This window comes from Zeugodacus cucurbitae, chromosome 2 (genome assembly GCF_028554725.1).
Source record: "Zeugodacus cucurbitae isolate PBARC_wt_2022May chromosome 2, idZeuCucr1.2, whole genome shotgun sequence".
Taxonomy (NCBI): Eukaryota; Metazoa; Arthropoda; class Insecta; order Diptera; family Tephritidae; genus Zeugodacus; species Zeugodacus cucurbitae.
Window position 1 is genome coordinate 66,668,634 of NC_071667.1, and position 72,089 is coordinate 66,740,722.

Consider the following 72,089-nt stretch of genomic DNA (forward strand, 5'->3'; position numbering starts at 1 on the left):
AATTTAAATAAAAAGTAGGTGTGTGTATTAAAAAAGTATTGCAAATTGGTGAAGAGCAATCATTATTTGTTTACAATTTGAGTTTTTTTTTCCTTATAATATTCAAAATTATTCGGAATAGTTTCCATGAGTACCATTCATAATATCTTTCCGTTCATATTATTCATGTATCTTGTTCCACACTTGTCGCTCAAAGTATAAAGTTCTTGAGAATAAAAATTAAGGTTTAAGCAATCGGGGTAACAAATTTGAAAAATTGTGATATTTTCTAGAATGATAATGTGATAGAAGGCTATCGCCAGCTTATTTCAAAGGAGTATTTCATGCGAAGTGCCCTATTTTTAGATTATTTGGGTAAATTTTAGCTGTATTCTATATTTATTATGACATTTGGTCTTTAAATTTTTAAGAAACTGAAGTTTTAGAATTTGAAAATATTGATGAGAAATTGAATTTTGATCATGATTCGTAAATGAAACGAACAATAACGTTTAAATTAGTTTTTTTTTTTTCAAATTGTAAATTGTTGTCAAATAAATTGTAATGAGATTAGTTGATTTTCAAAATTTTATTTACACGTAAATTAAGTTTACTAATAATTCTTATAATTTGAAAATTAATAGAAAATTAGAACTGAAAATACTCGAATCGAAAAATTATGCAAATTTTGAAATTTAAAATTAAGAAATTAAAATTATTTATTAAAAAAAACTTTAAAGCAGTTTAAGCGTGTTTGAAAGCCAAAATTATTCGTTGCTTTAGCAAAGTGGATAGTGTTCTTCCTATTTCTAAATAATTTTTTTAATTAATAGATCAAAATTTTTTTTAAATGTTGAACATGTCCAGCTATTCTCGAGATAAAAATCATCTTCAAAAGCTCTAAATAAGCTAGAATTAAAAATTAAAAAAAAAAATACTAATTTAAGCTAAGCTGTAAAGTTTTCGAAACAACTCACTGAAAATCTAAGTAAATGAGACACATGTCCTGTTAAGTAAAACATTTTAAAACTGTTCAAATAATTAAATGTGTCCTTCATATACATATACACACACACATATTTATTCAAACATATGCCCAGTGTTGACCGCCTTTCGTTATTCTAATTTCCTCGCTGCGTACTTCTAAATATTATTTAAGTTTCGTTTAATTGCGAGCGATGTGATTCGTCGCACGAAACTGCCAAAAACAACAGCAACAAAGTAAGTAACGTCTATATGCATGCACATCGACAGCACCGCAACCACTCGGCTAAAACTCGTATTTACAGTTAGTAAATGGTAACATCTTTTCCTCTAAGCGCAAACACACCCACACACACACACGTACACCCGCAGTCCTCAAATATTTTGCACAACTTTGGCGAACTTTTTTTTTCTTCTTCGTTCGCTCTACTTGTTGTAGTTGCTACTACCGCAAGTTGAGTGAAAAGCAAAAGTTACGGCATACATTTTTCACTCCGCAAGCGGCCGCACACCTCCGCCGGTGCTGCCATTCCCACTGCTATTTGAAAATTGTCTAAGATAAAGACAAGCGTGAATAACTAATTGCCAAGATTGGCAGCAGCAGCCGCAGCCACGAAAGTGGAAGTTACGCTGGACGATGACAGTTAAGCCTACAGATATGTAAATAGATTTAGCGGTATATCTGTATGTAAGGACTAGTTTAGCTGCGGCGCTGTGGGACTGCACACTCATCAAGCAAGTCGGTCCAGCAAGCTTTGCTGCTCAAGCGCTCCAAACTTCTTACCACCGCACCTCACCACAACCACCTAACCAGTATCTCCTAGGGCCCAGAGCAGCAGAAATCAAGAATCCACAACGCAATCCACCCAGTCCCAGCAAATGTCAGCAGTCTTGCAGTACTCGAATGTCGCCAACTCACCGCGCTGGATGTCTTGACTGCGTGAATGAGCACAAAGCGAGATCTTAGATGACCGGGCGACTTGAAACCCTCACCGCTCTGTGCGCTTGGAAGCTGCTGAATTAACTACGCTCAGCCATTTGCGCCGCTGCACACGCCGAGTAAGCGCCAGCATCTTGCAGCACGTCGCAGCGTCTGTCAATGCAAATGATGAAAGTTTTTAATAATTCGCGATTTCTTTTCGTCGTTTTTGTTAGTTAAGAATTAAAATTAATTTATGTCATACGTATGCACGAGTATTTATGTCTCTCACTATGCACAACTCTGTATAATTATATGTATCAATGCGCTATGTAACTAATATTAAAATTGTGAATTCGTAAAGCGCGAGCGTTGAAGAGTGGCGGAGAGAGAGCGGATATAATGATTAGCAACTTTCTAGTTGCGTGCGCCAAGTGGCGCGGAAGTGAGCTCCGGTGGGGTGGGGTGAAAGCGCCGTTGGCAGCACTTGAGTGAAATCAAAAAACTTTCGCAAAATTGTTATTTGCCTAATAAGAAAGCTCAGCTCAGCGCCGAGCCGCAGCCGCAGCCGAGTGACCTCAGTTGCGGATGGAAGTTGATTTAGTTTTTGCGGTTTGTCAAAGTAGTTAGTGTGAATGGGTTTTTGTTTGCTTAAAGATAACAAATTGGAATTGAATGGGCTTTAGAAAATTTTCTCAAAGCAATCCAAGTAGAAAGCACCGTAATAGACATGCAACTAAAAATAAAAAAATAAATAAATAAATATTTAAAAGCAGAAAGTAGCAAGTAGAATGCAACTGTGTATTTATTACTACGTGATATAAAAGCGCCTAAAATTAATTAAAATATTATATAAATATGAAAATAATTTTTTTTCGTGTTTAAAAATTCTCGTTTCGTTGACATTTTGTTTTTGTAATTTTCTTTTGCTAGAGAGAATTCAAAGGAAATAATTAAATATCTATAATTTTAAATATCACTAATATAAATGGAAAATATTGTTATCTTTATAAAGACAGTTCCAATAGAGTCATTTATAATCATGCAACTTTGTGTTATTCAATTATAAGGAAGCTTGGCCAATGTGTCAAAATTTGGTACATCAATGACATTATTTTATTAAAAAGGTCCTTAAAAATTTTAAAATGAAAAAGATAAATCTTACCGTCTCAAATTGTCATAATATGTTTGTAGCTGATTTGAGTTCTTTTAAGATTATCCTATGAAGACATAAAAATTTAAATATTTATTTTGTAATTTAATAACCAAAATCAAAAATACTAAAATTATTATTTTTTCATATAAACTCCGCTGTAATCAATCACTCATCTCACTATATATGATTTTTTTGGATGATCTCAATTTCGGTTAAGAGATTATCTGTAGTGGTCAACTTAACCAATTCCATACTGTATGAAAGAAATATATATATATATACACATTAAAACTTTTTAAGGCTTCAGAAATGTTATGTAAAAATTCTTGCTATATATGAGGCCCACGCTTAGTATATTAATAAAAAGCGATAAATTCTTCGTATTATATAAATTTTACATCCATTACTTAGAAATCGAGAAAATACAATTTTCCATGCATTTCATTGCATATATTTAAAAAAATACCGTTAATTTTAGTTGACCACAAAAATATATTAACTAAAAAATTATTAAACGCAACTGTATGCTTCCCAATTCCGTGTATTGCTGTTAAATGAAATGTATATTATTGAATAAATTATGCAATTTAATTAAATAAAAAATTAAAAAAAGTGCATTTTATGTATTGTTTTTTATTTTAATTTCTTAGGAAATGTTTCAATAGCTTAATAATGTTTAAAAACAGCATTATTTCAGGTTGATAATAATTGCAAATGAAATAATACACTTAGTGTTGTAGCTATTTTCCAAAGAATTTTACGATTATAATTTCCCGAAGAAACTCATTAATGCGATTAATTCCATAAATCAGTTGCTCGCCGGTGGCGCTAATGTAATAAATAATTGCCTTCTTCCATAACAAAATTTTTAACAATTATTTGCTGAATTTAAGAAATATTTTCAAAAATCCCAAAGGGCGTGTCATATGGAAACTATTGCTAGTAGATATTGAAGACAATATGGGATGTCCAAAAACTGCTTAGAAGTGCTCAGGTTGGCAAAATAAACCGAGAAAACTAACGATAAAATGATTTGCACTTCCTATGAAATACAGGTAGACCGGCCTGGAATGGATGTGGACTACGAGACATAAGCAGAGAGTGAGTATTTATTAAACATGTGAGAGCCCAATGTATACACTTCTGTCAAAATATTATATCTTATTAATGTCTTGCCTAAACATCACACTTGCCCCTATTCCCGTTGTCGTTAACATTTTAAAACGAAATAACAACGCCTATTTGGCATTCCTGTTGGCGTTATCGACATTTATCGAAAATAAATTGAGATTCCCCAATTTGAAACGAGTATAGAAACGACATAGAAACAGGCTTTTTTTTGGTTCTTGCTACAATTGAGAGCGACACAGAAACGACATGGTTGTTTGAATTAATATTTGAAGTGAAGATATTTGTATATACCGCTTAAGCGATTATAGCCGAATCTACCAGAGCGCGCCACTCGTTCCTCCTTTTTGTTTTTTGGCGCCAACTGGAAACACCAAGTGAAGCCAGGTCTCTTTGCACTTGGTCTTTCCACCGGAGTGGAGGTAGTCCTCTTCCGCGGCTTCCTCCAGCGGGTACTGCATCAAGTGAAGATAAAAATTCCAAATCGAAAAAAAAGTTTGAAATTTTAATTTCTGAAATGGAAAATTATCCTGTATATGCCAAAGATTTTAGATAAGGGATGAAACTATTAAATTTCGATTTTTTGGAGGATTATTTCTCGCGTCGGAAATGGTTCATAAAATTACTTTTTTATATCTAAGAAGAAGTATAACAGTTATGTATGAACATATATAATTAAGGTATGAAATGATTTAAAATTCAAAACAAAGAAAAAAGTGAGGCATTACAAGTCCGAGGCTAGAGCAACAGGTGCAATAGTTAATAGACAGCTACCACTCCTCTTTGGAGTAGTCGGACTAGCCGGAACCGGGGATCATTAAGATGAAACGCTGGAAGTACAAATATTTTAGTATAAAATTTGGAACTCGCCAGTACTCATCTACAACAGTACATCTTTCCAATAAATTTATCTATATCTCCAATTAAAAAAAAAATCAAACAAAGATGGAAGACTAAAATAGTTGGACAGATGAACGTAAGTCAACAAGTACAGTGATACCATTGTTTAGAGTCAATAGAGTGTCTCAGTTATTAGTTATGCATTCTTTTTCAGGAGTCGGAAGGAAAGCTTGAATATCGCATTAATTCGGCGGCTAATTAGAGATCATTCCAATCCTTTGGATCTTCCACTTGTGAAGTACGCTAAAGATATTTAAAAAAAGATTTTAAAAGATATTTCGGTATATCAAACAAAGCATTTTCATACTTGTTGGCCGTTTAAATCCATTAACCGATCAACTGCTGTTCCTGCAATTCTGAAGACTTGCGCAGCGCTATGACTCTTTGCTGAAGGTAGGTACATTCAATTTTTGGTTGTACTTACAATTTCTCCGCGATAAAAATGCCGCCTGACGATCAGTAGCATATTATATTCCCCGGCAGCATCTCTTAATGTATTGTTCGGTCTATGGTAGCCTGAATGGGACTAGACCCAGGCTAGTATAGATACATAATAGGGATGTTAGTGTATATATTTTTTTTTCAATTAATTAAAAAGTCAAACTAAAATACCGAAAATTCGAGAGGGAGAGAATATTTAGCTATTATACAAAAAGAACTAAATCTTGCATTGAACAAACTTGTGCTCTCATGCAAAAATCGCACGGCAAAGCAGAAATTTAATTATTTCGTTGTTCTTGTTGATTAAATTATACACTTAATTACCGTTATACCAAACTAATTTTAATTGTTTACAAATCCCACACAACCATAATCAGATAATCTATACAAATTGAATGCATACAAATACGAACTCTTTATGCAAATCCACGAGAGAGTCCAAATAATAGTTGACCACACCGACAGACGCGTTTACACAAATTAAGGACCAGCAGCAAATCTGGCATTTATATAGATTTTAATGTATGAATTAAACTAAATTGCACAACCATATGGATGGATGTATGTATGTTTGTGCATCACAGGCAAATTGCTTGATCCAACCAAAAAGCACAACAACAAATGCAAAGTCTCAGTATCGAGAATATGACTTCTAACGTTCTTATCTTGGCATGCATTTGTAGTCCTTAGAAGGCATAATTTAAAGCATACTTATGTACCGTTAGGCATATGCATACATATGTATGTTTACTATTCGATATATATATGTATGTATGTATGTATGCATGTAAGTGTGAAGCAAGTGCAACTGGAGTAAAGTGCAAGGCGTTTGATTATCTCAGCAGGCACTACACTTCTGCATGAGAGTATGTGTGTATGTGAGTGTGTGCGTGTCTGTGTCTACACGTTTTCATATGTGCGAATTACTAACTCATTGCCACTTGATCCATTGGAGAATTATGAATTAATTATCACCTTTAAAGTTCACTCAGCCAAGCATTATTAAGCAGGCCATCTCCAACAACACCAGCTGCTGGCCCAGGAAGAGGAGAGATATGAGGTTTAAAGCTTGCCTCTGCACTCGTTGTGGCAAAATGTATGTATACATGTTTTTGTTGTTGTTGTTGTTGTTGTAATGTACTACAATCATTGCTGGCAAAAACGTACTTGTTGTACAGCTACAAAACTAGTAGAGAGGAAACACTCTCAAACACAAGCTTGTATATGAAAGTTGTTGTTGTTGTTGTTATGCACTTGCAACAATATGTTGCACAGTGATGTTGCAGGCACTCAAGCGTCGAAGTGAACTTCAGTCATACACTTAGTAGCAATTTCAAGCTCAATAGCCCGGCAATTGATGAAAGTCATAGACTTCTGTTGGAAAGTGATTTTTCGCTGCTAATGTCAGAGGCTTTGAGCATGCGTTTGATGTGGCAAATAGTGTGTTAGTGGGCATATATAATTCAATTATAAACTAGTAAAATGGAAATTAAAATTAATTTATATTCCCATTTTATTTGAAGGAATTCTTCTTATTATTTCACATTCATAAAAAAAATTTCATCCATCTTCTCTCGACAACCCTGACCATAATCTTAAATACGCTTTCTGGATGCATACCTGTTGATAGTTCACAAAAAAGTTTAACGTTATCGAATTTTCGAACCGAGAAAGCTAAAGACGAATCAGAGATAAGACATTGTGGTCCAAAAATCGTTGCCATAACTTTGCGATAGAGGTCGTCATCCTCTTGAAGTTACAGAGCGATTTAATAATGTATCCCATTTTAGGACACAATAAACTGTTCCCATTTTGTTTTAATACTCATCGTCGACTGAATTGATAATCATTATCAACAGCTTCTTCAGCATTAGGTTCCTAAACGTCAGCAATTTAAATGGCTTTCCGAACTGACCCATTATCAAAACATATATTCGATGATCTAATGCATAATTTTTCAAGTTAACATAGCCTGTGAGATTAAAATATATAATATAGGTGATTTCATTGAGAATTAAAAGATATTCTGAGATCCGAGCTCGAAGTAGTAACGAAGTAGAAGTTCATATGCCTTCCACTGCCGAAACAACCATACTTGTGAAGGAATTATGAGGAGAATTTGTGTAAACTTTCCGAACTCATTAGCGAATCGATGATTTCGACAGAACATACACTATCGACATTAATCTCGTTAGCAAATATGTATGTCAGTTGAGATCATTACAACGAGCTCTTTATACAAACAACCGAGCCATACAGTCCTTCGATAAAGATGTCGTTTCAGAGATAGGTTAGTTTAGTCAGAGAATTTGTTCTAAGCTGAAGTTCAATTTGAATGAATTGCGGTAGTTCAGATTACGGTGAGCTGATTTGTAAGAACTGCTTAACTTGAAATATAATTTCTTGAAAATTGTTCATGTTTTACACCTCTAAATAGAACGTGTTCACCCACTGTGACCAAGAGAGTACCGCTGCAAAAAGCTAAACATTGCGACACTTTTCCTTTATCTCTTCCAAGACAACTCAGAGAACACAAGAGCTACCTAATGATTACTAGAAGTAATAAAGTCCATTTCAGTTCGACATTGGTTCCCAAAAGGAACACGCTTTTGAAAACTATCAACACTTGTAGCGGTAATTTAGCATAATATAACTGCTTCGGAACAGAAGGGAAAAATGAAAAAGGATTGGCTCCATACTCCCCCATTCATATGTAAACGTCTCCATGTAGCGAACATGTTTTAGTAATGAAGTCACAGCTGGCAGATAAGCGAAGTGAAAAAATGGATTACTTGCACTTGCCGTGGTGTCTGCGTGTGTGTGTGTATAGAACTCTATATATTTTTGGTGTTGCAGCATTGCAGCGGATGTGCCGCCGATCACGAGCGCGGATAACGCGATAAGTATGCAACGCTACACGAAGCAGTGCACCAGTCACAAACCGTAAAGTCACACGAAAGCAGCTCACGCGTTCGCGCGCTGCTGACAAACGACGCGTCGACGAAGCGTTGCAGCGAAAAAAGTTCAACGGTGATTTATGCGCTTTGACAATGATTAATTTCAACTTGCTGCAAACTGAGCCACTTTTATGTTAAACTTTGCATTTTTCGTCGACTTTTTTATTGGCCATTTTGTTTTTACACTTGCCTCCACGACCCTTGAAGCACTTCGCTCGCCTTCGTCTTTTGCTCCTACTCCCACACAGATTCACACGCTGCGGCGTTGCATTATTTTCGGCGCTGTTCCGGCATTGATGGCTCACCATCCTTTGATATCGGAGCATTTCGTGAGCTTGGAAGTTCGCTGCAGTTCTAAGAAGTTGGAAAGTTGAAGCATCAAAATGGTAAAATGAAAAGTGAAGTCAACATTTAGCGATATGCGTTCGTAAGCTGTGAGCGCGTTCTTCGTGGCATGAGTGGCGGTAAGTACGCGCGAGCTCTTGCTATCTATTGAGGGCAGTGTGGATAATTCAACATAAAAAAACAAAAAAAAAAAACTGTGGCAGCTTGGCGTGGGATATCTCTGTGCTGTGAAAGTGTGTTTGCCATTTTCAAGTTTTGCCTCAATATAACATCTGATAGGCAGTTAGACAGCTGAGTGATTTTTTATGCATGAGCACATATGCGCGGCTAACTATATGAGTGGGTTGCACGAGGAGCATACCATGTAGGAAATCGTTAGAGAGACTATGACCAAAAATGAAGTGGGCGTTTCGACCCTTTAGCTGCTTCGACACTCTCTGGCCTAGTTTATGTCTTTTCATCAACTCTCGAGTTTTTCTATCTAGTACGGCCAAGTTCTGAAGTAAAGAAAAGGTAACTAGATCTAGGCTGTCATCTTCTTAATTACTAGTCTCTTCTTCTTCTAGTAAGGAAGATCGGGAATTAGAGTCACACTAGTTTGGAGTAAGTCCACTTTCCTGCAGGGTGTCACATATTATATAGTCATGTATAATATATAAATTGGACTGCGCGAAAGTAGTCTCATTCAACTATGAAGGACTTACCATTTACGGTTTATTCGTTGCAGAAAATATTGAGCTAATTATAGTACTCTATATCACAATCAATAAACTAATGGACCTATCAAAATTAAAATTGCATCTATTTGTCAATTATTGATCACATGCGCACGTGTACTTCCGTTATAATATCTTATGCCTTGGTCGCATTGAATCGATCTCTGCGAATAGCGTGGGTTGAAAGGAGATCTTTATCCCTGGCAAATATAATAGTTTTGTCTTCCTACCTAGCTCTATCGAAAACTTCGGCAGCCGCCCTGATGTCTTTTAACTGAGAAATCCTCTTTCTAAAAATGCTTTGGTTTGGACTCATAAAACCTATGACTTGCTTTGGATTAATATTATGAATTAAAATATTTGGTCGTAGAGCTGACTCCTAACTATCCCAATTAGATTTCGACTCACAACAATCTCTCTTTCCTTTTATGGCACGGCAAATTTCGTTTCTTGCTTCGACTATCCTTCCAAATTCAATGACGAATCAAAGCTAAGTTAATCTTGATTTTTTTTAGGTTTTCCTGAAGCAACTAATACGACGAAGATATCGCTTTCTACTAAATTTTCTAAGCTTACGGCACGAAGGACATGCAAGTGTATGGTTGCTCTATGTTCAATTTAAACCTAAGAATTCTTCCTTTAGATAGAGCCGAGGCGGACTTATCACAAAACACATCTCTCCAAAATCGTCTCATCTTCAAAAGATTGGGCGGAATGCAGAAGGATTTTCGCTGTTAGTATTCTTCTTTAACATGACCGACCTCAAAAGCACTTTATATTTCAACCTTCCTGACAACAAATTTTTGTTATTTTTTGGAAACAAAGGTTTTGTGAAGATAACCTGTATAGCTCTAAATAGCCTACTGATGTCATAAGGTTTATTATTTAAGGTCAGTGGACTCATCAACCAACTATGGTAATTTTATTTCAGGATAAAGTAGTGTGCCGTACTAAAGCCTTCAATGAAAACCAATGAAACAATAATAAAAAAATAAAATAAATATATTCATGTTTGCTAATAGCATTGACATATTGAGTGTTGTTACATTTATTCCGGAGCCGTGCGCCCCCACCAAAGCACAGCACATACAGTAGAAGACTGAATTCACTTTACAATCGCCTGCTATTTGCCATTTCGAAGTATTTCATTACCAAACAGCTCTATAACTTTTAAAATTTTTACTCGTAATTCACCACACTTTTCGGAGTATTCACTTGCGCAGTGCGCAGACTCCAACAATTCAACACAAAATTGCTGGCTAGAACTCTTATACTCGCACGTTCCACTCGCAGAAATACACAATTTCACTTGATTACCACAAATTCCATGCCATTCCGTTCCTTATCGTCGACTCGTTTTCTAGCCGCTCGCTTTGTTGTTCGCCCTCTTTTCGTGGCCGCCTGGCAGCTATGCATTCGCACCTTCGTACTCGTATTTGCACCTTTTTGTGCCCGAATCCCGGCTGTCGACGTAGTCTAGGTCAGTAGTGCCAGCACACGATTCGTGCGACGCTGCTCGGCTGGCCAAGTCGCCGCCACACCACATCGGTCATAGCACCGCAACGCCAACCACCCATCCCCCTCGACACACACGCCTTCGTTCGCCTAAACTCGAAGTAGTTTATTGTAGGTGGTTTTGTTGCTGCTCTCCGCACACGGGTCATACGAGCGGCTGTGGTGTGGTGGAGGGCAAGGTGTTTCACATTGCGCGCTGCCGAACAAATGAATTACTGTTGAGCCAGCAATGACGTGTTTATGTGTCTGTATGTCTGTATGTAGTTGTGTTGTCACGATTTGTTGGACAGCTGCGTCTTGTCCGGCCTGTCTGGGAAATGTTTTTATTTGTGATTTCTTTTGTGTGTGTTGGTGTGTTTGAATGTGTGTACGTGTGTTTGTGTTGAGGCGAGAGATGCTTTTTAACCGATTAAAGGAAATTTTCGAAAACTTATTTGATTTTTCAATATTTGTTTGTGGTCGCCGGGTGTGACATTTATTGACAGCTGTTTATGAAATGAAATTGATAGGCAAATATTGAATTCAATCTGTGAACATATTCATATTCCTATGTATGGGTGTATGTGAGAAAATATATAGGTCAATATGTATATATGTATATATATGGAATGTATGTCTACAATAAATGACTGTTTATGTTATGCAATATGAAATCAACAACCGATGAATTCACTAATGCACTTATATAGTTTTTGTTGTTCTATCAGCTTTCTGCAACCATGTTCGGAGTAAAAGCAGGCTAATGATCATCAAAGTCATCTAACAATGAGCCCAAAAAATTAGTTGATTTAAGGATTGAGTGGGCATAAAAAGAGGTGGTTATTATCTGGCAGGTCCTATGTTGGAGAGATCATAGTCAGCTCTAGATAAGTACTATAAAGTCTAGTAAATCGACCTCCTCATATGTAATATGTGGTAGCAGATGGTAATATGTCAGTATCGTCCACCTTTCGACAAGAAAAAAACAAAATCCTAAGTCTATTTAAATTTTGCAAACTATTCTCATAAAATCCATAAGCTACTTGCAGAGATCAATTATGGTGCCTCTGAAGATGGGAGATACCAATACTGGACTTCAAATACCGTGAAGCTTTTGAATACAAATAAAATAAATGTTTCCTTGGGTGAATATTAATCTACTATACCATTCATCAGATTGCAAATTTCGTCAAAGTAGAATCAGTAGTAAACTCACCATAGCTTTGGCCAAGGCATCACATATTTGTGCCGAGACCAACTTGGATGTGCGGTCGAATAACATTTCCATATAAACTTTTCGATATTTAAATTTAAGCTTGTTGGGGTTAATATGGATACTTTGTCTTTTGGAAACATACTACGGATGAATTAACAAGAGAGTACGTACTCATTAGCTGCCATATTGACATCGGTGATATTCTGCAGACTAACTTGGTCTACTTCCTAACGTATTATTACGGAGAGGCAACTATAATAAATAACGAAGAGTAGTTGATACTCGCCTGTTATTAGGGTCTTCGTTGAGAATGCTCGCTTTAAGGCAGTAGTCTGCTTCACAGGCTTCAAAAAATCGATTTTTTGTTTTGTTTTAAATCTCTTCCAAAACTATCCAAGAATATGTCTTTAAAATTCCAGAGGCCAACTCGATATATTTTCGCAGCTAGAACAGTTTTAGTGGCCGAGCGTCGAGCAGGTGCGAATGCTCAGGCAGACCTTGAAAGCGCGTTTTCACGATTTTTCATTTTCACAAGTGTTAGAAAACGGTGCCGGCGATAGCAAAAAGAATATATGTCCGATCGAAAAAAATCAAAATGAGCTAGCTTCAGTATTAAACTATCTTCTATTTGAACTAAAAAAGTTGGACAAAAATATAATTTAAACTACTTGTTTTGCAACTTAAAGTAAATTTTTTTTCTTAAAAAAATGGCATTTTTTTTTAAAACTTGGAAAAAATTTGGAATTTTATAACTTCTTCGGTTTTTTTTTTAGTTCATAAAGAAAAGAAACCTATTAAAATTAAAAATAAAAAAGTGGTTCGACTGCGTCAGATGCATCGCACGACCTCCATCACCGGCACCGATTTACAAGTGCAGACTCCAGGCGCTCCAGAAAAATACTTACAACTTTAAAAAAATTTCAATATTTTTTAATAATAAATATTGTTTTTTAAGCCTTAAATATAGTACACTATCGTCTTAAAATTCCGTTTACCGCAATCATTTCCTTCCCTTTCAAAAAAGATTGCTAAAAAATGTTTTTTTCGGCTTCTAAAGCAGACTACTGCCTTAATTCCAACTGACTTTACATATTTTCGTTCTGACGTCAATCAACTGGGTTCTATGGGTAGTCGGAATGTCGGTTTTGTCATGTAGAAATGACATCATTAACGACTTTGTACAACTATTTGGTTTGTAGATCTCGAAGTAATTAGTATGAGTGTTTAGATTTCATTATAGGAAATTTGCAATTTTTCGGAAATGCATAATAAATTTTCAGGGTTCGTAATAATTGTAATTTAATTTTACATTTAAGATGTAATGTGTCAGATGAGACTAATGAAGAAAGACCATTTCATATAATAATTACCTTTAGACTCCTATCTGCACAATTGAGAATCTATGTAAGATAATAGATCTGATCTTTGAAGGCCTTCGAAGAATGTTTATTTACTGTAGACTGCGACTGTTAGGGTATTCACACGCATTTTAACAAGTAACCACGATTCTACTGAGTGATATCATGTATGTTCTCCAACAGCAGCGAATCCATATTAACTTACATAATCAAACCTACTTGTCTTCTCATAACAAATTGGAAAATGAAAATGCAAAATATGCACTACATTATTTCTGTAACACGAATAATTCAAACCGGACATTTCACGCTTTTACTTTTCTCAAGAGTAACGCGGCAGAGTAACACTAATGTAAATTAACTTTAAGTGGCATAACTATCAAAATGATGAACATTTCAAAAAGCAGGACAACAGAAATGTATGCAACAACAATAACAACAATACATTGTATACCCTTGGATTCCAATGTATTTACTTAGCGAGTCTCCTTTTGCGCTGTCATGGCTCACCTGCAGCGACCTGAAGAAACAATTTGAGATGTAAGTCAAGGCATTTTCAGCAACGCGAATTGCATCTTCGGTTACCCATCTCAGCAGCTCCATCGCGTCCACATGCCATCAACTATTAACTATCTATTCATTGTCGAGCACCCAAATTAAATGTGAGCACATAAAATGGACGGCGCTTTGAGGTGAATTTGGCTGGGTGATGGCAACCCACACCCCAGCGTCGCAGGCGGCAACTTCAAAAACTTGCAACTGAAACTGAAGTTATAATTAATTCAAGAGTAAACGGCGCGAAGTGTTTTTGGCACTCGGCTACATAACCAAAAGACTGAAATAACAACAGCAACAAGAACAACCACTAAAGTGACAGCAAAAGCTGAAAATAGCAGGAAGTAGCCACGCTGTTGCACACACAGCGCCGGCAAGTGGCAAGAATACGCCATGGCATAGCGACAGCTGCTGGCTGCCAACGGCCGCTGGCCGCTGGGCACGCGAACGCTATCAATTACCATCGAGCTGAGCTGAGCTAATGGTCACAGAGTGCTCGAGCGCGCGATGGAGGAAGCGATGTGGTAAGTGGACCTTGCCGGCTGATTGTTGGTATTGTTGTTGGTATTGTGATGCAATGTGTTCACCAAAGTAAGCGTGAATATGAAATTAAGCATAACAACACCAACACCAATAACAACAGCAACGCAAAGTACACGGTCATTTGACTCAGGTACTCGAAGTGACGCTGAAAGCTTTCGCTTGACATTTTACGCTGAAAGATAAATAAATTTGTTTACCTTCGCGGTTTATGTGAGTTAAGCGAATTGTTGTTGAGCGTGTGTCTGTGTGTGTGTGCGGTGTTGCCATGTCGTGGCGTTTGGGTATTTTATTTCTTCGATACTGTAACTGTTTACATTCAATTTCCACCAAATTAATGTTGAAAGGTTAAAAGGCTTGCCACACGCACACACAGACACCTATACTTACTCATATATTCAGGGCAGTCACTTAAGTCAGCATGTACAACAAGCGTTTCGTTAAGTTTATTAGCTGCGTTGTTGCTGTTGTTTATACAATATGTGTGTGTGTGTGTGTTTCTCTGCCTTTGCAGCTATTATTTGAATTCTTAAGTATGTCTCAATATCCTTGCGTGTTTGTGTTTCTCGGAGAAATGTAAGTGTCGCTGGAATTTACATTACTTCGGCGAAATACCAGAGATGCCTTGAGAATGTCATACGCACTTCAAGTTAAGTTAATTTAAATTTTCTTAAGTTAAGTTGGCCGTCCTTTGGTATTCCGGAAAACACAATTAAAAGTACAATACGTGAAAGTATAGTGGACAATAAAGGAGTAAAACAATATTTTTCCGTATATAAAAGGGGTTTTGAATAAGAGAGCGTACAAAGGGATGGGTTATCAATTGAATTCTTTTTTCCTGTGAAAGTTCACTCGATGCCAGTACATATGGAACTCGATTTCTTTTGCATGGCCACCACGGGTACGCTTGCAGAAGTCCAGACGCTAAACCACGGCTGACGATTTTGAAGCATAAATCGATATTCGTATGAAGTTCATCAATCGTCGCTGGCTTGTTGGCATAGACCATAGACTTGACGTAGCTCCACAGGAAAAAGTCCAACAGCGTCAATTGGTCAGAACGACCAATTGGCGGCGAATTGACTGGGCTATTTCGTGTGATAAAACGTTCACCAAACTTGGTTTTCAATAAATCGATAACGATTCTCAATCACAGCAACATGTCGGTATTGATCATCACGGTAGAAGTTCGGTCCAATGACGACGCCGGCCCATAAACCGCACCAAACCGTAATTTTTTCGATATGCAATGGTGACTCATGGAGTACGTGTGGATTTCTGCCTGACCAATAACGCATGTTTTGCTTTTTGACGAACCCATTCAGTCAGAAATGAGCATCGTCGCTGAAGATGATTTTTCGATGAAAATCCGGATGATTTTCAAGTTATTGCTCAGCACAATTCATGCACATACGACCATTCTGGTGGTCAAGCGGCTTCAATTCTTGCATCAATTTGATCTTGTAGGAATGTAGGCTAAGATCTTTTCGCAAGTCAGTTCGTTTCAAGCAAAGATGCAATCTCTGTCATCATCCGCTACCCCAAGCGAATAATCATAACGAAAACTAATGCTCCTAGAGCCTTTCGTCACTTGTGAATAACTGAAACATGTAATGTGGTCGCCAAAGTCTTTTTGCAGCTTACAATTTATCATTACCACACATGCATATAGTTTTTAGCAATATTTTTTGTGGTTTCTAGAACTATTATAGGAGATATGAGAGGAAAAACTATTAAAATATTTAGTGCAAAAAGTGGTTGGTTTCAATAGTTCATTCATTTCATTTGAAAAAAAAAAAACGAATTTAATTTTGTCAGCGAAATATCGAATTCTGAGAAAAAGTGCTACATCATTGACATTCATTTTAATTGTCGGAATTAAGTGAAAGTAATGTATTGTTTAAATTCAATGCGGAAAATCAAAACTCATGTGTGTTTTCAGAGTCAGTGTGGTTTTATTAATATTTTTTTATTTATCTTTTTTTATTTAAATTAACCTAAAATTAGTAAGGAAACTATTTTAATAATATGAGTTTCATTCTATTGTTTAAATATTCGCACGCATACATACATACTTTGTTATTCATATAACTACAACAGAGTATTTATTTGGACATCCAGCAGTTTTTATTAAGTGATTACTAGTAACTATTGAGTATTTATTAAGTTTTATTGTTTCACATTTTTATAACAATAATCTATTTCTTTGGGCTTTTATATAACATATATTAAGTAACTAATTGGATTTATTTTGGTGCATTGGTAAAAAGTTAATTATTTTATATTGTTTTTTTTTATATCAGTGAATATTTTTCAGAATTTTTTTTATCAAATGTATTTATTAATATTGATAAAAAATCAAATATACATATAATAAATTACTAAGGGCATAGGCTTAGAAAATATATTCACCATTATACTTTCAGATTTGATTGAGTTTCACAATTAATTTTTTTTTTCCAAATTCAAAAAGTTAATTAAATACTGGAGAGGTTGTTTTCATTCCGTTCATCGTTTTTTTCTCTGTAACCAAGTTTTTTGCCTTCAATATAGCAGTCTTTTTTGAACCACGAATCCGCGGTTTCTGAAATTGGTCACTGAACTTGAATGAATATTCTTTTTGGTTAGTTGTTTATTAACCAAATAAACTGATTCCTTCTGGAAATGTTCGTAAAATAAGTAATAACGTGGCTTCGATTAAGTAAAATACTATATTTCTCGTAGCGCTTGGCCGGCAATTGCGAATTTTATACACGTATAGACCTGTCTCGTTCTCATGGAAACGAACTTTTAAACCTGCTTGAAGCTTATAGTTTTTTTTTTTTTTTTTGAAAGATAAGGTTAAGACCCGAGTGTCAGAAGAACTATTGCAGTCTTCCATAATTGGTTAAATAACATGGTAATAAGACACAAATTAATGATGAATGTTATAAGAATTGTTAACATGTATAGAAAGGCTAAGTTCGGGTGGAATCGAACATTTTATACTCACGCAATTTATTGATATAGTTGTATTAAGATAACACAGTTTGACCCACATATTCGGCATAAAGTCAAATAGAACAACGAAAATCGTCATATTAGTATATGAGTGCTTTGCTAAGATATCTCACATATTAACCGCTATATGCGAATTAAAGCCCGTCGTATTTTTGGAAAAACCTATAATTAGGTATATGGGAGCTAGTGGAAGTTATGATCCGGTTTTAATAACACATCCACACAAAAAACATTTCATAACCTTAGGTCGATTTAGTTCCATCAGATCAGGGTTTTGAGATAACACCCGGAAAACCAATATGGCGGACAAGCATCATGTTCGGGATCACTGATTACGAATCCGGTGTCGATTTTTACAAAAATAAAAATGGCGGAAGCAATATGGGGAAGTTTTAACATATATCCGCTGTATTGGTTCGCCATTTTGAATTTTAAAAAAATAAGTAATTAATTCAAAATTGAGTTTCTCAAAAATTAAAATGGCGGATCCAATATGGCGGACGCTTTTTTGAAAAATTCATCGGAACCGCTTGAATCTCGTTACTCGAGGGTTTCGAGGTCCCTGATTACGAATCCGGTGACGGTTTTTCAAAATTCAAAATGGCGAATCCAATATGGCGGACGCTTTTTTGAAACATTCATCGGAACCGCTTGAATCTCGTTACTCGAGGGTTTCGAGGTCGCTGATTACGTATCCGGTGCCGGTTTTTTCAAAAATCAAAAAGGCAGATGAAATATGGGGAATTTTTAAAATATTAGTTCTCCATTTTGAATTTTTAAAAAGTAACGAATTCAAAATTGAGTTGGTGTATAAAAAGGAATTATGCGAATTGTGAAAAATTAAACTAAATAAAATAGGGTTAAGTTTAAGTTAAGAATTCATAGTTGAATTTTTTTTAGTTTTTTATTATTTTTTTGTTTATTTATTAAACGTTAAATTAACATTATAATTTAATACAGAAATGGTTTGCACCCTTTACTTATTTACAGTTTTCTTATTAAATGAAGCACTTTCTAATTTATAATTTCCGTTAACTGCCATAATTAGTTAATATTTAGTTAATATTATTTACTAAAGTCTTATTTATATTTTATATTTATAATATTTTTATTAATGATTTTATTAATGATAGACGCTTCTATTTTATTTATATCGATAAATATATATTTTCATTATTCTAACGCTAAATCGAATTTCTATAAATTAAAAATAAATATATACCTATGTCAACAACAACAAATAAGTTAATTTAATACGTTTATCAAATAATCTCAATAAACGATTTATTTATACAAAAATCCATTTCTCTTACTCACATAGAGTTATAAATACCAACTAAATACTATATTTTTCGATACAAAACAAAACAAAAATGGCAACAACAAAAAGTAACTTATTAAATAACGGCTTACAATAAGCTAACTGTCAAAACATTATATACTTAATTGTTTATTTATTTGTGTTTATTTTATTGTTGTTGTTGTTGTTTTTTTTTTGTGTGCAACGACACAGCACATATTCATTTATATGTACTATATATTTAAGTATAACGGTAAGTGTGTCAGTGTGTGAAGTAAAAATACTGTAAAGGCCATCAATCAAAGCAGCGCGACTGCACAACAACAACAGAAAGCACTTCATAGAAATCTATGTTTGTATGTATGTAGTTCTGTCAAGTCAGTCTGTGTGTCTGTTTTCGCGTGCGCTTTCGCTTTCAACAACGTCAGCAGCGTTCCGCCAATGCGTCAGTCAAACGAGAATTCGGCATTTGAGTGGCGAGTGGCGAGCAAAGCAAATTAGCCGCATTTCAGTGCGCATCAGTGGTCAATGTTCGGCACTTATCGACACAAAGCGTACGCACAAATCAGTCAGCGTCCGTGTGTAAGGCGGCTTAAAAGGCAACTGTTGGGTTGGTGAATTGTGTGGCAAGCGCCTAGAAGTAGGCAAGCGGGGCTTTCAATTCATTGCGTACATAGGCACATACATACATACATACATATGTGTGTGTGTGTTTGAGTGGGTATGTGTAAGTGCGCTTAAGGGTTGTCTGCACTTTCTCCATTTTCCATCATCTTCGCGAAATCGTAAGCCTTAATTAAAGCAGCACGTTCGGCGTTAATTGGCTGCCGCTGCTTTAAAAACTTTTAACGTGCATTGCTGGCGGCATCTTTTGCGGTAAATAAGTGGGGAGTGTAAGAGGTTTAAGGCGAAAGGAAAGCGAATATTCGATTACTCACATTCACTCGTTCATTGCCACTTTTCACTTTCTTAGAGCAGGCTTTCACTGCACGCTTTTTAAAATAAATTCAATTTATTTTCTTATATATAAATACAGATTTTAAATATATTTATATGTAATATATATATATTCGGACGCTTTTATTTTCTCGCTTTTTTCAAACCACAAAATTTATTTATTTATTTGTTGTCATTAAATTCATACATACATACATACACTCTCATATACCTATGTATATAGCCATTTATATATTTTGTATTTTATTTCACCCAAATCGCCGGATATGCGGCGAAAGTTGGCGTTAAGCGACATAATTTATCATTACACTCGCCAGTTGGCAGCCGTTGTCCGCCGCTGTGCTGTGAGCGCCTCCTCCGCACAGTTCTTTAGCTGGTTGTTACTCATACGCACTGGTGTGCTCATTGCTGCTGCTTGGCTGCCGCTGCCGCTGCTGCTGCAGGTAATTCACAGGCCTGTGGTCGATGTGCGGGCGCATGATGTACGCCTTGGTGGCGGCAAATCCGTTGTGTAATTCTGGTATCTCTCCGAGCAGTGTATGGCCTACAAGGGAGATACAAAAACAAAAAAAGCAAAATGTAGAATGGATGCATCAATGTACGAGTAAGTGGAAATATTAAATTGTCTTGTTGGTTATGAGTAAAATAAATGGCAACATTAAATGCTTTTTGTCTAGTGACGCGTGTGTTTGTTGTTGTTGCTGTTAACTGCTTGCGATTAATGAAATTTGATGAGTAAACGGCGGCGTGTTTGTATGTGTGTTTTTTTACTGTGTGTGTGCTTGCCACTTCCGCCTCCGCTAAATTTGATTAATGATGTGTCAAAAGGCGGACAGTCGACGTGGAAACACCTACACACATACATACAGGCACATGTGCTGTATATGTGGAGGAAGTATATTTAAATAATGGCAATAATAGCTGAGACGAATACAATGTATTTAAACATATTCAAATGTGCTGACATATAATTTAATTGTTTACTTGCACAGGGTGCACCATATGTACGAAATATTTTCTAGATACAAAATATATTTATCAAACATTTCGGAAAGTTATTACAACATTTGAGAAAAAAATTGTGAAACTCGATTGAATTTCTTTCCAGAAGGCAGCACTGTCGAAATAATAAAGGCTCACACATATACTTTTGGGTCGCCCTATATGGACTCATAGATTAATCTAGAGGGATGTAGCATAACTGGTATTAAAAAAGTCCAGCTATGATCCTCTTTGGAAGGCGTAATCCCGTCTCTAATGTAATGTTTTTTGTATGTATACATATATGAACAAGCTATATACACCAGCTTAAACTAAAACAAATTCTGTTTGTTACTACATTTTATGGTATGAAAATGGCTTAAATCGTATAATAACCACGCGCACCCCTCATACAAAAGTTAGTGCTTAAATAATATTATAATAAAGGAGAAGACGGACTGCAGGGTTGTGTAGGGGTAAGTAAACACTAGCAAATAAATAACAAATATAAAATTTTCATTAAATTGAGTATGCCTGTGTTATAGTTGTGAAAATTCCCTTTCATATGACACTAAAATCATCAAAATCGGTTGAGATTTACCGGAGTTATGATCATTCAATGTGTTGTTCTGCTCCACACTGATCCTCTGCTCTGCTCTGGCGGGCAGCGCAGCGCAGTTTGCCTGGGATTTTTACAAAGTTTCGATTTGTGGATTTCCACCAGGCGAACATAAATGTGCAGTAGGTGGATGGCGGAAAAAATTTGCGTGGTAGATGTAGATATGTATGCTAGGAAAAATATGTACATAAATATACATATGTATATATGTACGTAACCTAACCTATATACGTACATATGTATGCGGCCTGCTGGTATATATATGTATGCACAGTTGTGTATATATGGTGTAACGGATGTACCTTGGGGTAAGGAAATGGACATGACGGATATGAAGCAACCGGAACCGGAAATGCAACTGTCACCAACTTAAACCGGATGTCGAACACCGGATACAGGAAGCGGATATGGAATACAAGCGGAAGTCAAAGTAGCGGAAGTCCGAAAGATGGATAATCATTAACAGGAAGTTCCCTGGCTTCAAAAAAAACGGAAACCGTAGCATCAGTAGTTTAAAAACCTCTTTCCGGTTTCCACCAACTTCCGCCCAGATCCAACTTCCGCTTCCTTTATGAGACTTCCGTTTCCTGTAATTGACATCCGGTTTGAGTTGGTGTTGGGTTAATTTCCGGTTCCGGGCACCTCATATCCGCCACCGTCATTTCCGTTTGTCGCGCTGCATCCGTTGACTCATATATATACACCTACCTGTGGTTGAAGGGTCATAACTCCGGTAAATCTGAACCGATTTTGATGATCTTGGTGCCATATGAAAGGGAATTTTCACACCCATAACACTAACATATCGAACTAATTATAATTCTATAAAAAACTTGCAATAATATATATAATTTATGCAACTCTCATTTCGCAGCCCAAAATGCACTCGACTTAAAATTTTATTATTAAATTCGTGTTTGCCCTCGCGTATTTATATTTTATCTTGTAATGCCATATATAATGTTACTATATACTCATAGTAAACCTTCCAACCGTATTCCACGTATTCCAACCGTGCTTTAACATGGAAACGCGTCTCAGTGTCAGAAGAGTAAGCGTACTCTATAGTATCCAAACATTATACAAAATCCCCGTTTCCACTATGATTTCTCAATTCCATTCTGCTTTTTCCCATATTCCATTGTTGCTCTTGTTATTGTTATTGTTGTTCTTTTGTATTTGCTTTAATTGATTAATTAGTTTTGATATTCAATTAATTTCGTTGGCCGGGCGAATCTCCCCTCGATCAGGCAGTTGTTATTTTATAATTTAGCGGATTCATTTAGCCAAAACAACAATAAAAAAACAACAACAACAACAATTGCAATTTTAAAACGTTAAATAACCACATAACAAACATTTAGCAGCAGCAGCAGCATGAGCAGACCACTCATATTGGTTATCATTTGTGCGGTGATAATGCCAAAGCGCTGCCATTTTGTTTCCTTTATTTTCTTTGTTTTTGCAGTCGACGCCGAGTTGATTTTGACTTTATTTGTTGTTGTTTAGTAAAATGTTATTATTTACATTTTGTGTTGCATGTTAGTGGTATATTTGCCCAAATGCATATACACAAATAAATATACATACATACATATGTGGGAGTGTATGTGTAGGTGAGGGTTGTGCGATAAAGGGTTGTATTCAAAAGATAAATTAATTTTGGTCAGATCCGATTTGAATTGATTTGATAGCGAGGACCGAGTAATTGAAAATATTAGTTTTTTTATACTCTCGCAACAAAAGTTGCTAAGAGAGTATTATAGTTTTGTTCACATAACGGTTGTTTGTAACACCCAAAACTAAATGAGTTAGATATAGGGTTATATATACCAAAGTGATCAGGGTGAAGAGTGGAGTTCAAATCCGAATGTCTGTCTGTCCGTCCGTGCAAGCTGTAACTTGAGTAAAAATTGAGATATCTTAATGAAACTTGGAAGACGTATTCCCTGGCACCATAAGAAGGTTAAGTTCGAAAATGGGCGGAATCGGACCACTGCCACGCCCACAAAATGGCGATAACCAAAAACACATTAAGAGCTATAACTAAGCCATAAATAAAGTTATGAAAATAAAATTTGGAACATAGGATCGCATTAGAGAGGGGCATATTTGGATGTATTTTTTGGGGAAGTAGGCGTGGTCCCGCCGCCTACTAAGTTTTTTGTACATATCTCGCAAACCAATAGAGCTATATAAACCAAACTTTCTGCAGTCGTTTTTTAGCCACTACTTAATACAGTCCAAAAATTAAAGAAATCGGATCATAACCACGCCCACCTCCCATACAAAAGTTAGGTTGAAAATTACTAAAAGTGGGTTAACTCACTAACCAAAAACGGCAGAAACACTAAATTTCACATAAGAAATGGCAGATGGAAGCTGCACTCAGATTTTATTACAAAATGGAAAATGGGCGTGGCGTCGCCCACTTATGGGTCAAAAACCATATCTCCGAAACTACTCGACCAATATCAATGAAATTTGGTTTATATTATTCTCCTTGCATTCCAACTATATGTTGTGAAAATCGGCCAAATCGCTTCACAACCACGCCTACTTCCTATATACCAGAACTTTGAAGACGATCTGAATCGTTTACTTTACAATATATAAAGTAAGTACTAGTGAAGATATCGGTGCAGAACTTTGCACAAATACTATGTTAATAGTGTGGCAGCCCCATTCTAAAAATCGCCGAAATCGGACCATAGGGTGTCAAGGCCCCATATATCGAACACGAGGACCTCGATGCTTCTAACCTAAAATTATGGTTTCCAACTTTCAATGGACTTATACAATATATATGACGAATATGTGGGTCAAATTGTGTATTATATAATATAAATAAAGTTAAATAAATAAATTGCGAGAGTATAAAATGTTCGGTTACACCCGAACTTAGCCCTTCCTTACTTGTTTTAATATAATATGTATATTTATTCTTAGATTGTAATAGAATGATCTGAAGGACAAATATCTAATCTGTGGCGTTTTGGAACAAATACATCCAGCTTGTGTTCCTTCGACCTTAAAATGAATTTTGAACCGTTGTCTAGAAATAATATTCTTTTTAATTTTGAATTATTTTTGCAGCTTATCACACAAAGATATGTATAAGAACATTACCTTCCGGTCTCTCCTCATCGCCATTGTTAACTAGGCATGCGCATTGTTTTATTATGCATTTTATTATAAACAACAAATTCGCTGCTGATTTATAGTTGGTTTTGTTTCTGTTGTTGTTTCTCTGTTGTTGTTGTTGCTTCCCATAGATTGATTTGCAAAATACACAGCTTGTGTAAATACTCTATTTGTATTTATTTATAATTTTGTAAATTTACTTTCGCTTGCTAAGATTTTTGTTTAGAATTTTGTGGTGCCCATCTGCTTTGTTGTTTTACATAACTGTATAGAGATGCTGATGAAATTCTTCGCTTAGTTGCTTAATAATAAATTGGCAAGCAATGAAAATTCCCTTACTGCAATTAATATCTGATGTCATTTACTTCATTAATTATTATTATATTGATATATTCCTGCGAGAATAGGCATACTAAGAGGTATTTAAGTATTTAAGGGAATTATCCGTATATCATGATGTATTATTCATATTATCAATTGCGTTTAAATGCAGTAGGTGCCAATTTAGATTAAAGCTGAGGCAAATTTTTAGAATTCCATTTACACTGAAATTTCATTTGGTTTTCATTTACAAAGACAATTTATATAAATTTTGGTGTGAAAATAAAGTATGAGCCATTTTTAAATCGAATTATTGAGTAATTTCGGAAAAGAATAATTACTATTTTTAAATAAAATATGTGTATGCAAGTTGGCCCTTTAATTTTTTTTAATTCTCTTTCAAATAACCCCACAAATGCAGTTCTGTAGGATTTTAATTTGGAGAACTTTATATCCCAGTAAAATAATTATATGTGCATTTCTGCTTTTATTTATATTTCTTATTCACTGTTATTTTTTGGATTTCGGTAATAAAAGGTGGAATAAAATGTTGATATGTTACCGTTACTATGCAACGAAAATTGTTTCATACTTTTCTCATTTGTTGTACCGTTATATTAAGAATGTGCTTGTGAATTGGGTATTGCATAGTAAATATTTATATGTGCAAAATCAGTTTAGCGGATCTTTCTTACTGATAGTGTCGCAGCAAAAACTTTTTTTGCTAAAATTTGTTTTCAAAAGTATTGTAGGTGCATTAACTTAATGAATTATTAAAAATTTGTTTACATTTATTTAACTTTAAGCCTAAAATGTCCCGTGGTACTAGTTTATCAGCCGAAGAACAAGTAAAAATCATAGGAATGCATAAAAGCGGTTCCAAAATGGCTCTAGACCAAAGCGACATCGGAACTTTTTCTCAAAATTTCTTAAAAACCCCACTGATTATGGTATAGTACGACGCGGCGGACGAAAAACAACATTGATGAGCGGTGCGAAAGGATGATTCGACGGTTAGTAGTTGGGGACTTGAAAAGCAGCGATCAAATATGGACCTAATTAAGACAGAAAATCACAATAAATATAATTTTTCCAATTATATATAAAAATCAGTTTCTGAAATACACCTCCATGGCACCTAAACCAAGGCTAATGAAAGACACAATAAAACAAATTTGAGGTTTGCAAATAAATACCAATTCTGTGACGATGAGTGATAGAATACAGTCTTTAGTGACGAAAAAAAATTAAATTTGGTCGGCCCAGGTCATTGCAAGAAATATTGGAGAGATTCGCTCCAGGAACGACGGTCCTACTACAAGCGATGTTTTGGAAGCGGTACCTTTATTTCATGGGCTGCATTTTGCTGCTGTGGAAAGCTATCTAGATGTTTTATATTCACTCAAATGAATGCTAATATCAATGTAGATCTTTTGAACAGCGAGTTAATAAAATTTTCTGGCAATATTTATGGCATATAACTGGACATATTGAAAGGACAACGCTTCAATCCACACGAAGAACATTTTTAACGACCGGAAAATTCCGGTATTACAATGTGCAGCATTGAGTTCAAACCTAAATCCTATTGAGGATCTCTGAGGGAACCTCTCTGCTCCTGTTTTCCAAAACGGAAGGCAGTTTGAGACAGTACGTCACCTTAAATTAGCCATAAAGCAAGAATTCGCCAATATTTACATAACTATTCTACAGTCAGTAGTTAATTCTCTGATTAAGCGGCTTAATTTAGTTTTAGAATAAAAGGACAATTCTACCGACTATTAAAATAAACATTTCTTTCAGTTAAACTCAAATGTATAGGCTTTACTGGTAAAAATAGTAAAATGCACAAATAAATATTTACTATTAGCCTAAACTTCAATTCTGTTTTATAGTTTAAAAAATATTTTGAAATTTGTTAATTTTTTGTTTTTTTATATCGTATACATTAATAATAACAGGCCTGCAACTCAGAAATATTTTACAATTTTGTAATCTTTAATTTTTTTTTGCAAAAAGTTCATGCACATATAATTATTTGACTGAGGTATGTGATCAGTTATATCACCTCTTTTGGAAATCAGTCATCTCGGGAAATTACATATGTTACAGAAATTGAATAATGTGGTTCACATTAAGATATGGTGCACCATCTTGTTGGTACCAGCAACCATTATGATTTTAACCACACATACATACATACATATGTGTGCGGGAATTATGATTGGATCATTAAGTTCATTAATCTGGATTTCCATAATTTGCTTTCCTCAATGAAGGTGTCTCCACCAATACTGTCTCAAAAAGTTACTTTTTTGTTGTCCAATAACGTTTCATGGATCTTCAATTTTTACCGAAAAGTTCATACTAAACAAGAAAGGAAGGGCTAAGTTCGGGTGTATGCGTACATTTTATGATCTCGCAATTTATTTATTTACTTTTATTAACATAAAACACAGTTTAACCCACATATTCAGCACAAAGTCTTCTAAAATAGCGAAAAGCATTAGATACAGTATATGGAAGCTGGTGTAATTCCGGGACCGATTTCAATCAATTTTGGCACTAAGCTACATTATATACAATATTTTACATTCACCTTCATTCGGTTAAAATAGCTCACATATTAACTGATATATCGGTATAAAACTTATCGGATATTTAAAAACCCTAATATTAGGTATATGGGAACCAAGGGATATTATGATTCGATTCTGATTTTTTGCTATTAGAAGAGAAATATCCCCTCTGAATTTCTTTAAAACAACTGAGAGATTTACCACAATTTTCGATAAAAAATTATCTATTAACACTGGAGTCTTTATGTTCGATATCTGGGGCCTTGAAAGTTTATAGTCGGATTTCGACTATTTGTGCAAAATTCTTTTGTGATATCTTCATTGATATATATGGGACATTCTCTGGAAAAAAAGCCACTTGAAAAAAAAAGTTCTTTATTTTCTTTGGCAATTATATATCTTATAGTACATGTAAAACCTAAAATAAAACATATGATTTTAGGTCTGTGTAACGCGGGGTTGCCATATTATAAGGGGCCAAAGTTTTTTGTAAAAAAATTTTTGAACCGCCATAACTTTAAAACTAATGAACAGATTTTAAAACACCATGTGACTTTTTTGTACAGAATTTCTCAAACTTTGAAACTGTATATCGTAAAAATTTTTAAAATTAATATTTCATAGCAAAAAATGAAATTTTTTTTTTTTTTTTGGAATTTTTAACAACTTATGCCCCCTTCGAGTTTTTTCGAAAATATCTTAAAATGTTCCTTATTTCATCACCTTTTTACCCCCCAAAGGGAATTTTGGGATAGCAATATTTGTATGAGCTACAAATAAAAAACCAACGTAAGCGTAACGTTAGCGTAACCCTGGATTAACGACGTGGACGTACCAGACATTTAATCCCTTTTTGTTTTTTTTTATTTTTTAATATTTTTTTTAATTTTTTTGTATTTTTCAAATTTTTAATTTTTTTTTTGTTTGTTTTTTTGGTTTTTGCTTTTTTTTATAATTATTACGTAGATTAGATTCAAGTACGTGATGATTTTATTTGATATATATTGTAAAGTGAACGAATGAGATGGTCTTCAGGACTGTATACCATATAATTGGAAGTGCAACATGTTGCGAGAATATAACTAATAAAAACAAAAAATAATAATTTGAAGAGAAATTTAGGATCGCTTTTGAGCAGAATTCTGAAAGAAAAAAATTGCAGTTATTTTGGTAACAGCATTTTTAAGTAACTTACTTCTTAATCTTTAAAAATCTTAAAAAAGTTCTTGAATTATTTATTTTGCTCTCGATCGTTAAATTTTTGAAATCAAATTGGAACACATAGAAATATTTTAAATATGAAATGTTAACTGTCAAATTAAGCCGTTATCTCAATTATAGCAAGCAAATGAAAACAAAATTCCTTTCGATAAGCATCAACTCACTTTCTGCGCGCTCAAGTAGCGCAAGATGGCCGTAGAAGTGTCACTAATTTTGGCAAATAGAAGTGCAAAAGTAATGAAGAGCAAAATAACGGCAATTCATGAAAAAAGCAAACGAATGAGGACAGTCAAATGCCAATTAAATGGCACAAAAGTTGGTTGACAGCAGGACATTTCGGCATCAATTAGCACAACCACGCGACCAACGGACACCTGTCTCTCTTGCCACAACACCGTCACCACTACACAACGGTAGACTGACCGTTGGCACTGGCGGACACTAATGGGCTGTAGCCAGCCTCTGAGTGGTTGACGATTGCTAGAACTGCGAAGTAACTAAATTTCTTACGAGAGGATGGAGGCTCAAACTCAAACCTCAATTGCTGGGAAATAATGAAGAAATTGAAATAAAAAGGTGACGAAAGTGTGGCAGCATCGTTTCATTGAATTGAACAGTTTCGCGGCAGTAGGCAAATAATTGCAATAAATGTTTGTCTAATTTCAGGCGCCGAAGCGCGCATATGTGAGCGTCAGTTTGTGTGTGTTGAGAGGCCAGCAATCGAAAGTAATGAGAGAATGACAGAATTGCAAAGAGGCCAAATAAAATAAAAAACTGTTATTCTATAAGCTCAACAACTGAAATTAATTAAGAGTAATTAATTTTCTTTTAATGACTTGACAAACACATCAATTAAACGAGAGACAAAGCTGCTTGGAGTGAGGTCTGTGTGAGAGAGAAGAGCGCGTCTGAGGCGCAGAGTTTCCACTTTTTCGCCATTTAATTTGCCGCTTATAAAGTATTTGTGCATTGTAATGATTTCCAGGAAATTTATGCGCCTAAGAAATGAGCAAATAGCGCGTGAAAAGTTCGTGACACGAGCATTATACATACACATGTGTAGGTGTGGGAGAGAGTAAGCACACTACGCCCATAGAACAGCCATTTAATGTGATTTTAAAGAAACGAGAATTAAATTGAAAGTAATTGAAAGCAAGTATCACGTACACACACACATAAACACATAACGGAGCCACTAACGCTGAAGTATGAGTGAAATAACTTATCGCCAAACAACAGAAATTCAAAAGCAAACAAAAGAACGCTTAAAAGTGAGCCCAGAGCGGGTATGTGTGTGTGTGTGTGTGTGAGCACTACAAAGCGCTCGAAAGAAATGCAAAGCAGAGAATGGTCAATTTCGTAGGCTTTAGAGCCTAAAAGTATGCACTAAAAGTAATTAAAAGCATACTAAATTCGTTGAAGCTGCGCTGGAAAGCAAAGAAAAGGCATGAAGAAGGCACATATATAAGAGAAGAATGGCTAACAGAAGAAATAATGAAAAAAAAAAATCAAGAGCAAAATGAAAATGAAAAAAAAAATCGAAATGCCATAATAAGAACAATAAGGCACAGTAAGGAACAACAAGGGTAAATGGGGCACATTTTCCAAATAACGGGATTAAAGTAAAGGCAAGCAAGCTCGAATGCGCTGGCAAAAGTAGGGCAGAAGAGGAAGACTGAAGACTGGGTACACCAAGTGTTTTACATACACAACTCCCTATAAAGACCGGCGAGCGTGTGACCAGCAATTAACGTGAAGATGCGAAATAAGAAAAGGAAAAAAAAACAAGAAATCAAAAAAGAAGAAAATAAAATGAAAACGAAATAAAAAGGTCACGTTAACTGCAAATCTATGCAGTTCCTCCAGCAAGGGTAAGCAGTTGAGGGCGCGCGCAAGCCAATTGTTTTTCTGTTGCTGGTGAAGTTCCTCAAGAATTTGCATTAATTTGCTTTGCTGTGAAAAAATTGCCAACAACAACAACAAACACACAGTAGAAATAAGAATAAAAGCCGAGAAAGTCGCGAGGCGCGAAGAAACCGCCGCCGCCACACTCACTCACTTGATTGTGCCAAACCGCAAGAAGCGCCGCGGCGCCGCTTGGCATTTCACAAGAAATACCCAATTTTATGTGATTTTCTTTATAATTCCTCTTTTTGTTTTTGTTGTTTGTTGTGTTTTTTAATGACACCTTCTTTAGGCGCGCCAAGACGTGGCTGGGTCAAGTTTGCCTCGCTCGGAATTTACATAAAATATGGTAAAAATTAATACCACAGATTCTTGTGCTAATTTAAGTTGTTTGTGTTGTTATTATTGTTTTTGTTTTTATTTTTTTATTTTTATTTTTGTTCTAACAAAGTCCTCCTTGGTGCAACCTTGTTGCTTGGCTTGTTTTGGCCCAAATTGGGTCTCATTAAATTGAGGCTGTACGCGGGTATTACAAGTGCTCGTGCATGAAAGTGGAAGGAAACGTTTGACAGTTATGTGGGAATATGTATTTTGTTGTGCATTAGGGTGGTTCGATATAAAGAAGTAAAATAATTAATGGAATTTAAGAGGGTATTGTGGTCTAGGATTTTGAAAAAATATTTTTTTTTTAATTTTTAAAAGCTTAGACTTTCACAAATATGACCTTGGAAGGATTTTTCAAAATTCGACTTATTTTCGGAGATACAGCCGATTTTGTGACGTGGCGTCCGAACCGGCCGAGCGGTCTCCTAAACTTTAATCGCGTTTTTCTCGAAACTACTTTTTTTGAGGTGATTGACATGATATCTCAAGTTCTACACTTTTCCAAAAATTTTGATTTGAAGTATTTTTAAAAAATTCGAAAAGGTCGAAAAATCGGGTGAGAATAATTTTTTTTTTTCATGTCGACGCCATTTTGTTATTTTTATTTTTATTTAATTTTTTTTTTTGAAATTGGTCAACCCGATAACGACATCATTACTAATGAATAATCTTCTTGTTTTTTGTGTTTTAGATCTCTATAAGGGTTGAAATCACGTCAACCAAGACGCACCGTTTTTTTTAAGCTCCCACTCCACCGGAACGTATATCGACGATTTTTTTTATTATTAAAATGTCAATAAAAACCATATAAAAAAAATGGATAGTAAAAATGTTTTTCATTTTTTTTATCTTAGTTTAAAATATACTAAAATTCATGCGTCTAGACCAGTATACCCCCTTAAGTTATTTGAAAAAAAAAAATCGTCAGAAATAGTTCTTCAAACAAAATATTGGAATACGTCCTATGTAGTTCTATATACATATATTCCAAAATAAAATAATTCAAAGTAGATTTGAAGTCCTATTTAAAATCATATTTCTTGTTTCAAGATTTAAATTAGATAGAAGATTTGGTTATGAATTCCCAAAAATTGCATAAGAATGTTGCCTACATTTGTGCGCGAAGGTTAGATAATGTTGAGAATATTTTGCCTATTTTTCTCGTCAAGTTAAGGAATTGATATCAGCACTGTATGCGAGAGTGGAAAAAGAAAAATATCAACATTTTTTAAAAAATAAATAAAAAACTAATACTTAAAAATATATACAGTTTAAATCCATAACTCGAACTTCAATAACTCGTTCTCCATAACTCAAACACTTCAATTTGAAATAGAAGTCAAATTTCATACAAATTACCTACCGCAACTTGGAAGTTTCTCTAACTCGCCGTTTTTTTGTGGATTATGGTGATTCGAGTTAGGGAAGTTCAACTGTATCTAAACGTTAAATTTCCACGTTTTTATTTTTTAATTAAAATAAGAAGAAAGCAATAACTTTTTAGTACCACCCTACTAAATTAATAGGCTCCTCAACTACCGCTCACAAATATTTAGCGATGCCACTTTCAGTCTCAATATTGCACATACCAATACTTTCACATAGACACATATACCAATACTTCCAATACAATCCCTTCGAGTGGAATGCCACTTTTTTACTTTTTCTTCACTTTTCCTTCGCATAACCCAATTTCGAATATGATGCTCGTCCTGCTTTTTGAGCATAATTGGTTTTTTTTTGCTTTGTTTGAAGGTTCACTTTTGTTCTTGTTGTCGTTGTCCGATGCTTGGCGCTTGTTGAAAGCAATCATTTACCTACCGGCAGCTGGCTTAAAGTGTTTGTATGTCTTGTACAAGTATTGGCACTTGCCATGTGTTTGTTGTAAGGCGTTGACATTAAAAACAAATATGACGATAATATTTGTAGCGAAAGCCGTGTCAGGAGTGCGCAGGAAATTACAATTTATTTTTAATTCTTGCAGTTGTTGTTATGACAGTGTGATTGAAAGCATTTTGGTGTTGCTTTGTTGTTTTTTTTTGTTTTTTGCCAAGGAAATTTTATTCGTTACAAAAATTTAATTTCATGGGATTATTTAGCGCGTAATTTATGAAAATTTTAATTAGTATTTAAATTTGCTCGGTCTTCTATCTTTTTGGAAAACATTTAAATTGTGTTTAAGGGTAAGGGTTCTGTCTGCATAGGTAGTGTGATGTCAAAAAGGTAGAGGATATTTCTTAAATTTGAATAAATAATTATAAAAATAATATCTGTGCTCATGGGTCTCAAACAAATTTTATTAAAAATTTTGAAAAATTTAAAATTTACAAATTTTCCTATTTTCAAATAATTTCTTACACTAAAAACCGCAATCTATTCCAAAAATGAACACATATATTTATAAAAATTCTCTTTATTCTCTTTCGTATTAGACAGACTTCTTAATTTATTGCAATTACAAGTCTATTTATTTATATCTCATAAAAGATTTTTATTTCTTTTCCGCACACACCACTCCGCGCGTTCCCACCCTCAATCGCTTAACCGCTGCGAGGGAGCAGCACAGTTGGGTGCCAAAGCCAGCGACAACACATGGGTGGCGGCGGCGGTTGGCTGGTTGGCGGTTGCCGCCATTCCAGTCTGAATATTTTCATTTATTTGCAATTAAAAATCTCTTTCACACATTATTTCATTTAACGCCGAACACAAATCAATTAAAAACGTTTAAACAGATCGTGAATGCGATACGTCAATCAGAAAATTTCGCCCAAATTTTGATATTCTGCGAAAATAATGGCGTACAAATGAGCTGATCTATACATAAGTATATACACTTGTATATATGGATATCGATCTTTATTTATTTGTGCCATGGAGAATGTGTAAAAATGCCACTGACAGCATTTATGAAAATATACAAGTGCGTAATTGGTACTGGCTGCATATATGTATATATAAATATAGATCCAGTTATGTTTGGATGATTTGGCGATTACAAGTTCAATGCTCGCATAACTCCCAACACATGCCTGCATTGTATTTGCAAAACTGGCAGTAAAACATGTTTCCTCTCCGCAACGGAAATTCCAAGCGAGTAGTGGGAAATTCCAGCAAAGTAATTATGTAGTTGACCTTGCAGTTTTTTGAGTTCAGCCAGCTGTGTTTCTTAAAATGGAAAACGCAACAAATTCTGCTTTCTATTTTTGACAGTTGATATGTGAAGTGTTATCTATGAAAAATATATATTTATAGATTGGCTCTCATAATTGTTATTTGAATGCGCGCAACTTCTAGAAGTAAATATTTTTTTTTAATTCAAAACCTCTCTCTCTCTCTTTGTAAATAACAAATTGCTTGAACCATTATTTAAATTTTCACGATTAGGATTTAACCTAACAACTATTTACTTTCGGATCGTCCGATGTATAATTAAATAACAAAAATGCAAAGTGATAACTGTCAAACCATCTGTCAAAGTCAACACATCTATTTGACATTTATGTTCAGTACGGCTATTAATTACATGGAAAATATTTTAAAATTGTGGAAAAATATTTCCAGCTCACGCATTCCGTGTGCCAAATATGATGAGCGCTTAATAGTTTCAGCAAGAATGTGCAATACGACATACAGACCGTGATGCAACCACTTTATTCAAACAAATTTTTGATGACTAAATTATATCAAGAATTAGTCTTGCCTCTGCTAGGCTTCTTTTTGGTAAGTTAGCTACCGTCGATCGGTAAGATATTAACATTCTACCGTTTCTTTTAAATGTACCCTACCTTATTAAATTATTAAACATTTCAACGGAAATGGAGAAACCTCTAACTTTGTAGAATTGTGTTCTAAGACATTATACGCGACCACAAATCTCTTCAACAACCCACTAATTCAACTAATAAACTTAAGTGTAACTTCACGAAGACAAGCTTGTATGATAGTCCCCCAACTCAACTCTCGACCATAATCAAAGTTTTTAAAAAAGGTTACAGAAAATATAGTGGATTCCCGAATTTTTATAAACTTGCATGAACATAGTCCAACAATGTTGAAATTTCGAGCCAGTTGTGGCTCAAAATATCAGCTACCATTTTTGTTTATTTATATGACGATATCTAATATACATAAAGTCTTTGGATGGATCTTCTGTAGGTTAGGTTAGGTTGTAAGGCTGTCCATTGTTAAGCCTGGATTAGCAATTAAGAGTCGACAAAGCGCCCTGAACCTACTACAAATCTGCAGAGATTTTTAACTTCAATATTCGCTATTTCGTGAGCCTGCTCGAAAAAGTGAGATCTCTTTCTTGATCTGGCAAAGGCGGGATATTCCAGAAGAAAGTGATGATCCTGATCCTTACAGCGTGGATCCTCATGGGACATTGGCCAGTAAGAATCCCTACGACTAGGGAGATGTAAGGTTTACTGAGGGCGAAGAGCTCGGTAGACCAACCGCCTTTTACATTGGGCTAGAAGGCTCTTGCGACTGCGCATGTGTTAGTAACTGACCAACGCCTACCCTGCTCAGCCGAGGCCGAGATCTGTCCATTAGCAAACCGCAATAGGACAACGGTGCTCCTACATATTTCCATGCTAGTGTGAGTGACGTTCGTGACCTTGCAAGCTCATCAGCCTCACAATTTCCCGCGATTCCGCAATGGCCAGGAACCCAGACTAATCTAATCGATAAAGTATAATATAACGATGCCACCGACAGTGAGGAAAGGCATTCCCTAACCAACCTTGAACGCATAGTAAGCGAACTCAGGGCTAGTATCGCCGCGCTTCTGTAAGAATAATCTGAATATCTTGAGAATCTATCTTTCGGTACAAACTGCTGCTGGCAGAACAGCCTAATATAAGAGTTTTTAGTTGGAGGCGACTTGTTGGGGTGTTTTCAGAGATTCTGAATTAGTTGAAGAAGGATGTACTTAGCATTGTTATGAAAGCTTCAACAAGTCAAGTATTTTACTGGATAATTAAATTTTAATAGGTTAAAGAAAGAAACAAATGCAAATGAAATTTGTGATTCTAGTGAGTCTCGAAGATTATGAAGAACTTTAAGGGTTAGTTTAGGATAGTAGCGAGATCTCTGCATATGCAGAAATATCTCACATGGCACTTTTGAGCGCTGTCCTCTGTGATATTAGTAAACTCCTAATGGAATAAAAATACTGTTATGATTCGGTAAAACGCTTGAGATTTGTTACAAACTTCTTTAGACGACTATTGCCAATTCTGGTCAATTCGCTAGGAGATGAGCCTTTCAAGGTGTTTCAACCTCAGTCTGGCAAAAGTTAGACATTGGACAACTTTAAAGGTTAGTGAGAGTGTAACATTTTTTCGTCATGTAATTTGTCATGAAAATATCTAAATTTCGAACAAAATATTAAGTCTACAACTTTGTTTCCGCCGTTTTCCAATAGATGTCTCTAGGGTCAACCACTGGTCGATTAAATCGATTTTTTTTATATCGATCTTGGACATTTGTGTCAACATTAATCCAACAAAATATTTGTAGGGATCTGTTTGCATCCCAAACTTATTCTCAACTGAAAATGTCACTTTTTGAGCCGAATTCTCGACATTTGCTTTTCTTTCTTAATTTCAAGAAAACTGCGTCTGAGGCTCATCGACATTTGTAACCGTTTTTATACAAAAAAAATTACAAAATAAAAACGGCGGAAGTAAAGTTGTAGACCAATAAATTAAATTTTAGTGTAATTTTTGGTACGCACTTTTTGGTTTTTTGAAAGAATTTGGAAAAAGTTTTGGAATAAGATCTTACATATTTTTATTACCTTAAAAGTACCGCACTTATGTCATATCAAAATAAATAAAAAGATAACTTTTTACTTTAAAGTATTTGTTGCACTTTACAATAATAAATTTACACATCACTACGCTTTATTTATCTAAAGCCAAAGAGAAAAATAATACAAACTGGACCATAACAGTAAACAACAACAACAGCAACGATACACAATCAATTCAATAAAATGAATTGCTGACCTAGTGCCGCAAAAGTATGAATCTCCACAAAAGTACTCATGAAAAGTGCGGCGATAATAAAGCAGATCTGACGGCGAATAACGGAAAATAATGGCGAGTAATCACTTTGTTATGCAAATAGCAACATTTGTTTACGAATATTTATTGACATAAATCGCCATGCCGGCAGTCGAGTTTCAATAATAATGACAATATTTACTACGCCGCAGATGCAACTTGGCTTATAAATTAATTCAATTAATATTTAATAAATAAATAACAAATACAACAAAACGCTGGCAGGTAATGTAGGTACTCACCTTATAGAAGGCCTTGCGAAAGTTGTCCGAGAGGAAGGCATACAGCAGCGGATTGATGCAGGAGCTCATGTAGGCCAGCGTTTGGGCGATGACTTGCAGCAACAATTTGAATTTCGTGTTCGAATGATAGATGCCGAGCGCTTTCAGCAGCAAAATCAGCTGTTTGAGGACACATGAAATGAAAGATAAAAGCGTAAAATGATAATGAGCGAACCAATGCGACTGTGTGTGTGGTGGTGTATGTGTGTAGGAAGGTGGGGTGGAAATAAATGAAAAAGTTTTAAATTGAAGTGCAGTGTAAATAGGCGCGCGCATTTAAAAGTGGATTAATGGGGAATTATAATGAAATAAAGGACATTTAATGAATTGGTTGGCCAGCAATCAGTCGACTTTGATTGTGTGCATTTATACTTATATCAGAGGGTACTTGTATATGAACTTATATTTAAATATTAAATATACAAATAGATGAACAAAAAACAGTGCCTGATTAATTGAAATATGGCCGTATTTACACATAATTTTTATAAGTATTCGCCTACATATAAATTAATAGGTAACTTGATGTAGAAAATATTGGTCCAGCTGTAAAGCATCTTAATTAAATGTTCTATAATATTCAATATGTATATACTAATAGAGTAATCTGCTGCTAAATTGGATTAAATCGGTACCGTACTTCCCGTATTTAATATAATAATTTCCGAACTTCCGGTTGATCCGTTGGTTTCTGTAGTTGTTTAAGATATTTTAAGGATATTATTTGAATATGTCTTCTTGATTTTGGTTTCGTATCAGAAATGAAATCAGTACAGGACTTGTTCTAGTCCCATTAAGCTAAATTGATTATTGATTGACATGGATATGAGTTGAGTAAGAATTTCTATGTCAAATTTCTCAACAATTCCAGATGTAGTTTTGTTAATATTCAAATTGTAATTAGCCGCTAGATGCCGCTGTGCTAAAAACAATTTTCTATTAGATTCGATGCTTTTCTTCGAGGCTTTACTGTCTTATTTAAATAATCAGGGTTGTAAATTCTTGTCAGCTTTGAAAAATTTAACATTACTTGGAAATTTGCATCAACGTGGATATGAAAAATTGGATCCTTACTCAAAATTTTGACCAACATTTCATTGGACTTATATATGCGTTTCCAGACTAGATAAAAAAGCGAAGCGTATGGGTCTGGTGGTGAATGAGGACAAGACGAAATATCTCCTGTCATCAAACAAACAGTCAGCGCACTCGCGTCTTGGCTCCCACGTCACTGTTGACAGTCATAACTTTGAAGTTGTAGATAATTTCGTTTATCTGGGAACCAGCATTAACAACACCAACAATGTCAGCCTTGAAATCCAACGCAGAATCACTCTTGTCAACAGGTGCTACTTTGGACTGAGTAGGCAATTGAAAAGTAAAGTCCTCTCTCGACGAACCAAAATCAAACTCTATAAGTCGCTCATTATTCCCGTCGTGATGTATGGCGCTGAAGCGTGGACGATGACAACATCCGATGAGACGATTGTTGGGGTTTTCGAGAGAAAGGTTTTGCGCAAGATTTATGGTCCTCTAAACATTGGCAACGGCGAAAACCGCAGACGATGGAACGATGAGCTGTACGATTTATACGACGACATTGACATAGTTCAGTGAATAAAGAGACAGCGGCTACGCTGGCTAGGTCATGTTGTTCGAATGGACGAAAGTGCTTCAGCCCTGAAAGTGTTCGATGCAGTACCCGCTGGAGGAAGCCGCGGAAGAGGACGACCTCCACTCCGGTGGAAAGACCAAGTGCAAAGTGACCTGGCTTCACTTGGTATTTCCAGTTGGCGCCAAAAAGCAAAAAGGAGGAATGAGTGGCGCGCTCTGGTGGATTCGGCTATAATCGCTTAAAGCGGTTCCTACGCCAAATATATATATATATATATATATATATATATATGAGAAGAGTTTTTTGTAATATTTTTTATGAGTCTTGAAAGGTTTTATAAAAATTATAATTTTTTAGTATTTTTTTTAATATTAAAATTTCTGTAGACAGAGACCTTAACTTGGACCTAACGCGATGTTCATCTCTATGAAATTCGAATAATGCACATTATTTTGTGTTCTTCAGAATTAAATTGCCAATATTAAAGATACCTATTTACGACTTGGGCACTACTGTATATACAACATTTCGCATAGCTTTTTATATAGACACACCGGTATGTATGTATAAAATATTTTCAATAACTAATGAATATAGTATAATAATTTTGAACAAAGCAAAGCTCCCCAAAAGCTTCTTACAAATCAAATATTCAGTGAGCCATAGCACAATACACAAAAACACACACACTTCTATTTTTATTAATATAACTAAATTTGCCAAAAAAGCGCATAAAATATGCGCACCGCGTAACATATTAACTGCTACTCACCTGTACTGGCAGCCATAGCGATGCGAATGCCACAACAACAACCACAACGAGACGTGTGACACGCTTGCGGCCACGTTGCGATTTCACCGACATCTGTACGCCGCTGCCCTGATGCCACAGACGCATAATCATGCGCACATAGAGGCCACTAATTGCCATTAGCGGCAGCAGATAGGAGCAGGCGAAAAATATCATTTGATAGCTGGTTTGGGTGACGATCAAATTGTCCTCGTAGAAGGTGCAAAATGCATAGGTGACATTTGGAAATGGTTCCAGTTTCTGTGGGGGGAGAATGAGAGGATATATTTTGAATGGTATTTAATTTTGATGTAGTTTACTGTTTATAATATATGTATTTACTTTACTTTTTATTAATACTAGCAACATTAGGGTTGCACTTAAAGTGTTTTAAGATTGGATAAATATATTCGTAAATAGTAATAGTCGGTTAGTGACTTGGGTTAGGAGTAATAGGGAGGACTACGTATTATTTTTATACTCTCGCAACAAAGTTGCTAGAGAGTATTATAGTTTTGTTCACATAACGGTTGTTTGTAACACACAAAACTAAACGAGTTAGATTTAGGGTTATATATACCAAAGTGATCAGGGTGAAGAGTGGAGTTCAAATCCGGATGTCTGTCTGTCCGTTCGTCCGTCCGTCCGTCTGTGCAAGCTGTACCTTGAGTAAAAATTAAGATATCTTGATGAAACTTGGCACACTTATTTCTTGGCACCATAGGAGGGTTGCAAAATCGGACCACTGCCACGCCCACAAAATGGCGAAAACCGAAAATACATGAAGTGTCATAGCTAAGCCATAAATAAAGCTATGGAAATTTGGTGTGAAATTTTTGGTGTTTGGATGTAATTTTTTTGGGGAGGTGGGCGTGGCACCGCCCCCAAATAAGTTTTTTGTACATTTCTCGGAAACCAATGGAGCTATATAAACCAAACTTTCTGCAGTCGTTTTTTTAGCCACTTCTTAATACAGTCCAAAAATGAAAGAAATAGGATAATAACCACGCCCACCTCCCATACAAAGGTTAGGTTGAAAATGACTAAAAGTGGGTTAACTCACTAACGAAAACCCGCAGAAACACTAAATTTATTTTAAGAAATGGCAGATGGAAGCTGCACTCAGATTTTTTTACAAAATGGAAAATGGGCGTGGCGTCGCCCACTTATGGGTAAAAAACCATATCTCAGGAACTACTCGACCGATTTCAATGAAACTTGGTTTGTAATAGTTTCCTTACATGCCAATGATATGTTGTGAAAATAGGCCAAATCGCTTCACAACCACGCCTACTTCCTATATACCAGAACTTTGAAGACGATCTGAAACGTTTACTGTACAATATATAAAGTAATACTAGTGAAGATATCGGTGCAGAACTTTTTATAGTGTGGCAGCCCCATTCTAAAAATAAAAAACCGAAATCTGACCATAGGTTTTTAAGGCCTCATATATCGAACACGAGGACCTCGATGCTTCTAACCTAATATTATGGTTTCCAACTTTCAATGGACTTTATACAATATATATGACGAATATGTGTATTATATAATATAAATAAAGTTAAATAAATAAATTGCGAGAGTATAAAATGTTCGGTTACACCCGAACTTAGCCCTTCCTTACTTGTTAGTTATTTTTGTTTTTTTGCAAATATCAAATTCTATTTTTATGGAGTTACCACCTGTTTTTAAACAAATTTAATTATACTGAATAGTTGAGGGGAAGTTGGAAGCCGATTTCGAGTTTAAACCTTTAAATAGAATAAATGTTTTAAATGTATGCTCTCTATGGAGGTGGTTTTTGCTGTAATTAGATTGTATAATGCTGCCACCTATTTAAAAAAAATATATTTCCAAAGCCTTTGTTGCAAAATTTACCTTTTTTTTAGAAATTCTCCCTTAATATACTTGTGAAAGTAAGAAAAAAACATAAACTCAGAGTATTGTATTAAACATAAATAGAAGCATAGGGGGCGAAAAGCATTATTTTACAGAACTGAGGGGAGACATAATAAATTTTTAAAAATAAATTTCATTTTTTTCAGTTTCGTATTTCCGCACGAAAATAAGAATTCCTTAGTATACAAAAAATATTAAGTTACCTTTTATGATTGAAATATGTACTACATAAAGCCTTTTTAATTTAAAAAAAAAAAATATTTTTTTATTGTCAAATTTTTGTTTTGCTAACCCTTGTAAATTTATATGAATAAACATTTCAAACACAAATACTTTAATATTAATAAAATACTACAAATAAAACCTCAATTTCGTTATAAGCATTTGAAATCACATTTGACGCATTGAATTTCGCGTATTTATTGCTGAACATTTAAATAAATTACTCATACGCCATGGCAACACACGAATTTTCAATTGCACACATACATATTTATAGTAAACAAAACTGCGGCGCAACGAAATTAATATTATGGCCACTGATTATGTGTCGAAATTTCAAATTAATATGATTTAATGAGTTATTCAGTGTTGGCCGCTGAAATATTACCGCCGAGTTGAGTTGAGTTAAATAATGCACATAAATGACAAGCGCACAGGTTTGATATACATGTTTATTACAAGTGATACATACTTCTGCCTGAGTTGTTGCACTACTATTTGGTATTTGTGGTTGGGTGTTTACAAATATACTTATTTTGTAATTATTTACAAATTTTGAAATATTTCAAAAATCCGTTTTGAAATTTTATTATATTTTAAATATTTATAAATCAACGCAATTTGAAAATTGCTTGAATTATAATGTAATTCTATAATTTCTATAAATACTTCACAACAGATTTATAATGCCATAAAGACTTTGGTAATTTCTTCGAAATAAATAATTTTTTTTTCGTTCTATATATTCAATGTTTCCCTCTATTCTATTTCAAATCCCAAAAACGCAAACAGGTAGTTTGCATGTTTTTACGTCAAAGCTCACACGTACGCGTATGCATTAGTGTATGTAATATGTCTGAGTGTACAATTTTGCAATAAATATGTTAACATTAAAATAAAATAATTATTTTTTTTCTTCAACTTATTTGAGTTTTTATTGTGAAATTGCGAAAACGAGAAAAGTTTCATGGAAAATTTTTGAAAACGAATATGTGCTAATAAAATAAATGGTCAATTATGGCACGCTTCGCATATTAAGATTTACAAAAACAAAACTAAATCGTTTGGCAAAGAAATATTGTAATTATTTTGAGGTTAAAGTAGAAGTTCGATAATTGTTGCATTTAATTTTAGGTTTTTTCGAGAAAATCTTTAATTATGTATATTGCGAAACCTCATGTCAGTACGAGGGCTGCTATATATTTTTCTGGCCTAGGCAACACTAAGTGTTGCCAGGTGCAATCTGACATTTCCATTGGAAAGTTTGACATTTCTTAGCGTAACATCACTCAGAACGTTTTGTCATTTAATCGTGAATTGTTTTATTTACAGGGAATTAAAAAATTCCTCTCGGCCAAAAATGGAATTAACTCGTGAACATTTTCGTGCGATATTTTTTCACAACTTTCGACGTGGATTATCGCGACAAGATCGACAATCGATGGACTAAAATCTTTGTATGGCTATGAAGCACCATCCTATAGCACTGTGAAAAACTGGTACAACGAATTCAATCGTGGCCGACGCTCGCTCAAAGACGAATTCCGTGAAGGAGCCGTTGTGCCAGAAAACATCGATGCCGTACCTGAACTGATAATGCAAGACCGGATCAGATAGAGTCATGCTTATGCATTTCTCCCACCAGCATACATTCGATATTGCATGAACACCTGGCCGTAAAAAAGATTTGTTCTCGTTGGATCCCGCACAATTTGACAATCACTCAAAAAAAAAGGCTCAAAAAAAGTGCTTCGAAAATTGGTTTGAGCGCATGCAAAAGTGTATAAATCTTGATGGAGAATATTTTGAAAAACAATAAAACCATTTTCGTTGATAAATATTCCTATTTTCATTATTAGGCCAGAAATATATATAGCAGCCCTCGTATTCATAAGAAAATATATAATCGATAATTATTGATAATTTATCGATTAAGATTCATTAAGACCCGCTGATACACCAAATTGCTATTTCATAACTTTTTTAACGATAAATATTTCGATTTAGATAATAATTTCTAATTCCAAACTATGTTAGAGCTTATCTTTGCGAACAGTTTTTAAAAAGTTGGGAAGCTATGCAAATTCATAAGTAACGGGTGATCCAAGTAGAGGTAGAGGTACCTATTTCAATAGCATTTTTTGACAGAATACGCGTGAGTCGTGTCAAGTTGTCATGTTATTTTTGTTTAGTATTGGCATTTCATCACGGAAGACTGAAGAACATTTACCATCGCTTGACTTATAATTAATATAATTGGGCTACTAAGCGTACTATTCGTAACACCACCATCCATCTTGAGACCCAGCATTCATTACGGGATAATATTCGACCGAGTAGAAACGTTCTATGGTGGATTTATTGAGAGAACCCTTCGGTGAGCAGAAAATTTCACGTTTTGGGCTGGTCGATTGGACACCATCGTGATCGGGTGATATCAGGTAAGTTCCTTTACTTTAAGGATGATTACTGGTTAATATACCCGATTTCTTCGACTTTTTTATAAAAAGTATGAATGCATAATTCCGCATTCAGCTACTTAAATTGAAAATATCTTCAGACGAATCCTAGAAATGTTGACTATCTAAATATATTTTTATCGATTTATCGATATAATTTTATCGTTCTTTACTTATCGATATCATTCGAAAGTATACTAAAAAGTATTGCAGAGTTAAAATTATTTACCGAAATGACGAAAATTGTTTGAGAAATATCGATTTATTTATGTTATATACACTTGGTGGGGTCGAATATCCTCCATAATATCCTATATTTCAGCGCAATTGGAGTTATAGAAGCAAACTTATAGGTCTTTATAGCGCGCCTGAATAGATAATTTAATACATGAAAAAGTTGCAGATGAAACTTTGAGCTCGATTATCTCGAAATTCTATTGTTTGAAAATTGCCATAACGGCGTTCGCTTAGCATCTCAGTGTAAGCATTATATAAAATTTGTGTTTATTATTACATATTAAATACGCATAAATTGTCTTATTTCCTCAATTAATAACTTACCAAATATTTCGAACATTTTACAAGAATTTAAAAGAAAAATTCAAAACAAGCTCACTAAATTGCATACTTTGCTTGCATTTTGATGAATTTCAGCTGATATTTTTATACAAAATGCACACAAGAAGTTTGTTTTTACTTGTGCAGCTGCTGCTTCTTCCTCTAAATATACACTCACTTTATGGATGAGCAAATATTTAGGCGTGTAATGTGAAATGTTTACAAACAAATGTTTATGGGCCATACAGCAAACACCTTCGCTCCGCGCACTCACTATATAGAAATGTTTATATAGACATACATACAAGCATACATGCATATCTTCATGTAAATACATAGCTGTAGGTACCCTGTAGGGAGAGGATTATTTGCCAGAGAAATTTTAAACTTAAAATCACAAAATTTTCATTCACTCCGTACAAGCCAGAGAGAAAATAAAACCGCTCTAGATAAAATAAGATAAAATTCATGTTTGCTTCCGGCATACTTGGCTGGATAACAGATTCGTTTGGCTCACCAGAGTTGCATTTGAAAACAATAATCAATGAAAGAATAGCCAAATAAAATGAATGAGGTTAATTGGAGAAACTTCCTCGAATTATTGAAATTAGGTATGTATGTGATTGGCGTTGCAACCGTTTAGCCGGTTATAGCCGAATCGACGATAGTGCGCCACCTGTCTCTCTCCTTCGCAGTTCGGCGCCAGTTGGAGATCCCAAGTGTAACCAGGTCGCTCTCCACCTGGTCCCTCCAACGGAGTGGAGGCCTTCCCCTTCCTCGGCTTCCTCCGGCGGGTACTGCATCGAACACTTTCAGGGCTGGAGTGTTTTCGTCCATTCGGACAACATGACCTAGCCAGCGTAGCCGCTGTCTTTTTATTCGCTGAACTATGTCAATGTCGTCGTATAACTCGTACAGCTCATCGTTCCATCGTCTGCGGTATTCGCCGTTGCCAATGTTCTGAGGACCATAAATCTTGCGCAAAATTTTCCTCACGAAAACTCCTAGTGTCGTCTCATCTGATGTTGACATCGTCCAAGCTTCTGCACCGTAAAGCAGGACGGGAATGATAAGCGACTTGTAGAGCTTGATTTTGGTTCGTCGAGAGAGGACTTTACTGTTCAATTGCCTACTCAGTCCAAAGTAGCACCTGTTGGCAAGAGTTATTCTGCGCTGGATTTCGAGGCTGACATTGTTCGTGTTGTTGATGCTGGTTCCCAGGTATACGAAATTATCTACGACCTCGAAGTTATGACTGTCAACAGTGACGTGGGAGCCAAGACGCGAATGCGCCGACTGTTTGTTTGATGACAGGAGATATTTCGTCTTGTCCTCATTCACCTCCAGACCCATTCGCTTCGCCTCCTTATCCATGCGGGAAAAAGCAGAACAAACGGCGCGGTTGTTGCTTCCGATGATATCAATATCATCGGCGTACGCCAGGAGCTGTACACTCTTGTAGAAGATTGTACCTTCTCGGTTTAGCTCTGCAGCTCTTATAATTTTTTCCAGCATCAGGTTAAAGAAGTCGCACGATAGTGAGTCACCTTGTCTGAAACCTCGTTTGGTATCGAACGGCTCGGAGAGGTCCTTCCCAATCATGACGGAGCTTTTGGTGTTGCTCAACGTCAATTTACACAGCTGTATTAGTTTTGCGGGGATACCAAATTCAGACATCGCGGCGTAAAGGCAACTCCTTTTCGTGCTGTCGAAAGCAGCTTTAAAATCGACAAAAAGGTGGTGTGTGTCGATCCTCTTTTCTCGGGTCTTTTCCAAGATTTGGCGCATGGTGAATATCTGGTCAGTTGTCGATTTTCCAGGTCTAAAGCCACACTGATAAGGTCCAATCAGTTTGTTGACGGGGGGCTTTAGTCTTTCACACAATACGCTCGATAGAAATTAGGTAATTCACTATATTTTTGATTTTCTTCGGCGTCTCCTTACATTTGGACTACTTCGAACTAGTTCTGAACTACACAGAGGTGTGGCGAAATTTTCCTACAGGGCATGTACAAACGCATATTACATTTTTATAGCGCATGCAGTCGATAATTTACATACATATATCTCTTAGATTTATATCCATGTCTACATGTCTACAATCTGTAATGCGTCTGCGTGTGTGTTTGATTATTTTTGGAAATTCTTGGCAAAAAATGTCTGCATTTGATGCATTTCAATTATTCTCCGGAATAATGTTTTGGCAGATTTGGCACATTATTAAACACACTTTTATGGCAAAGTGACGGCACACAAATATTCCACCCATTATTACTCGTTCGAGATACAAAAATTAATTGTGGATAAACACACAGATGTAAATGTGTACTCATGCCCAGTATTAGGCATATGTTTTACAGGCTCGTTTCTTGATATATCATAAAAATAAATATGCCTACGAGTGACGCCTACGTATGAGTGAAGCTCATTAGAAGTGAACTATTTGTTTTTTATACTCTCGCAACAAAAGTTGCTAAAGAGAGTATTATAGTTTTGTTCACCTAACGGTTGTTTGTAAATCCTAAAACTAAACGAGTTAGATAAAGGGTTATATATACCAAAGTGATCAGGGTGACGAGTAAAGTTCAAATCCGGATGTCTGTCTGTCCGTCCGTCCGTCTGTCCGTCTGTCCGTCTGTCTGTCCGTGCAAGCTGTAACTTGAGTAAAAATTGAGATATCTTAATGAAACTTGGAACATGTGTTCCTTGGCACCATAAGAAGGTTATTCGAAGTTATTGGGCGGAATCGGACCACTGCCACGCCCACAAAATGGCGATAACCAAAAACACATAAAGAGCTATAACTAAGCCATAAATAAAGTTATGAAAATAAAATTTGGAACATAGGATCGCATTAGGGAGGGGCATATTTGAATGTAATTTTTTTTGGAAAAGTGGGCGTGACCCCGCCCCCAAATAGGCTTTTTATATATATCTTGCAAACCTATAAAGCTATATAAACCAAACTTTCTGCAGTCATTTCTTTTCGTCATTTCCTTACACAGTCCAAAAATGAAAGAAATCGGATAATAACCACGCCCACCTCCCATACAAAGGTTAGGTTGAAAATGACTAAAAGTGCGTTAACTCACTAACGAGAAACGTTAGAAACACAAAATTTCAAAGAAATGTTAGCAGAAGGAAGCTGCACTCAGATCTTTTTACAAAATGGAAAATGGGCGTGGCATAGCCCACTTATGGGTCAAAAACCATATCTCAGGAACTACTCGACAGATTTCAATAAAATTCGGTATATAATATTTTATTGACACCCTGATGACATGTGTGGAAAATGGATGAAATCGGTTCACAACCACGACTATTTTCTTTATAACTCACTTTTTAATTCCATCTGAATCCTTCACTTTATAACATATACATTAGGAACCAATGATGATAGCGAAATAAAACTTTGCACAAATACAGTATATGATCTGTGGCATCACTTGTGAAAAAATTGTCGAAAACGGACTATAACTTTTCAAGGCCCCAGATATCGAACATGTTGAACTCAGCGCCTAAGGTTAAATTTTAACCGAAAATATGGGTAAATCTCTCAACTAATTTAATATAATTAAGAGGAAATTGTTTTCTTCCAATAGTGTGTCTCTGTTCCAAAAATTATTAAAATCGGGTCACAACATCTCTTAGCTCCCATATGCCTAATTAAAGGTTTTTCAAAAATTCGTTGGGCTTTATTACGCATATATGTATTGGTTAATATGTGATATATCTTAGCAAAATTGCTGGTGAAATTGAATGAAATCGGTTCAGGAATTACCTCAGCCCTCATACACTATATAGGACGATTTTCGTTATTCTATTAAACTTTATGCCGAATTTATGGGTAAATTTGTGCGTTATCTTAATAAAATTTCTTCAATAAATTGCGAGAGTATAAAATGTTCGGTTACACCCGAACTTAGCCTTTCCTTACTTGTTTTTTTTTGGTACTGTTATTTTTGGAATATGAGTATAATTATTGTATGGAAACAAAAGTATATTTGTATGTATTAAAAATATGTATAATTATAGGAAAATATAGTGAACAAAATGATTGTGGAAAATACACCAGCCTCCAAGGTCATATAAAAATTGTCATATTGTCCGTAATGAGACAAATATGACATATGCATATTTATATCGTAATATCCTTATCAAATAACACACCTCCCAACAGCGTAGGTGTAACACCTAAGCAAAAATTTATTTGAAATTTTTGCCTTCGAACAAAGTAAGCACATAGTAGATATACGTGCCATTCTATCTAAATGCTTATCAGTTGACTATCTAATTGTCGCTACAAATCGTTTTTTGATAACCTCACACCCGAACACCAGATAACTGGCCATAACTTGTTGTAATCGGCTCGCGATGCGCGCTGATTTGAATTCCGCAGACGATTAATGACAGCGTGTTTTTGCTGATTACAGCGGTGAGCGCAGAGCATTGGTTCCAATTCCAATTATTTGGTGATTTTTTTTTTCTGTTTTGTACTCATTAAAGCAGGAAATCTAAATGCGAAGCAAATATTTATCTCGCACTATGTATGAGGCGGCTATTTTATCGCTGAAACATACAAACAAATATATAGGCGAATGACAATGTGTTCGCACGCATTTGGGTATCTGTGTCAATATGTAGTACATACATACATACTCACTCTACATATGGCGAAATATCATATTTTTAGTCACATTTAATAACAATTTATTTCATGAAGGTAAATAAATAGTGATATGAATGTACATATGACTATATATATATAAATATTCTCGTGTGTGCTGCACTAACGTTAAAGTATGTGCACCAACAAATTCTAACTGTATAATTCATCAATTACCCGATTTTAATTGGCACTGATAGTTGGTTGGGGTGGCTCTCTGGCATTTCCGCCATTGCCATTTATTTCGAATTAATTTTGTCTAATTAGTTATTTTATGGCACAGAATGGATGGCATAGCGTTATGTTAGGATTATTAAGAGCAAATTGAATATGGTTTTGGAATATGGTATTTCGATATATTTGTTGTTGGAGTGTGCAAATGCAAGAACGAGTGAGATGTGATGAAATTTCCTTTAAGGTTATATTAGTTCATGTACATTTTATCTTATAAGACTCTTTCAAGTCCAAACTAATCAACAGACCATGCAAATTAGACCTGTATAAAAACGTAGTCTTGGGCTATGTAGCTGAAACATGAAAATTGATGACCTTCGATGAAAAATTCTACGAAAAAATTTCGGCACAGTTAGAATCGGACCAGATGAATGAAGGATAAAATGGCATAGCGAACTTGACCAACTAATTCAAGGCGAAAACGTGGTGCGATTTATTAAAACGCAATTTATAAGATGGCTAAGACATATTACAAGAAAAGATTGATTGAAGAGCCCAAAAGAAGGTAATGGACGCGAAAGCATTCATCGGGAGAGCAAGAGGAAGGCCGAGATCAAGATGGAAGGACGAATTAAACGAAGTTCTGAAGAAGCTACGACTGAAAACTGGAGAGAGGCCGCCAAAGGACGGAGTAGCTTGAATGCGTATTATTCAACAGGTCAAAGCTCAGGAGAGCTGTAGAGCCAAATGATGATGTAGATTTTTGCCTAAGTGTATTTACCTTTGAAATCTATCTTATGTTGTTATCGTATTTTTATAAAGAAATTACATTTATAATCTACTTACTACTTTGCTACTATCAATGAACTTAAATTTGAGCAAATTTCAAATTCTTCCTTTCATAAGACACCTTGATTAAACACAGGTTGCTCGAAGCGTTTTACTGATTATATTTTATAGTTTAAACCTCATTTCGTCCAAAACATTGGTAAGCAAATCTTGAAGAAAATACTTCACGGTTAAAACAAGTCAACGTCTGCCTGATATTTGGGTATAATTTTCGGTTCAGTCACACCGAATGTGACCACTTTCGGTCTTCTTATTATAGACTAAAGTGGACGATTCGGCAATAAGAATAATGAAAGAAAGCACCACAAGTATGTTTTCCAACAAGTCATTGATAATTAGTCGATGGAAATATTTTGCCGTTGTCACACTTTATAATCTGACCATCTTATATACCAGTTGATTTCCTCAAATAAATGTATACATAACCTTTTCCGAGGATTCGGAATTTAGTGAGAAGTACAATCTTTTAGTCGCTGGAGTCTGAGTAAAACACCGATTTTTATTAGGAAAGTAGAACTAGTTTAGAAATGTCTAGGAATCAAGTCTTGGTGCTCTTTCAAGAAAATAATGAGGGGATTTTAAAACTACAGATAGTTAACCTTGAAATGCATGAGTTCAACACCAAAATAAAGACTTCCGCCCACTTCGTTAGGTCACTGACAACTGAGTATAAACTTCTGAAAGCTGCGGTAATTTTTAAATAACCGCTAGCATTTATGCACATATTGTGACAGACGCTACAGATTAATTTGAACGAATTGCGAAGCCTTGATTGCTTTAAATCACATGTACCATATATGGTACGCCATGCATTATGGGTTAATGCTTTGCCCTCAGTTGTTCTTCAGCTCTGATAAATATCCATATAATGACATAAAAATTACAGAGAGTTTCAACTCCTAATTCATGTTGTTTGGTTATGGAAAACCTCCTTTGATTACTATTCATTTTGCGAAAAAAAACGTCAGAATTTATTGCTCAGTAACATCGTTTGCCAGTTTTGGCTTCTTTTGACTATCATCTGTCTCAGAATATTTGAAAAAAGAAGTTTTGAAGATTTAATTTGTTTGCACTCTTTACACAATGGAACTTAATATTATTCAAGATAGTTTTTCAAGTTTTGAACCACAAAATTTGATTTAATATAGTTTTAAAGGTAGAACATTTCTTTGAGGGAGCTGTCAAAATTGTCGTATCGTATAACCTAATAGTTCTAAAAATACTGTATCGAATTGTCTTTGTATATGAAACTTTAATTTTTTAAAACTGAAAGAAATGTCTTCTGCTTGAAAATTGAGTAGAATACAACTCCAGACTTTTAAAATAAATACCGACATTTTTTACACAAATTTTAATACAAATTAATTCCCGCTTTCATACTAAATAGACCAATAAAATTCTCTGCTATTTGAGCTTTCGACACCAGCTGCGCCACGCCAAGTGTTTGTAATAAAATTCACGTGAAGGAAGCAAACATAAATACTTGAAATTTATTTTAATGAAATTGCTACTTTCTACGTTTCGTTGAAAATGAAAAAAGCAACAAAGTCTGCAACAAGCAAAAATAAATATATAAAGAGATATGAAAATGAAAATGAAAACTAGTAGATTATTATAAACATTTAGCAGACTTAAATATACAAAGGAACCGATCACATGGTGGCGGACTTGGATTGGGTGCGTAGCTGAACTAGTGACCGTTTGAAATGATTGCGGCGCAGACTATTTGGCATAACGGTAGACTGATGGACGGAAGAACTTTTCAACTATCCGCCTGACTGATTGGGTGTGAGATCTGATGACGCTTCGTTGGGTGGACGCTAAGATTTTTAGGACCATTTAGTTGCCGCTGCTGCTGCTGAGGCTGCTGCTGCACAGTTGGATGAGAGAAAATGAGGTGTGAGTGATGGAAAGCAATAAATTGAAGAATGTGTTATTTGCGTGCGGAATCTAAAATGAAAATCAAAGCAAATACTCATATAGCTCTAAATGGTGGGCTATGTGTTGAATGCGTGGTCTGCTATGAGTGGTCCACACCACACATACTAACTAACATCTGTATGTGGGAGTCATTAAAATTCAAATCAATTTTAATTTTCCATATGAAAAACTAAACAAAAGGTGTTGAAAGATGGCCAATCATATTTGTGCGAACGCTCATGGCGAGTTAGGTACCTATGTGAGAGGGTGGGGGTGTTTGTACAAATATAATCAGGTTGCTGATGATGTTGAATGAATAATCGTTGTCATAATGATGATTTTCAATTTACCATAAATTACATACGAATTAATAAGTTTACCCTCTTAAATGTTTTAATGATTGGCAGCTTTTTTACTAAGCGAGTTGTTTTCGAATTTGCTGCTTTTGAATAATTTTATGAAATTTATTTCATATTCGCAGCAAGTGTTTTGGTTTAATTTGGTTTAAAAAACATTGTACGTCATTCATAAATTCAGGATTAAGATTTCTCTAGATGGATCTATTGATTTTACAAATGTATTAAGATGTCTCTCAAAAATATACCCGATATCTCAAATCGAGATCAGATAGATTTTTTTTTGGCCCTGTTTCGCAAGCTGTCTTCCCATAGATCACTTATTCTCTACACTGGATATATTAACAATAACATGCCATTCTTCAAAATAACCTCTAATTCTTGAAACAACATCATATTCATCAATTTTACCACCCACAACACTTACCGTTAAGCCATGCACCAGCGGCACCGGAAACGATATTGACAAAATGATCACCCACAGTGTGACGATAGCGATCTTTGTCACCTTCTCTGTGCGTAATTGTCGCGAACGTATCGGATGTACGACGGCCAAGAACCGATCGACTGACATCAGCACCAATGTGTAAATGCTCGCGAATGCAGTAACAACAATTAGATATTGCACTGTGCGACACCACAAATCACCGAAGGGCCAATACTCGGTTATGTAATCGGTTGCGGTGAACGGTATGCAGAAAACGACGAAAAGCAGATCGGCCACAGCCAAATTGACAATTAACAGGTTGGTGGTGGAATGCATTTGCTGATTGAAGAGCACCACGAGTATGACGAGCGTATTGCCGAAGAAGCCCGACAGTGCGAAAATGCCAAAACAGAAGGGTACAACAATGCGTACGAAATTGCGTAGCTCCGCTGAGAGCTCATCAATTTCCTCGTATTGTTCAAACTCGGGATCGGTGAGGCTTTGTGCGGTGGCATTCAACAATGCCGTTGTGATGTTTTGTATTTCTAACATTTTGCTGCTACTACTGATATTGTTGGTGTAAGGGTAGGATGTGTTGTTGTAAGTGGTGATGTTTTGGTGTAGTTCGTTGTCGTTGCTGCTGCTGTTATTGTATATTGATTGATTTGTTGTTAGCGTTGTGCTTAGATTCATTGCTAATTCTGTGAAGCTCATGCTTCAATAGTTGTTGTTATTGTTGTCGGTTTTTTGTTTAATGTAAATATTGTTATCGCTACTAATTGCATAATTAGTTTATTTTTTACTTTTTTTCTTTAATTTGAAGTCACTTTCTGTATTCACTTTAATTAACAGTAAATGAGTAATATTTAAATTGGTTTCTTGATGAGTATTAAGTTTTAATGAGATCCATTATATAAATTTGGGATCAATATTTAAAATTTAATGTATTTTTTTTTACTTTAATCTGTTTTTTTAATGATTTTTTAATCTAGTTAAGTTTTTTAAATATATTTTATATTTTTATAAAATAATATTTTTTATAATAATTATTTTTTGGTTAATGGAATAGCTTTATAATATTTTCATAGTTTTTCTTCGATTAATGCACTTGAAATTAGATGGATAAAGTTTTGTTTAATTAGTAATTTCGTATTTTTTTTATACAATTTCATTGGTTTTAATTAATATTTACTTAATTGAGTTCAATTAAATTCAATTTAATTTAGTTTAAGTTTTATTAAATAACTAAATTTTTTTTACTTATTTTTATTTTTTTTTTATATCGGAATTAAATTCATTTAGTTTCTCAAATATGTCAGCTTTATTTAATATCCTTAGTTTTTATATTGGTTAATTTAGTATAATAATTGGCCCAATTATATTTAATTTATTTTGTATATTATTAAAAAGAAGTTATTGTGTATTGTTTTTGATTCTAATTAATTGTATATATTTTTCTATTTACTTTAATTTACTTTAATTAAGTAATTAGTAATTAATTAAATTTAGGTATGCTATAGATTAATTGAATTCAATTAAATTTCATTGCGATTTAATTAAGTCAATGAATAAATTATATATTTATATATTATTATTAGCCTTCTATTAATTTATTTCAGTTCAATTGAATGTATACATAATTAGGTTGTTTTTAATTGAGTTCAATTTAACATAGGCTAATTAAGTTCGCTTAAATTCAATTTACGCCAACTAAATTTATAGTAATTGAATTCATATATTGGCTAAATTTTCATTAATTATAATGGTTAAATTTAATTTTTTTATATATTATATTTTTTTTTTTAATTTATTTAAGTACGATATTTTATGAATTTATTGAGCAGTTATTTTTTTATAAAATTGAAAATTTAAATTTTTTTTATAAAAATCAGGCTATTTCATGTTTAGAAATGCTTTTTTATAAATTAAATTGATTTCATAAATTATTTTCAGTTTTTCTTGACCGTAGAAACGTGAACACTTTGATACTTGTGTTTTCAGTTTCGTTGCATTTTTTTTCTAATTCCAAAATTTTATGCATAAATATTCTTAGCTTTCAGTTACAATATGATATATATATTTTAGTTTTGTAAAAACACCACACTTATTACAAAAATAGTTGTAATGAACTTACAAAACAGAATAAATTTCCATAAGTATTTTTCGTATTTTTACTTTTATTTAATTTTATATTTTAAAGCTTTGCAACTCATTTTGATTTTGAAGAAATTTTTTTTCACTATAAGTATACACAGTTATACAAGCGCCCTTCTCACTTATTATGCAAATTTTGCAATTATTTTGAACATCACTCGTGCGCCACCGTACTCGTACCGTCTTTATTATTCACTTGTTAGTTACCGTTACCGCAAATATACCATCCTAACACTTTGGACCGCATCTCGCGAATGAATTAATACATTTTGCATAGAAATCGACTATTTTGCGGAGCACGAGTACAGTTGAGTGAAATAAGCACATGCTCGCGCAACTACAAACACACCCACACACAGCCATTCGCATATCCGTAATAGAGCGCTGATCCTCAAATGAGTCAACTCAGCGCACATTGGCTATTTGCTCAGTTAGACACACATATGATGATGATGACGGCGTTGGCGGTGGCGAGTTTATCTTCACTTTGACATTGAAAGTGTTGCTCACTTTTCATGCGCTTCAGCAAATCGAAATAACAATATCCAATTAAGCGCACACCAGCGCACAAACATACATACATCTCCATTAAAATATATATTTCTGCATGTATGTATATATGTATATGGGTATATATGTTGGAAAGGTGTGCGAGTGAGGTGTGAACGAATGGCGGCAACACAAAGCACAGACGCCAGCGAAATATTCAATTTGATTTGATGAAAGCGCATAAAATGCTCAGAACACAGACACACTCACATACACACGTGAATGCATGCGTGTGAAAAGCCGAATTATGCTGTGAAATGCGAGTTTTGTTTACCATTTATCGATAAAAATGCACACATTCACATATACTAGTACATACATATTTATGTATGTGTGTGTGGTGGCTACGCTGTGTTGATACTTTAGAGCATCTCCGCAATTTCAATGGCATTGTCCTTTAGCAAATCACTTTAATAATATGGAATTGTATAGCAAAGTTAATGCCATCAAAATGTGAAATCAACTCAACTCATATACTCCCACACACATACGCACTCACACATAAACAATGCCGGCAAGTTATAATCAAAGCAAGTAATTGCCACTTTCCGAACGAATTGGCTAATTTGCTGCTATATGAGATCGGCATTGTAAATATGAAGACAAGAAGAAGATTGACTGATAAAGTTGGTTCAATCATAATGAATGGTTGGAGAGAGTAAAAACGGCAATGAACTGGGAAATTGTAGAATATGTTGAATATAAGTGTCTAAATGTATGTGTGCGACATTTTTACTATACGCTAGTGATGTTCACAGGCAGAAAATATTTGTTTGAATGTGGGAAGTATTAAATTGAAGCCGGTAATTAGTACAAAAAGATGGCAAGGGTTAATGTTGATCCAAAGAGTCCTTTATACATTACTCTATGATATTAGATATTCGTCTGGATATTGAAGTATTTTTCTATTCTATGCCTTCACTGCAACATGTTTTTCCAAGTCTGGATGACATTTAATCACATATGGACCAACATCTACGAGTTTTCATGTTACTTTTCATCATATAGAAATAAATCACGTATACGCAGTGGCAAACTTGAAATGGAAAGCTTTTAAATTTTTTAATATTTGTACAAAAAATTAACTTTAAATAACTTCTTAAATAAATGTATAGTTCCTCAATTAATCATTTGTCCCTTTTACGCTGAGTTTGAACTCTTTTAAAGCAATAGTTTATACTTTTTTGGCTCAATTCCTATTTCCCCTATTGGAAAAAGGTGGGGACTCTCACAAACAGCGTTTTTTTGTAGGAAGCTCTCAATTCACTACAGTTCTCGGCTGCCAGGCGATTGCAGCGTCTTTCAGGCAGAAGTAGCTATCATCAAAGTAGTAGTAGATATACTGCTTCGGAATGCGGCATACTTCAGAGAGGTGTGTATTCACTCCGATAGCGGAGCGGTAGTACTGTACTTGGATTCATCGTGATCTGTAGCTTCGAACTACTTTATAATCCGACTTGTGGGGGTACCCGGTCACCGCGGAACCGCTGGAAACTGCAAAGCAGATCAGCTTGCAAGAGAGGGTACCCTAGCATTGACGGCAGAGTGGAAACGTGTTGGCAGTCCGTGGTCCACTTGCGCCAGACCGCAGACATACTGTTTTCGAATGAGCTCGCCCAACGCTGGACAAAAACCAGCACCTGCGCAGTAGTGAGGTCTTTCTGGACTACAGTGGATCGAAAAATGGTCTTTACAGCTACTGTCGCTTAGTAAGGCTCATTTCCCGCGATTGGAGTGTTTACTGGTCATTTTCCAATAGGTACACACGCGGTGAGGCTAGGGATCATGTCAGACGCTAGTAGCCAAAGCTGTTTGGAGGAAGGCGAAGTGGAATCGTCCAAGCACTTTCACCTTCAATGTCCAGCATTCGCCAGACTTAGGTAGAGTACCTCGGTAGGCATATTTTCGGCGAACCCAGCGATATCTATCAGATATCAGATATCTACCTCTTAACTGAACCTAACCTAACGCCGAGTTTTCTTTATTAAAAGCAAGATTTCCAAATTCTCTGGCTCAATTTCCACTTCAGCAGCAATTTTGTATGAAATTTGCTTTAGGGTTCAAGTTTTTTAATCTATGACTATTGGCTATATTAAAAGAATTTGATTAATTTATGCTGGACAAATCCGGGCTTGTCTTTAAGTGTTTTATATTAATTTCCATCATAATTCAATAAATTACGTATACGCAGTGGCGGTAATATAATCAGTTGAAAAAAATTTAAAATTTGAATTTAAAATATATTTCATTAATTCTCAGCAATATATTAAGTAGATTTTTAGATTTACTCGTAGTATTTATCATTGGCAGACTTGCAGTTTTGCCTTAGTAACACCAACATTTTCTGGCTCTTTCGTTTAATATCTTCATCATTAGTGACTTGAATCTATATAGCATTCCCCCATACACCTTACACACACAACTAAATGAAGATAATACTCAATGGCACTCGTAAGATAATTTTTTATTGACTGCACTTGTATATGATATTGAAATAAAAGCATAATCGAAAATGAATACATTTTTCATTTCAAAACACCCAGTTTGTGATTGCAGCGTTGAAAAAATCAACGCTCTATTCTAAATTGAAATTGAAAATATGCTTTGAATAGGGATTAGTTGCATTGCTCTTCTATTTATTATTTAACGTCACGCCATAATCACTGCGCACAGATGCAAATAATGCATAGAAAATACAATTTCCATTCATATGCAAGGACATACACATGGAGCTTTAGGATGGACACACTACATAATTGGAAAACAAAAATATTGGTGTCAATATAAGTATCTAGTATTCAATATCCGGTATTCAGTATCCGAATCTCGAATCGAATATAAAATATCCAGCAAAGATTAAGAGAATCTGTCCCAATATTCTTATAAGGGAGACTACGACCTAAGCTACGGCTTAGATACTTTAGATCCCTCCGGAATCTCGGAAATTCAGAAGGGTTTGAGAACGCAAATCTCTTATATGAATATATTACAAAACATCCGAGCTTTTAGAGTAACCTTTTAGAGGGTTCTTATTACTGGGATTTGTATTCTTTATTTTACTTTCATTGCTCAAAGCCAGAGAGTCGAAGTCGTACTCAAAGAAACAAACTCTATACAGCCTAAAAAACTACCCGTCCTAATGTGAAAGCCTCATATGTACTCGTTGGATTATAGCTGTTGCTAAACAAGGCGAGATGGCCAAGTGAAATTGAGAAACTGAAGCCAATCCTTTGAAATGTCAACAGACAAGTGGCGTCACAATACTTGGCGACAACAAACAGCAGCACACCACAGCTGTAACCACGAAACTAGGAGGGCGAGCAGAGCGCAGCGTACTCGAGCCAAGGCAAGGAAGGGTGCGCGAAAGGCTCGCTAAAGCGATAAAGATTATAATGCCGGCAACGGCAGCCAAACTTCAGCCAAAATTGGGGCGACATATTGTCACCACAACACTGAAGGCGGCGGCGACGGCGAAAGCAACCGACCGAGCGCACGAGCGCTAAACGAACGAGGGGCGAACAGGCGCACGAATGCAAGTTGCAGATTTGAATTTTACACACGTTACACGAGCAGGCATCAATGCAAGCGGCTCTTAGGAGACACACTATTGAATTTTCCCACGCACTGGACTCGCTTAGCTGACGTTGGGTGGCAAAATTTGCTTTTTTTTTATTTTTAGCGCGACCGGCTGGTGCTGACGTTTGTTTTTGATTTTTTTCTTTACCGTTTGAATTTTCTTTAAAACCGTTTCTTACAGAGCGCATTCGATACGATTTTTGAGTTCAAACTGCACACGTTCGTCTCCAGCGCACAACTGATGAGCTGTGGTCGTCATGGACATCGCGCGAGGCTCACATTGGACCGCCGCCGCCGTTGAGGCGCTCCATAAGCACACAAACCCACTGCAGAGCCCACAGCCAGCGAGTGTGGGCACATTTGGCTACACTAATCGAGATGACTGCGCTGTTGACTTCACAATTATTGTTGTTGTTGCTGTTGCTATTGTTTTTGTTGTTGCCATATCGTTGATTGCCAGCATTTGAGTGTTTTGCTGTTCGCTTGGTTTACAGCTTGTTGCCGCCTCAGATGATTGCCTGGCTGTCTCGCTGGCTAATGTGGCATATGCGTTCCGAATGTGTCCCAGTCGGCGGTGCTGGGGGGACGCGGTGTTGTGCGTTATAAAAATGAAGTAAAAATCTAATGGCAAGCACAAAATAACCACTCAGCCGTGGAGCAAAAGTCACAACAAGTGTAGCATTAATGAAGACATCAACACAGCACAGCATAGCACAGCGACAATGAGTTTGAGCAATAATAAAAGCACGAAATTGTGAACGCAGCGGCAGCAGCAGACGAAGCACAGTCATAACAGCAATTTTGGCCAGAGCAGCGCAAAGAGTCACAAGCTCAGCGCCCAAAAACCTTACAAATTGGTGGGAGACTGAAGATTGGGTCGCGGCAAGACACGGACAGTCAACGCTATCAACAGCTGCCAAACATCGTCTCTTTGGTTTGTTCACACAGATAACATAAACGGCAAGCCACCGTCGGGGCATCACTTAGTGTCGTGGAGTCATGATTGTACCCTCCTCGAGGAGGCACAGTTCAACAGCGTCGCGTGGCAATGATCTGGTAAAGCGTTTGATTTTGCCATTGTTTTTAGTTGTTGCTCTGGGTGGAAGCTTCACTGGCGTATAATTTCATAGATTAAATTCTTTGACGATAATATGGTTAGAATATTTAATAGAGTCTTGGGAAAAGCAAACAAAATAAAATAACACATACGAACTGTCACGTTCTCACAGTTTCTCTGTTACAACAAAAATGGATTTGAGTAGCTGGACTAAGAAAACTTCGTCACTTTCCATATCGTTTGGAAGTACGAACACTATTACATTCTGAGAGTTCAGTTCTATCCACATCATATCTTTCATGACAATTAAAGAAGAGTTCTTCGAACAGATTGAGTATAATCAAGTAGACAGAGTTTTCATTTGTCTACCTACTTAAATTATAGCTCGATTTAGCTGCTAGACTGTAGTTTTTAAGATCAATCTTTTGAAACAACAGATGGCTGGATATATAGATGATCCTATCCTATCGATTGGGCATGAAATCATCTGATTAATTTTTTCTACACATCAACTGAAGTATACAACAAAACACACCCCTCTCTCTAAAATTCCCTCACTCAACACGTAATGAAATATGGTGTCCAATGACCAACCTATAATAAATATATTATTATAGATGTTAATGACTTCTTGATACAAAAGTATACATATCATACTCAAGTACCTAGTTATAAGAAACTTTCATTAAGAGATCTTTAGTTTTTATATATTAGCCATTTCATAGGATTGCGGTTTGATCCGTGTTCTGTTTTTTTCAAGCAATATTATAAATTGAAAACTATATCACTGGTATTCATCGAAGGAAATATGATTTTCTGTAACTCCCTTAAAACAACTTAAAATCGAAAAGCGAGTGTGAATATGGATGATTCAACTTCCATTGTTTTTTGAATTGAATTACAATCAAATGATTATTAAATTTATAAAGAAAGGCCTCTGGAAGGCCAAGAGCTCGCTGACTGTGTGCTAAATGCTAGTTAGGGAGTGTCTCATCTCACTTTCTTACTTCAGTATCAGACTCGTTTGAGTTCTAGCCCACAACGGAAACGCTGAGAACTAAAGAGCCGCTGAGCTTTCGCGTCAGGCCACTCTACTCACAATATCATCAGATTGGGAACGAGCTGGTGTCTCACTGTAGTACATGTGTGACTACGAGATCCTTTGGGCCTAGTGTGATCGCAAGAAATCTTCCGAACTATTTGCTCTCAGCAAGGTTCAACTTGCCGTAATGGTAGAAATCCTTACTGGATACTATCCAAAGGGCTTATATGCCTTTAGACTGAAAGTTGCTTGGAACAAGGTGAGATTGAAAAATCTAGACACTTTCCTCCAAATATATATCTGCTACCTCAATTTTTTGTCAAATTACAAACGCTTTGGAACAAACTTGATTCGGCTCAACGTTATATATTTTATTTTATAGTTCGAAGTAATGTAGGATGAAATATAGTACACAATAACATGACTGATATAGAAATATCGTATGATATATTTTTCCTTTTCTTTCCATTTCCATCGAACTGATGATTATATTAGAGAAGGTTGTTCGGGAGAAGATGTTGAGACATCTCTCTCTCACACTTTCCCTTCGACTAAACAGTTAGACTGACGTTGGAACATCCTTAATGTCATTCGCTTAATATTAGGTCCAAGGGAAATTCCGTAACATTCTTCGCAAATATAAATCTGGAAACTTATTCTAACGCTCTATATGTTATACATATATTGCAGAGAAATTATCACAATTTCTGTCGTATGTCCATAAAAACACTTAAGTTTGTCTTATAAATTATAGAAAGCGGACTCTTCAAAAAATTATAGTTTACCAAGTCTCGATATTATGTATGAGTCATTTGAACGTTTCAGATTGGATGTCTTAAATTTTCGTTTGGAAGCACCCGGAATGTTCCCCTTCCACTTCAAAGCATTTAATTACATATAACTTAATTGGTTTCCATCTACAAATTGCTGGTTATGTTCAACTAACATATTAAATAACAGCACACCGAAACATGAATTGAAAAAGGTCAGTAAACACTTCCAGCGCAGATGAAATTACACCACAACGCAGTGGGATGTTGAAAGAAATCGCTTAATTCTATGCTCATTGGAAGGTGAATAGCCCCGAATCTAATTCACAATTTCCCAGAAGTAAATACGCCAGCAAGGGTAATGAGTTCAAAGGTGAGCCCAGGCAAGGGTGGGCTCTATAAGAGGATGAGTTGAGTGTTTGTTGTTATTAGGTGAAGTACACACCTTGCCCAAAACCCTAAGTTACCCACGCTGCTCTGCTAAACTACATATGCACGAGCAACTAGGCATGTATGCATGTGTCTATATGTATGTGTATATGTTTGTTCGCAGATTTTTTCGATTCAACGCATTAAGCGAGCGCATAATTAAGTGCTGGCATTTCAGCGAAATAAATTAAATTCATATTTTAAATCCTCGCTACAAAACGACTAATCCGTGTGCCATTTCCATTCACAAATCTAACTGTATATTTATATAGATGTTTGGGAGAAGGTTTGTGTGCTTCGCTAAAATTCGAAATTAAATAATTTTCGGTTTGCAGCAGCAGATCGCCCGCCGGCAGCAGCGTTTTTATACAATTCACTTATACACTTGTATACTTTTACAGTTATGAATGGTCATTATATTAATTCGGCTTCCATTTTTTGTTGGCCGGCACGAGTTTTAAGTGAATTAATGCGCAATGTTTAATACAGCGTAAATGATTTCGTTTTCAAGGCTAACAAGTCAGTCGCAATGAGTTTAGGGATTAGTTGAAATAATTTTGCCCGAATTATGCAATTGCACACAGTCACACATATATACACACACTCACACACACACACAGAAAGGAGTTATTCGCTGAAATGTGCGCGAAATGCAACAACAAGTATAATAAAAGCGTGCGATTTACGCATTCATTTGCTTATTTACATAATATTTTTAGTCGAAAATTTGTGGCAAGTTAAGTTGCAAATTGTTTTTTTGTTTTTTTTTGTTAATTTGTTGTTTTTGTATTTTTTTAACGAATGAAATACGAAATGTGTAAATATTTTCGGCGAAAAGTCGTTTAGATCGCCTATTTTGAAGATGTGCAGTCAAGCAGGACAAAGCAGAGTGGAATTTTTTCATAGTAATAAAGTAAGGGAGTTAAAATTGCGGGTCGAACTATACATAATTTAAGTGAGTGGCAGAATTTAAAGCAATACTTATAGAAAACGGAATATGCTTTTAAAGAAGAAATGAAATTGTGGTTAGTGGAGAAAACGACATAATTAAGAGCATGGCATGACTGATCTGGAGACAGTAATCAATCGCCATTTCTGACTGGTCATCAAATTTTAGTCACTCTAGCTGTATGAGTATCTCCGGTGGATCAAATTTTGACTGTTTAGACATTTAAAGTTTAAACCAGAAAAAAACGTTAACTTCGGCTGTACCGAAGCTAATATACCCTTCACAGGTGCATATCTTTTAGTAACTATGTGTTTAAGCAAATCTAAAGACGTGAGAAAAAGTAAGTAAAAAAAAGAAAACATTTTACTAATTCTTTTTATCCGGGTTGTTTGCTAGAAACATTAAGGTTATATGGTTAATCGATCTGAACAATTTCTTCGGAGATTATATTATCCATGTCAAATTTCGTGAAGAAAATTTTCCATACAAGCCATTGATTCCGATCGTTCAGTTTATATGGCAGCTATATGCTATAGTGAACCGATCTGAACAATTTTTTCGGAGATTAAATTATTTCTATGAACAATAACTCACACCAACTTTCGTGAAGATACCACGTCAAATGCGAAAATTTTCCATACAAGCCATTGATTCCGATCGTTCAGTTTGTATGGCAGCTATATGATATAGTTGTCCGATATCGGCAGTTCCGACAAATGAGCAGCTTCTTGAAGAGAAAATAACATCTGCAAAATTTCAAAACGATATCTTAAAACCTGAAGGACTAGTTCGTATATATACAGACGGACGGACTGACGGACATGACTAAATCGACTCAGCTCAATATACTGATCATTTATATATATACTTTATAGGGTGTCCGACGCTTCCTTCTGGGTGTTACAAACATCGTGACAAACTTAATATACCCTGTCTGTTCAGGGTATAAAAAGATGTGTGCTAAACATACTACTTTCTATAGTCGATATATCCGAATGTATTCACAATATGAAAGCTCCACTACTCGTTCAAATAGGGATTTTAAAACTTTTGGATCTACTTTTCAAAAGAAGTACCTCATCCAAATATCTATCAGAACAGAACAGCTTCAATTAAGCCCTAACACCTGCCAGCTGCCTGTCTTAGGTAGGTATTAGTGGATGTAGGACGAAGCTCCTAGGTTGTCTTTTAAATCTAAATATCTACTGTGTTCCCAAAAGCGATAGATTGTCCTTTAAATGCTTTATATTATTTAGCCATATTAAGGTTAATACCATGTGATGGGCTCAAAAATTCTTTTTAAATTATAAATTGCTTTCTTAACATGTCTGGCACACAGTAGTAAAGTGATTTTTAGAAATCCGAAGTGGTTTTAAAAATACAGCAGTTAGAAGAAGGAGCTGTTCTAAGCACTCAATTGTCAGCTGGAAACTTTGAACGCGTTTTTCTCAAAACTCTGTTTTTAAAACATTCATCCATCGTATCTCAAAAACGACTTGACCGAGTAACTTAATATTTGTTGGGTGCACTCAGCACATGTAAACGCATGGAACGCTCTATTATTAACAAAAAATTCCAAAAACTTTGATGTTTCAAAGCAAAAAACTAAAAATTTTGTAATTTTTTCAAATGTCTACCAAAAGTCCAATTTTTGGTATATTCACTTGATCGTAGTGCGTTTCATGAATTTAAGCTTACAGATTAAAACGCGGATAACTTTTTTGTTAGCCGATAACCAATCAGCCGGAATCAAGGAGGAAGCGTTTGCTGTAGTAAGATTAGAAATGCCTTTGACTAAGAGACTTCTTCTGGAAATGTTTTTTAGACTAGCTCAGTCGATAGCAGTTATCGATTTAATCGTTCTTTGGAATACTACAACTCGATATAAGATATTTAGCCATTTGTAAATCCTAAAAACCTAATCTGAACTAATATCAATGACAAATGATCCTAAAGTCGGCTTAACAGCTTAGCTACAAGAATTCCCTAGAAATATTTCTTACATTGTCCGCTTGACGTTCCGAAATTACAAGACTTAAAAACTTTCATACACCCGAGCAGGAAGTGGGCGTGGTTATTTATAAATGTAGTCTATAGGGATATCTAGAAGTATTCATAACCTATTTGCTACGAAATCTTCCTTACTCTTCATATTCCTGGACCAAAGCTATGGCTTACAGAGATTGTATAAAAAGCTGATTTTGAATCTTATATATTGAATTTTTTTAGGTCAGAGAAGTATGAATATTTCAAGAAAAATGATCAAAAAATCATTCCGTCCAACATCAGTCTTTCATTGGTGGACACATTTTAAAAATTCGCCATATTGCATCCGCCATTTTGAATTTTGAAAAAACCAGCGACCCCTAATAACGAGTCTCAAGCGAATCCGATGAAGTTTTAAAAACGCTGTCCGTCATATTGCTTTTCTGCGGTTATGTCAAAACCTTGATCTGATATGTTTAAATGGACCTCTGATTCGGATTCAGAGATCCACAATCTTATTTTGACTGCTATTTCAATCAACCTTATGTTCACCCTGCTTTAATACCCTTATCTAAATTGTGTACGAGGTTATAAAAATGTGGAATTGGAAATCATGAAAAATTTAAAGCTGCCACGCAAATATTCGTATTGCATTGCGAAGCGGAAGAATAGCATTGCGCAAATCCTTTTTGTCATTTTCCTTTGCGCGCTTTTCTTCCTCCTTCACTGCGTTTGATTATTTTGCTACGCATTCAAATTTGCTACGCTATCATCTTTTACGCATAAGCAGACGCAAAGCGTTCGGAGATATTTTTTACAGTTTTAGTTTGACTTTTTTTCAATTCTATTTCTTTCACTTGTTTTTTACTCACACAAAAGCCGCTTGCAGACAAGAAAAGAATGCAAAATGCAGCCCAACAACCGCAGCGCAGTGGCGTTGCCACCCGCCAACACCGCAGCCGCATCGCTGACTTCGTTTATTTTGCGCTTAATTATTCAAATTGATTTCGTCTTCTTCAATTCTTCAATTTTTTTTTTATTTTTTGTTATTTTTTTGGCTTTGCACATCTTAGTTATTTCTATTGAATTCCAGTTTTCTTGCATTTAGTTTACGGTTTTGCTTCGCCTTGATTTTCGTTTACCTTTTCTTTTTTATGAATTCATTTCAGCATCGGTTTCGCTCCGAGTACCCTGCCGGGGATTACTTTTGGTCAGCACAAGTCTGCGTAGAATTAAAATTGGCTTCAGAAAAGTTTCACTCGCCAAGATTAACCCGGTGGTTATGCTTCGCTGGCGCTGCACGACTACGTCTGTGCGGTCTTCTTTTATTGCATTTTAATTTTTCTTTCGGAGATTAATTGCAAAAATTAATTTAAAACAAAGTAACCTAAACAAGGATTTTATGGAGATTTGCGGCGTACAAGAAATGCGGATAAAAGAGTTTCGAGTGTAGTGACGTGGAAAGTTACAGGGAATGGGCAAATAAGAGTGAGTGGTCGGGATAATAATGTATTCCGGAGTGATCAGAATTCGGGAATGCTAAATACTTCGAAACATTGAAGTAAATATAATTTGTGTAATTAAATTCTGGAGGATTAATTCAAAGCTGTGAAGTGCCGTCGAGTGTGTAGAAGATACACGTTTGTTTTTATTTTTATCTCTCTATGACGATCAGAGGAAGGAGGTTACCAAACCCGACTCTTATTTACCGACTTTCTGAAGTACTTGGAGTTTTGTGGCAAGCTTGAGCGGCACCCGTTTCGTTCAGATATCTGTAGAGTCTCCACTATCTGGATCGACATCATTTTACGGTCAACCAACATAATTTTGTGCATTTCTTTAAAGTTTTCATCCACAAGACCCTCTTTTAGAGGTCCGCTGGGCTCGTCTTCGGTGCTCATATGATCGTTGGGGAGTTTTGCAAGCCACACTTCGAAAGCTCCAAAAAGTACTCTTTATTTTTGGACCAAATATCCATACTGCTTAGGATTGAGTTTATGGAACACATCCTTAATAAATTTTTATCCATAGCAGAACTTCGAAGTAAGTGCGAACCACTCACAGTGAGGTCTACGGCCGAGATATCCTACTCAACTGAAATTCAGTTATTTCCTTTTGGATGTAAGTAACTTTTTATATTCCGGACGGATCTCCTTTATTTCAAAACCAGCTACATCTGACTTACAACAATTCCAGAGGGCGGTTCGAATATTCCAAAGAACCCACGAAGGTCGAACTACCAAAACTAAATAAGTTTTAAATTATTTTTGTCAAACTCTCCCTATCAAGTTATGTACCGCTTCTCCCGTCTGAACATCGAAGCTTCTCATTCTCATCAACTCTCTCCCAGGTTAATTTGAAAAATGTAGCGGAAATGTTTCTGTAATCTTTTATTTTTTCCAGTAAAAAAGTCTGGTAATCAGATAATTATACCATTTTCTGCGTAAGATAGCAAAGGAAGTACAAACACGGACTGAGAGACATAACCGATGAATACAACGGTAGTTGAGTGAACAAAAGCGAATGGAAAGAAAATATTTTAGTGTCATTAAATTGACTACAATGAACATAAAACCGAGTGCAGTGGCACAACAATAACAAAAACAACCTAAAATATATAATAAAGACAATGCAACTATGGAAGAAAGGAGAAAAACGAAAATAAAACACAGAACTATAAACAAAGGTGCATAGCAAACTGAAACAATGACATTGCCGACAACAATGGCCGCAGCAGCTATTTCCGCGCCGGTGAGAGAGAGGCACTCTTGCGACTGACTGAGTGAGTGAGTGCGCGACATGAAGCGAATACCGGCAACAAGTATTTGTGGCACAGCCGACGGTGCAACGGAAGCGGAAATACGCAACAGACTGAAAAATCACATTTCTTATGGCATTTAATAAAGTACATAGCAGCCTGAAGTGAATGCAGGCGCCAAGCGGCAAACTAGCTGACACACACTGACAAGCCAACAGCTGAACGCCTGGCAAGCGGTTGGCCGCCGGTGGTAGTGAGTGCACCGACAGTGAGAATACTTGAATGGTTGAAGCGAACCGGAAAACGGATGTTTGACACGCAACTCTTTAGTTGTTAAGCCGATAGGATAGTGTGCAAATAACAACAAACGGCATAAAATTATTAACAAAGCTTCTGCGGAGCTGACTAACTGCATGCCGCGTTTGGCTCGGAGAGTGGTGGTGAGCTGATGAATGACAGGCGGAAGGAACTTATAGCGACTTTTGTTTTATTGTGGTTTGGTGATTGCCGCAACACCTTCGCCAACTATTGGTGAATTAGATGAGGTCACAATGAAATAGGAAGTGATGTCTATCACGTCTGATATAAATAGCAAAGAGTGAACCAACTTAAATATATAAGGATCTTATGTATTCATTGAGGATCGATTGAATGCAGAGAGATAGGGATAGAGATGTAGAGCTTTAGCTATATGAAGGAATTTAAGCTAGTATAACAAAACGTAGACTCTGTACAAACCAAAAACGAGAATAAGCGGTAGAAAAGTCTTTGAAATCCTTTTAAAATGGCTTTTTCAACAAGTAAGAGAGGGCTAAATAATAGAAGGGGGTAACCGCAATTTTTATACTCTCGCACTTTTAACGGTTAAAAGAAGAAAATATCAATGTTATTGCTAGTTTTTATGAAATTTACTTTAGGTACAACAAGCTGGGGTCATAAATGTGAAAATTCATATGACACCAAGATCATCAACATAGATTTAGATCATCAACATAGATTTAGAAGTTATAACCATTCAATGAGTTGTGGTTCTTCAGCTCAGCTGAACTTCATCTGAACTGATCTTGATAATCTTGGTATCACATGAAAGGGCAACACCTATAACACTGACGTATTCGACTATAAAACAGTACAACACTTACCGCAAATTCACTCAAACGTATATTGTATATTCTCTTCTTCAGGAAGTAGCTCTGCTCGGGATCAAATTGAAATTCCTTTTATGACCGGTCAGATGGACATGCGTCCATTGCGCAATATTTCGGTGCTTGCTTCAACCAGAAGTCTGTAAACGAGAAAAGAGAACAATTAAACTTATCAAAATTTGATTAACTTGGAACTAGGAAGGTGGGAAGTGGAATCTGCATATATAGAAGTAAGCCTGGCAAGTATAATATCAGGATGTTAAGAAAATATTATGTACCAAAATGAAATGAAATTGATCAAGTTGTTCCTGAGATATGGCCTTTGTCTCACAAGTGGAAGGTGAAAAGCCCACTGACTGTACATCAATAATATTACTGCCAAACAAAAAAAATTAATCATGACCTGCTGCTCTTACTAAGTGTACCCTATGTTTTTGGCGTCGCTGAATCCGAATCCGAGTTCCATTTAACCCCATCAGATCAGGGTTTTAAGAGAAGTCCGGAAAAACAATATAGCGGATAACGATTTTTTGAATTTATCGGATTCGCTTGAAACTCATTATTAGGGGTCGCTGATTGCGAATCCGGTGTCGGTATTTCAAAACTCAAAAAGGCGGACCCTTTTTTGAAAAATTCATCGGAATCACTTCAAACTCGTTCGGGGGTTCTTGGGATCGCTGATTACGAATCCGGTGTCGGTTTTCCAAATTTAAAAATGGCGGATCCAATTTGGGATTCAGTTGACCTAACGGTTGTTTGTAAGTTATAAAACTAAACGAGTTAGATATAGGGTTATATATATCAAAATGATCAATGTGACGAGACGAGTCAAAATCCGAATGTCTGTCTGTCCGTCCGTCCGTCCGTCCGTCCGTCCGTCCGTTCGTCTGTCCGTGCAACGGATAACTTGAGTAAAAATTGAGATATCTTAACGAAACTTGGAACACGTATTCCTTGGCACCCTGAGGAGGTTGCTTTCGAAAATGGGCAAGATCGGACCATTGCCACGCCCACAAAATGGCGAAAACCAAAAACTTATAAAGTGTCATAACTAAGCCATAAATAAAGTTATGAAAATAAAATTTGGAGCATAGGATCGTATTAGGGAGGGGCACATTTGGATGTAATTTTTTTGGAAAAGTGGGCGTGACCCCGCCTTCAAATAGGTTTTTTGTATATAACTCGCAAACCAATAAAGCTATATAAACCAAACTTTTGCAGTCGTGTCTTTTAGCCGTTTCCTTATACAGTCCAAAAATGAAAGAAATCGGATAATAACCACGCCCACCTCCTATACAAAAGTTAGGTTGAAAATGACTAAAAGTGGGTTAACTCACTACCGAGAAACGTCAGAAACACTAAGTTTTACATAAGAAATAGCAGAAGGAAGCTGCACTCAGATTTTTTTTACAAAATGAAAAATGGGCGTGGCATCTCCCACTTATGGGTCAAAAACCATATCTCAGGAACTACTCGACCGATTTCAATGAAATTCGGTATATAATACTTTCTTGACACCCTTGACACATGTGAAAAATGGATGAAATCGGTTCATAACCACGACAACTTCCCATATAACTCAATTGTGAATTATAATGTATACATAAGGAACCAATGAAGATAGCGGAATAAAACTTTACACAAATAGTACATATCAACTCTGGCTTCACTTGTGAAAAAATTGTCGACAACGGACTATAACTTTTCAAGTCCCCAGATATCGGACATATTGAACTCAGCGCCTAAGGGTAAATTTTAACCGAAAATATTGGTAAATCTCTTAGATAATTTAATGTAATTCAGAGGAAATTGGTTTCTTCTAATAGTGTGTCTCTGTTTCAAAAATTATTAAAATCGGATAATAACATCTCCTAGCTCCCATGTACCTAATTATAGGTTTTTCAAAAATACGGTGGGCTTTAATCTTCATATATGTGTTGGTTAATATGTGAGATACTATATCTTTGCGAAATTAAGTGCGTGTATAGTTTTGGATATAGTGTACCTAGCTGGTGAAAATGAATGAAATCGGTTCAGGAATTACCTCAGCCCTCATACACTATATAAGACGATTTTCGTTATTCTATTAAACTTTGTGCCGAATTTATAGGTAAATTTGGGTGTTATCTTATTAAAATTTGTTCAATAAATTGCGAGAGTATAAAATGTTCGGTTGCACCCGAACTTAGCCTTTCCTTACTTGTTTTGTGTAGCTTTTAGTACTTTTCAACATAATCTTAGTATGAGGGTTGGGCGTGGTTATTAACCGATTTCACATATTTTCATGG

General features: G+C 35.5%; 2 protein-coding genes across 3 annotated transcripts in view; one reads left to right on the forward strand and one right to left on the reverse strand.

Annotated features, from left to right (window-relative positions):
* Window positions 1–2,886, forward strand: part of LOC105217216 (uncharacterized) — a 154,120-nt gene extending 151,234 nt beyond the window's left edge. For both annotated transcript variants that reach the window (XM_054225839.1, XM_054225840.1), the window contains one exon: window positions 1–2,886. This exon is cut by the window's left edge and continues 2,295 nt beyond it. The gene's annotated coding sequence lies outside the window, so the exon portion shown is untranslated.
* Window positions 2,887–19,000: 16,114 nt separating this feature from the next.
* LOC105217519 (allatostatin-A receptor) lies at window positions 19,001–55,810 on the reverse strand. Its single transcript, XM_054232408.1, has 5 exons — window positions 55,521–55,810; window positions 53,387–54,225; window positions 39,836–40,114; window positions 37,410–37,568; window positions 19,001–20,489 (listed from the first exon to the last, which is right to left on the reverse strand). The coding sequence occupies exons 2-5, from the start codon at window positions 54,098–54,100 to the stop codon at window positions 20,394–20,396; spliced, it is 1,248 nt and encodes a 415-aa protein (XP_054088383.1). The 5' UTR covers window positions 54,101–54,225; window positions 55,521–55,810; the 3' UTR covers window positions 19,001–20,393.
* Between the last annotated feature and the right edge of the window lie 16,279 nt (window positions 55,811–72,089).

Bases quoted from the DNA above. Each gene is read 5' to 3' on its own strand.
- LOC105217519 (XM_054232408.1), bottom strand. From the start codon at position 54,100: ATGAGCTTCACAGAATTAGCAATGAATCTAAGCACAACGCTAACAACA. The intron at 40,115-53,386 runs GTAAGTGTTGTG...CTCCCCCCACAG, and splicing joins CGCTGGTGCATGGCTTAACG to AAACTGGAACCATTTCCAAA. The intron at 37,569-39,835 runs GTGAGTAGCAGT...GTCCTCAAACAG, and splicing joins CGCTATGGCTGCCAGTACAG to CTGATTTTGCTGCTGAAAGC.